Genomic DNA, 72,089 nt, shown 5'->3' on the forward strand with positions numbered 1-72,089 from the left:
GTGCTGATGCCCCGGGAGCCCGCCTGGCTCCCACTCCCTAAACTGCAAGAGGGAGCGATGGGGAAGGGCAAAACAAAAGTAGAAATAATAGTTTCACTGGCAAGCCTGTGAAATTTTGGTGTAAATTTAATGAGAGAATTTTATTTTAAATTATTTAATGAATCTATAATAATTCTTATGCACATAAGAATTTTAAACAACCGACCATTGAGGAATTATTCTGCTATTATAAATAGTAACAGAATCCTTTGTGCTAGTTTATATTTCTTGGAATAAAAGCACAAAGCCAGTCTGTAAAAAACAAGAGAAGAAAAAAGGGAAGGGAAGGGAAGGGAAGGGAAAGGGAAAGGGAAAGGGAAAGGAAAAGGAAAAGGAAAAGGAAAAGGAAAAGGAAAAGGAAAAGGAAAAGGAAAAGGAAAAGGAAAAGGAAAAGGAAAAGGAAAAGGAAAAGGAAAAGGAAAAGGAAAAGGAAAAGGAAAGAATTAATTCTAGAGAGAAATATGTGCCTTTTGGTTTTTTTTCCCTGCCCATGTGTTGATAGTTTTTATTATTCTAACAAGAGAGGGAGAGACCAATTAAACCAGTACATAACCATAAATAGTGGTTCAGCCAGTACATAAACACAAACCACTCTGTTGAAGCACTAAGTCAGAGTCAGGAGGCAAGCAGGAAGGGCTGCTGAATTTCAGAAGAGCCTCTCATTCATTGATGTAAGTTTCATCAGTTTTGTAGGTAAATCCCTTCCTTTTATATTGTTTGAAAGTTACTCCTCCTAAAGCCCACAAGGTGTTTTTCTGGTTCTCATTACTTTTAACAGCTGGATGGATAGCCTGTATAGCACAGAGTGTGGAATAAATAATTAATCACTTTGAAACATTGCTTTCATGAAAAATCACATACAAATATGATGTTTACTTGTAATTCATTTAAGTTATAAAAACACTAGCTGAAAGGGTGACTTCACAATAAATCTGCTAAAGTACTGGGTAATGGAGCCTAGCTTCTTTCCTTTTCTTATCTTTTAATTTTTCACCTCAGCTAATTTATGGGCCCTTTCCAAAATTGTACTCTAAGGCACATTTTTGAGCAAATTCCCCAAGTGAAATTCATCTACGGAACTGTCACAAGTTCCTCCAATTTTTTATTACCAGTTTTTCCCAGTTTCAATTCAATGAGCAACAAATAATAGAAAAATACCAGATTTCATTATATTTACATTTGCTTCCCATATGTGTCAAAGCACTAATACCTTAAGGATCAGTTAGTGTGCTCAGTTATTAATTTTTCTTTTTTTCTTCATAAATAAAACAACAGAAGTAATTATTCTTACTAAAAATGGAATTACTCAAAACTGCTAAAGAATGTTGTACTGAAAGTGTCAGTTTCAGCAAAGCTTTAGTAACATTCATGTATTTTAAACCAGATACACAAGCATTTTACAGATTCACAGACCAGTTTAGCTATACAAGCTCCCTTTTTTCTTGACTTGCTCTGACCCAGGTCTGCAGGAAGCACAGCTCTTTAAAAGTCACATTCTCCATTTTTTAAGCACATGAAGATTAGCAACTGGCCACAATTATGATGATAAAGTGTGAAATTTTGACACAAAGAGAACCTTGAATGCCTTGCCAACATCACCAAGAGCCCAAGAATTAGTGCTAGGTACATTTTCTGATCAACATTGGCTATTCTAAACTCAAACTCTACCTTCAAAATCCTTCTTTGTGTGATCAAATGCTCTTCTATCAAACATTCTCTGTCTCACAACTGGAATATTTTGGTCATTTACACTCTGCATTGCAGACAAAGAGTTCTGTAACAATTGTATAGTGTTTCGGCACTCCATTTCATTTCTATGATGAAATTAATTACAATTTTTTAATGTACTGATACAAGTTTCACTGAAGTCAGTTACAGTAATTCTGTCAGGCCCTGAAGCAGCCTCTTTGAGTTGGGATGATCCACTTTCTGATACACAGAATATACAAGATATAATTTGTCATTTTATCAAAATAGATTTGTGTTCCAAAAGCTTTCTTACTGCATTTTAATGCATACTCAGGTCAGAGAAACACAGAAACAAAAAGGTGGGGGTTAGATGAAAGCATTCTTAAATGAAAGAGGAGATTTTTGTCCACAGTCAAGAACTTTTCAGTGAAAGCATTTTTCAGCTTTGACTGGTTCATTTCAATATACCTGTAGGTACTGAGATTCAGAGTTAAAGTTTTTAAATCTATTTTAAATCTAGTGGAACCACTGAAATCCACAGGATTATCATGATGAGCAATTAGTTATACGTAGGAGAACTTGAATTACTGAAAGTAGAGCCAAACTGCAACATAGTGATGCAATCACTCAATAGTGATAGCAATGGACGTATAAACAAATAACTCTCTGTTTTAAATAGATACCATTACAGATACTGTAAACAAGATATTTGTATCTAAGCAGCACTGACTGAAACAAATGACAAAATGATAAATACAGAAGAACAATGCCTTCTATCAGATACATCTGTGTACAAGGGCTACAAAAAGCACAAAGACTTGAATCCCTTGCACTCAGATAAATATGTTTATATTGTATCTTTTAAAAGGTCCAGATTATCCTGCTAACCGAGTTGTCTTCCTTTTCTGTTTCAAATAATTTGAAACTGCTTCAAAAGAAGAGTTTTTCTTGAAATTTGAGGTACTTTTTAAATTCCATTGATTCAAACTTGTTTTAAAACAAGAAAAAAAATTCCAGTCACCTTCAACTAAGTATTACAGTACTGTGTTCAATAATGTTTCTGAATGTGCATTAGTAAACTAAAATAAATAAAAATACAAAAAACTGAAAAACAAACAAACAAACAAAAAAAACCTCACCAATCTACTTTTCCCATGAAGTTTGAAACTACTCATAAAATATTAACTTGTGACAAGAAACAACTAGTGTCACTAGTGTCCTGGTGAAACTGGACATTATTTCAGCCCAGAAATACTGACTTTGTGAACCTCATCATTAAATGTGTAGGTTTTCCAATTTGACAATTTTACATAAATTCAATAAAAGTTTTATGAGATTTAACTACCACACAATTTGCACTTAAACGTTACCTTTATGAACTCCTGAATACTCTGTCTAAGAGTATGACTAAACCAGAAAACCCACCCACATTTCCTTCACATTCCTCCAAGGATGTATCTGCTATGATACCATTTTCCCACACTAATTACAGGCACTGTTTTCAAATTCCTGGTAGCAGTACATGTGCTTTCCTAGTCACCTCCTGTCAGATGACATTGATGAGAGGAATTACTTCAAAGGTGATAAAATCAAAATTATTTTACCATTTGCTTTCAATTCGGCTGCAAATGCTATTTCAAGCTCTCTGACTTAACAGTAGAGAAATAATACATTTTTTATTTTTATTTAGACAGATTATTTAATTTGAAAATACCAAATTGCATTTCTTGTAGATCACTTATAAATTAGATCACAGAATTAAGAAGCAGCTCTGAAATGTGCCCTGATGGCTGTATGCAGCTTATTGGCTGCTAAAAATCTGACACTTTTTTAACATTACTGACTTTTACAGGAAGGATTTCCATTTTTGTTTTTCCTCTGTTCACCCCTGCTCTATGTGTTGTTTGTTTGTGTTATTTAAGACATCAGTATGTAGGTACAGACTTTAATTTTCTTGAAGGAATGGAGCAGTGGAGTAAGAGAACTTAGATGAATGTTTGAAGAAACACTGGCCAATTTTAAAAACAGAATTTAAGAGCTCTGAAGAAGGCAGGTGTCATGTTTACTGTAAAAGCTTTAGAAGGATGAACAAGCATGGTAATATCATGGTTTAGTGGGTTTCTCCCTGTCAGTGGCTGACCATCTATGAAACAAAAAGGTTAGTTTAAATTATATTTTATGTGGCTTTCACAATAAGCTAAGCAGATGTAGACTTTAATTCGATTTCTGTAAATATTATACAGGAGAGCTAGGAATTGTTCTGACAAGATTTTTATTAAAATCTTCTTTAAAGCTGGTACATGTCTCTTCTTTCTTGAGATTTGCAATTGACTGACACTAGTTTCAACTTTTCTGTTATTACAGAACATGCACATAGCAACAGACTGATTCATTGCCCAAATAGGGTCATCTGACTTGTGTGTATATTTCAGCTACACTACTCAAAAACTAGTTCTTAAAAAAAAAATAAAATGTTTGAGTGTTCTAATTTTAAAATCCTCACAAAATCCAATAAATTTTTCATTATTTTTCCTTGAGAAATCATTTATTCTTTAGCCAAAACATATGGACATTAGTGAAGAGAAGCTGAGTCCAAAGAGTATCGGTTTTTGATAAAGCAATTTACCCAGGGCCACAGAGAAAATGAATTTTTAATGCTTGAGATCAGTTACTGATAGCCACTTTTTCTTGGTCTCGCTAGATATTTCCAGGGGAATTGCCATGGTTTAATCACCATGAGATTTTCTTGAATTATTTTTGTCAGTTCCTACTTGGCCCAGATCATGCACAGAAAATCATGTTTGTCATAAGAACATGAGCACCATGCCTACTAAAAATAGTAACATCTAAAGTAAAGATCATATAATATCTTTGCATCATAGTTAACAAAATTTATTTTCTGTATGGTTTAGTTTAGTGCTTAGGATTTTTACTATCTGTTTTTATTTTTATTTGGTTTTAATTCCATTTGCTTTCTAATTTCTTAGTAGATGGTGGTATCCATGGATGTATAAATATTGTGTTACTTATGTGCAGTTCATCGTGAGAAAGAACCAGTCATCAGAGGCTTTACCAAAATTCTTTAAAGGCTTCTTCTAAAGACAGAAGTCCTATCAGAACAAAGGTCAAAGCAGCATAATGCTGGGTGGTGCAGGTTTTCTGCTGAAGGTACAGAAGAACGTTTTCCTAAACTCTTCTGAAACTGCTGTTGTAAAGGTCTCTTCCATGCTGTCACCAAAAAACAAAAATCCTTCCTAAACTAAGTTTGAAAATCTTAAGTTCCTGAAATGCTTTCTCAATTCCTACTTTTTTTCCTCAATACTGCAACAGAAAATTTTCTAATAAATAATGCACCATTTGAATCCTCTGTTAACCTGACAGGATAACATCAATCCCTCACGACTGGCACTACAGGGCCAAGTATCAAAATGTGAAAAACAGCTTAGCATGAATTAAACTCATCTTAATTTTTTCTTGCATCCTTTTCAGTTCAAACCCAAATTTACTACAAGCCATTTTCCCCATGGTTTCAGAATCTTCATATAGTCAGTAATAGCTCCAAAAGTGGTTCAGAAAATTCTCTCCCTCCTTTGGTTTCTCCTTTTGCTCTGGGATCTGTTGGGATATGAGACCTGATTGTCTCCAAGATGTGCAAACAGCCCTGTGGCCCACTTGTGCATCAATCTGCTCATGAATGTGTGACTTTATTTGCTGGGGTGAAGCACTGGCAGCCTCCACTCACCACACTTCTCTTTCTGCTTTGGGGTTTACTTGGTTTTCTGTTTCCTGCGTGGATGAAAATTACTAATATGGTTTCAAGATCATAATGCTCATGTAGGCATGTTCCTTCTTTCTTGGGTTTGTGATTGGTCACTGACACACTGTAAGTTGCCATACAAGGTGAATCATAAATGGCAGAAATGCTGGTCTGTAGCTGAGGGTGTTCCTATGCCAACTGTCCACGAGTTCAAAGGCCCTTTGCTGTGAGCTTGATAAATGGTGGGTCTCCATTCAGGAAGATTTGGGACTCAGGGACAGATTTCCCCAGAAATCCAATAAGTATTTCAATCAACTTGATCTCATTTAGTTCATGGTATTCAAAGAAAGGTGGATCTCTGGTTTATCTATTCCCCTTTATTGATCCTAATTCACTGTATTTAAAAAAAAAAAAAAAAAAACCACAAAATAATGGCATGCATGACTTTTGAATAGCTTACCAAACAGATATCTAGCATTAAGTCTTCTATTAAGAATCCATAGTTTGTATTTTAATTTCATTTTGTTACACCATTTTGGTTATTTCTCATGTTGTTCAGTGATGCTGATCAGCAATGCAGGAAAGAATAAGGGAAAATATGCATCTTCTGCATCATGGTCTTCACTTCACAATACATTTGCTTAGCACTTATTACAATGGAGCTTTGATGTCACTGGCTTCTGGAAACAACTGAGAATATCAGTATTCAATAATTATAATAATGCAAAACTTCCTTAGTTTCTTCATTTCAATCAGTATAATTCAAATACAGGAGTTCCCCATTAAGCAGTTTATCTTTGATCTGATTTGCTCTTATTTACAAAGCAAAACAGGAAAAATGCAATACAGATAGTGTCAGAGAAATAAAAACTAGAACGTGCTCTATTTTCTCTTTCCATCCCTCAATTTCAATTTTTTTAATTACAGCTTTCTTACAACAGGTATTCAAAATCTAATTCAGTACATGTTGCCCGAAATTTCTCACAATAAAAGGCTTATTTTCAATTGCATACAACTTAGACAGGCACCAGGCTACAAGCTGAAATTTTTCATGCCAGATGTCTGACTTAGATTGGATATTGATTTTCTTTTCTTCAGAACTTCAGAAAAAAACAAAGCAAAACAAAACATTATTTGCTTCTGAGATTTGCATAAAGCAGCTACAGAAACTGACTGGACCTATCTCTTAAATATATAAATCTATACAAAGGTGTTGCATATTCCCTTAGTGTGCTCTGTAGATAAAATTATCTGTATTTCTGAAGCACTAATTCTTTGCACCACAGAAACCTGGAGAAAATCACCAGTTTTATTTTCATTGCAAAGTTTGAATGAAGTGTACTTGTAAGGCCACATGGTTAATGAGAAATATAAAAAGAAATAGTAAAGATCAACTCTTATTGGAAGAGACAGGCATCTCAAAGAAAAGTTAGTATGTGATTATGCAGTTAAAGACTCAAAAAGTACATGGACAAGAGGACAATAAGATTTCACACACAGTTCTAACTCTGCTTCTCTTATATTTTTAAGTACTAAACTTTAGATTCTTACAACTCTTTGTTTTGTTTTGCTTGTTTTATACTAAAAAAAACTGCCTGGAATTATAGCACAGAATTGAAAAATGCATCACATAGCATTGGTCACACTACAAAAAAAGTCTGTTTCGTTGATCCCTTATCCAGTTTGCTATCAAAGGAGTCACATCTGTGATCTTCACTGTCTGGAATCCTAAAAGCTCAGAACTGCAGCTGTATCTTCCCAGAGACTGCAAATAACCATCAAATATATCTTCCAAAAGAGCTCTCATCCAGGAGGGGGTTTTGTGAGCTGTAGAGCAAATGGATGGAGAATTTCTTTGGAAACTCCATGGTTAATCAAGAAACTGTGGAAGGAATCAAAGATGGACACTGCCCAAAAAAACACATGATAGAGGGGTCCTTTTTTAGAATAATTCTATATAAACCTTTCTGTAAGTGTCAGGAAAACTCCAAATACAGGTCTTAAACTAAGCTGTAGTCCTTTTTTTTAATTAAGGGAACACACCTCAAAACCTTAGGGCTGCTTAGTTATTGTTGTTGTTGTTTGTTTTTTCTTAAGAATAATAATGTTTTTAAGTAACTCTGTAATCCAAAATCATAAAATGCATAATTACACCATGAAAGTTTTAAACATAGAAATGTATGAAAATCTAGAATTTTGCCTCAAAAGTTTTAAATGTATAACCATATATTTATTGTTTAAATGTCCTACATCATGACTTAAACCTGTGACTTCTTTAATATTGGGAATTACAGCCCTCTGTGTAAATGTTTACTGGCAGTAGACTTCAGTTTCTGTCCTTCACTTTCCTATTATTCAAACTCCTCTGAGAGACCAAGTAGCAGGAAGCATTAAAAAACAAAACAAAACAAAACAAAACTGGGTGACTGTTTAGCCTAATATTCCCTAAAAAAATTAGTTTTTTATTTTTATCATCTCAGTTAGTTGTATCCAGGGTGACCTTTGCCCAAAAGGTCTCGGTGATGGACATACATTTAAAAATGCAAAAATCTGTGCCATTACCAAGAGGGAGTCCAAATAATCATATGTGGGCTCAAAAACTCTTTGTAAATATTGTAACATCTTTGTTTAAAAGGCAGGCATTGTACATGAAAGCTAACTTCCATTGTTTCCCCAAAACACTCCTTAATAGCTGTATCAAAAAATGTGATTAAAAGCAGGAGTCCGTGTCAACTTTCATAAAACCATAGAATGGTTTGGGTTGGAATGGACCTTAAAGATCATTTAGTTCTAATCCCCCTGCCATGAGCAGGGATACCTTTCACCAGAAAGTGTGCCCTTTCTTAAATATAAATAAAACTAAGCTTCAGGATTTCTTTTCAAACAGCATATTTTCAAGCTATGTTCTTTTAAAAAAGAAAATTATGTTTAGATGCAGCGCAATTGCTTCAGAAGACAAAAACTACCAATGTATTTTCTCTTTTCCTGGAAGAGATGACCTCAGTTCTTAGTGCTTCGACAGCAGAAGTTATTCTCTCTGGAAATGTGGTCAGGGCCCACATGGAGTCAGTCCTGCAGTTGCATGAAATATCTCGAGCACCAAAGCACATCTTTCCCCAAGGGACATAAAATTTGCTGTACTCATTGGCACACACCCTCAGCTGTCATGAGAGCTGAGCTCTCTGGGGTGTGGCTGATGGATGCTGTTGGGTGCAGCTGGCACAATGCACACGGGATCCAGCACAGCACAGTCCCATCCCAAAAGAAAGCACCAGAAATCCACCTGATACATTAGTAGCAGATGAGAAAAGAAGGCATAGTATATCCACTAATATTCACTAAAATAATTGTCTCAGTCCTTCTCAGCTACCTCCAGGTGAAGGCAATTTCAAAGCCCAAAGCCACATCAACTAAAGGAACCTAGAGCTTAAATGGAAATCTCAGGAGAGGATGTGTAATTTAACTTATTTATAGTTAAGTAACTACAGGAGTAAACTGTAAGGCAAAACTTGGACAAAGTGGATTCATGGGGTGGACAGTTGAAAATCATTCTAGAGCATCAAAGAGACAAAACTTGTCACAAGAGTCTACATAAATTAAAAATAGTAGGTGTTCAGGATTTGTTTTAGTAAATTTCATTAAAATATAATTTATCTAAAATTAAATATTTTCTAGAAATAACTATAATGAAAAACAATTTCCCATTCCAGTTCCATAAAAAGTGTTAATATAGCCCAAGTACAAAAGAAATTATAAGAAATATAACCTAAGTACAACAAAAAAATTTACAGTCTTCATTGAAGATCAGAGTTGGGATTTAATTTCAGAAAGGATTTTTTTTCCATTGGTTAATATTTTTTTAATTTGCCTAAGACAGGCTTGAGCCATGGTCATGACTGGTTTTTTGTATTTGAACAAAACCAGACTAAAATGTAATTAAAACTTTGTGTGAATTTAGTTTAATATCTGTTTTAGCATCCAAGCACTTTCTATCATATTTTAATTGATAGAATTTGTTTATTTTCTTCCTAACTGAGACACCCTCATTGTTTCCAAGGAGGTGTATGACTTCTACCTACTATTTATATATAAACCATATGTGTGTAAATATATATATATATATATATATATATATATGAAATACCTTTAAATACCTATTTGTGTTTCGTCCATGGCAGTATTTCTTTTTAGGTGGTGCCTTGATGCTCACCTGTGTCTAAGATATGTCTCAGCTGCCTACTACTGGGAGGAAGTGTTTACTGCACACTCCCAAGGCAAACATTGCACCAACAGAATCACTGAACAACCCATGAGTCTGGCTGACAAAAACAGTAACATTTCTAACCTTTAATTCTCTGGCCACCTTTATGTGGGTTTCTCAAGTGAGGCCAGACCTGAAAGCAGTCTTATGCGCACAATCAATTTATGAGTGCACAACCATAATTTATTGCCCGTGAGGCACACCAGTGGCTGGGGCTAACAGGGTGTGATGTGCTCAGCAGTTCGTGAGCAGACAGACAAAGCTGCTCTGTAGCCAAGCTGGCCGGCAGTTGGCAAATATGCAGGAGAGCACCAGCCCTTGGGTCGTTCTTTGCAGTAGACTGAGCTTTTATGAATTGCCACCTTTCTCCTCTCTGACTTTACATCTTCCCATATTGCAGTTTTCCTCTTGAATCGAGGATGATTTCAGATTTTCTGCTTCCAGTTAGTTCTTTTGCCAGTAGCAGTTCTGCACTCCTGCGGGCTTTTTATTTCTACTTTTCAACTTACATGAGCCAATGGCCCATGTTAACTGCCTCTCTAGAGCTGACAGAGAATGCCACAGTTCAGCAAGATCTTCCCTGTCTCAAATCTGGGGCAAGGGCATATGTGGGTCCTCTTTGCATGTGTACCCTTATTCTCAGCACTTAGAAACTCAGTGTCCATCGGCATCATTTGGAGACAGAGAGCATAAGTGCAAGCACAGGAAAGCTGGCATGACTGTAGCTCTGCAGGTGAGGTTCATAAGAGGCATGGCAAAAAAAAAAAAAAAAGTGTCTCCCAAAGAACTAGCTGTCCCAGATCTGGGAAAGGCCAATGCATGTTCAGCCAGGTTTGGAAGGGAGGTGTGGCAAAAGATGGTCCTGACCAGCCTGTCACAGACATATCTTGGCTTGGTGCTCACCCAGTGCCAGGCCCAGGGGTGGCAAGGAAAGGCTGCCAGGGAGGGCAAGGGGAGCACAGCGGTCACCTGCCCTCCCCCACCTCTGCCCTCTTTCTTTTCTCCATCACTCTTTTCAATATGTCTTTTTAGATCAGCCCTTTCTTTTCTTCCTCTTTCCCGTTGGTTCAATATGATCCTGTTCCTTCCTGTTTCCCCTCATTCCCTTTTGTCTTCTCACCTCAATTTCACTTCCTAACCCTTCTTCCCTGCCATGACACGACAATCAGTCTCCCTTGAGTCATCCTTACTTCCCCCCAACGTCCCCTATCACTCTGACGTCTTTCCCCCTTCCTCCCCCCAGCTCTGACGGACGCGGTCCTCTCACCCCACTGAACCCTCCTCCTTTATAAAGAGATTTTCCTCTTTTTAATCCACGAGACCCCCGGCGCAGCCTCAGCACCCGGCGCACCGTCGGCACCGCGGGTCAAGAGACGATCCTTCCTTCCTTTCTTCCTTCCTTCGCTCCTTCCAGCGGGAGAGCCCCGGGCGGGGACAAAGCCCCGGCGGCTCGGCCCCGACACCGCCCCGCGGGATGGGCGGCCGTGCCCCGCGGGCTGCGGGGCAGCGCGGCGCCGGAGCGCAGGTGGGCGGCGGGGCAGGGGCTGCGGGGCAGGGGCTGCGGGGCAGGGGCTGCGGGGCAGGGGCGAGCGGAGGGCAGGGGCTGCGGGGCAGAGGCGGGCGGCCGGCGGGGGCTGCGGGGCTCGTCTCCCGGCCCGACGGCGCTCCGGGCGGGCGGACGAGCGGGCGCTGCTGCTGCCGCTGTGGGCAGGAAACGGGGGCGCGGCCGCTGTGGGCGCTCGGCGGAGCCCCCGGAGCCCCCGGAGCCGCGCAGGTAGGGCTGGCTCGGGCGGCGGCCCCGCTGCGGAGCCGTCGGGAGGAGCGCGGCCGGGGCTCGCCGGCGCGGCGGTGCCAGAGCGGGCGCGGAGCGGCGGGGCCGGCGCGGGGAGGGGGCTCCGGGAGAGGCTGGGTACGGACGGGGCTGCCGCTGTCCGCGCCGCTCGGGAGTTTTCCCCCGCGGTAGTTCGTATACTTCAACATTTCTGCCTTCCGACAGCTTTTCAGCTTTCCGTTTGCTTCCCGTATTGTGAGAGAACAGATTCATGCGTTTCATGCTGGACAATTAAATGTTGCAAAAAAGAAATCGCAGACTTTAAAGTACGGGAGATTTTACAAGGGGGACCAGACTCAGCATTCCAATACAAACACTTAAAAGATGTGTTTTGCTGTTGCAGCTATTACTTATGTGTAGTTCTATTATTACTTAAAGCAATTTTGTCTTCAAAATAGAGATTTTGGTAATAGTCCACATGCCCAAGATTTTTTCTTGTACCAAACTAGTCTGTGACTGAAAAGTTCCCAGACATTGAGGACTTGGTGATACCAAAATAATTCAGTGCTCAATAACTGATTTCTAAGGGTAGTTTAGCTTTCAGCCACGTCATTCATTCCCTTTTGTGTTCAGACTGTAACCACTGGTTGTTGCTCCACTGGCATTTTAATTGGCATGTGACATTAATCTCAATTACATCTGAAATTCTCATTTCATAAATTCACCGGAATAGTCTCTTTAAAAACCATCTGAGGGTTTTTGTACACTGATTCTAAAAAGCAGGCATGCTAAAAGCAGACCTATTATTGCATTCTCTCCAGAGGTCTTAATGAAATAGCGATAAAAGAAACAGTTGGGACTTCAACATGGCTTTCCATGTGGAGGGGCTGGTGGCCATAGTTGTCTTCTACCTGGCAATCCTGGCAGTAGGGATATGGGCTGCTTGGAAAACCAAGAACACCGGCAGCGAAGGAGATCGCAGCGAGGCCATTATAGTCGGTGGAAGAGACATTGGTTTGCTAGTTGGTGGATTTACAATGACAGGTATGTAAAAAAACACCTTACTGTTTCCTAGTCAGTGTAAAACTTGTCAGTTTTCCATCTGAATGAATTGCAGTCTGCATGTTGAGTAATGCAAAGTGGGGAAAATAGATATACTTTTTATCCAATTGTAGCATCTGTATAGAAGCAACAAATATTTGTAAATCTTACAGAAAGAATATATTTTAACTAGTTTACATATATTTTCATTCCATATTCATCTGTAGATCAGATATGTTTGGGACAAAAGTACGGAATTAATATAGATTAATGAAAAAGTCTTAAAATAATTGTTATAGTTTTTTAAACCATCCATATTTGTGTGTTATTGGGTTTGTTTAATCTGAGTAAAACAAAGTTTATAGGGAAAAAGATTGTTGGGAAGGGGAGGGTGTACAACATAAACTAACTTTCTAAAAGAAAATTGATATAACTCCAGACTTGTAACTGTACAGATTTCAGCAAACTTATTTTGTGGATTCTTTTAGCTTCTTTTTCAGCAATTGGACAAAATAATGCTTTACTCTCAATAGTAGTATGAGTAAGAAAAGGCTGGGTGAAGGAAGAGTTCTTCACTGATTTTGTAAACAGTGCTCTCTGAACTCCCAGAGCCAGTCAAACCAGCCATCTTGCCTGGGTAAATAAGATATTCACAATACTGTCCAAAATCTCGAACCTTATATTATGGTATTGGAACAAAAATGCATTATAGGAAGAGTGAATTTGCCCACCATTATATTAAGGCAAATTAGTGTTTAGGCATGGGTGGGTTTTTTTTAATTCTTAATTTAATCTAAATCCTATTCAGGCAAAGCCCTTTCAATTGCCAAATTGAATTTATCTGACTGTATTTATGTTTTGCTGTTTTGCCCTGCTCTGCTTTCACAATTATCTAATCAGGAAGAGCCAAGTAAAACTTGGGCCAAAAATCTGCATTCTTTATTTGAGATAACTTCACATTCTTTCGCAGGGGCATTTTGCTCATTCGAAGACTGAATGTTTAGATATTGAGTAAAGAATGTTTGTAAAAGTCAATAAAGTTTGAATGCAGTCAGATGTTCTGCTTTTTGCACTATGCTGTAATTTACCATATCACGCATCCATCAGCTACTGGTGCATGAGGTATGACGAGAGTCTGCTCATAGTGAGAGCTGGTTGGACTGCTTTCTGCTGAATGAAATGTTTTCAAGGGCACTGAAAACAGAATGTTTTGCAGAAATATTGGTTGCCACAAAACAATAAACATTAAATCAGGGGAGTCAAAATAAAAAAGCATTTCCCGCAGAAGTGGCTACAACTAATGGCTTTGCATATAGAAGATACAGATTCTGGTCTCCTTCATCCTATTTTGCAGGAATACTTTGTGTAACAGTGAAGCACAGATGAGACCTGAACTGGGATTTCCTGTATCTCAGGCATGTTCTGTAGGCACCACAATTCACACCCGCACATGTTCATCCTGTGTTGTGCAAGCTCTAGAGATGGCGCAGTGTCTTATCTTTGCAGCAGAATATCAGACTGATCCCAAAGCCTTTGGGGAGCTCAAACTATCACGGATTTTATACTCTCAAGGCTGACACTCTTTTTCCCCTGTGCCTTCCTTCAATCTGGCAATTAGAGCTGGATATGGCAACTAACCTACCTTTCAGTTGTAGTGAACCACGGCTGGTGCATAAAGCAAGATCTGGGCACTAATCTGCTGAGCCAGGGGTTCGTCCGAGCTTTGTCTCGGTGAGGGTGTTTGGGGCACTCGATTTCTAAAGTCATAACAAAACAATTATGAAAGTAAGCTGATGAAAATCGACAATAATTTTTACAGGTTGATAATTTTTACAAAAGGGACATACATTTCAAGTGCATACCTGCTTTTTAAAAACCGGTTGGTGCTGATTTTGCACCTCGCAACCCTGACTATTCGCAATACATGACTATTCCAACACCGTCTTTATGTTTTCCAGGTTTAATTGTCTAAATATAAATTAGAAAGCAAAGCCTCCCTACAACAGGAAAACAAGAATTGTTTTAGAGATTTCCAGAAAAGATATTGGTTTTATGTACATGAAGCACTTTGGGTTATGAGATAAGGCCTTATTCTCTCTTTTTTGCCTGCGACAAACGCTGCAATGTTCCACGGGTATGGGCCATGAAAGTGGTAGAAGTTTCTAGGGTTACTTAGTGGAGAGGACAACAGCACTGAGCCTATAAATTTGAAATAAAATTCAGAATATAAGCACCAAAGTCAATATTACAGAGTAATTATAGCTGATTTTCTAAACATTGAAAAATCTTAAAGCACTACCTATGATTAGCAGCTATGGATATTTTTGGATATATGCTGTGATCTTGAAGGAGAAAAAGCTGTATCAACCAGCTACTGAAATGCTGAATACAAAGCCTGTTGAAGGTTGAGTGTGTCTGCAAATAAGAAAACAGAAGGAGTGAAAAGGTTGAATTGTGGATGGATAACAGCAGCTTATATTAAAATGAAATAACATTGTACCACAGTAGACGCATTTAATCTGTGTATAATTTTTACATAATTATAGATAAAATGTTGCATTAAATACTACCATTCCTTAATTTTGTGAATGATTTTTTAAAGAAGTGATATCTGAAACAAAATTTAATCTAATTTGATTTTAGTGATTGAGTTTAAACCTCAAAGGAAATAGTTGAGATTACATAACTAAATGCTCACAAACATGACCCAAAAGGATATAATATATTGATGTAATTTTTGCATTTTAGTTGGATAGACCTACATAACCCTTCTACATGAAAAAAAAAAATATTACACAATTCTATTTTATTCTAATCTTTGGATCAGAATTTTCATTTTACAGAACTTGATGAGTTTATTAAATAATTTGAGTGCTCAGACAAGGAATTCATCTGAAGAAATACCAAAAATTTGGTTTCCTAGTATATATCACTATATATCAAGAACTCAGAGATCAACTTCTGTGTGTCTCACAGGAACTACAAGAAAAATTGCACTCCTTACCCTCAGTATTTGTTTGATCCTTTTTTACAGTGCATGTTTTAAATGGATGTTGGTATTTGCTGCATTTTTTGTTCTTCAGACGGCAGGCAAAGAGAAGATTAAAATAGATTACCACATGAATGCTTCCATAGATTATTAAATATTGTATTCCTTTTGGTTGATTTAGGTAAAAACAAAAAGAATTTCACCAAAAATAATGGTATTAAACTAACTTTAAATTGTGGCTTACCAAATGAGGATCAGAAAATTAATATCTAAGGTTGAAATCCCATCCTATCTTATCCCTTTATAATTCTAATGTATTTACCTGTGTCAGTGTACGTGCTGACTATCCATTCATCCCCTCAGAAAAAGACATATAACACCTTCCTAGAGCTCTGTGGTCCTTGCCAGGTGTTCCAGAACAGTCATGTGCACAGAAAAATTGATTAGCAGCAATTTTTCAAACGCCAATCCAGAAATCAAGAAATAAAATTAAAAATAAGGGCTAAATCCTTCAATCCTTACACAGCAGTATCTGTCTGCAGTGCAGACAGTGGCAGGTAACGACCCCTACAACATCACACAGAAGGGAATTGACTTGATCTCCTCCAGAAGAAAATAAGGGAGCTAGGCACGGCACCAAGTGCCCTTTGGGGAACATCTGACATCTCTGTAGCAACTGTTGGCAAATCAATGCTGGAGCTGGAAGCCCCATTCACCACAGCTGCAGCAATATTGGACATCTGCCCCTGACTGTGGGATATTATTCCCTCCTGTAACCAAGTATATAATTAATGTAGAATTCATGCTTAGGCATTTTCTGGGGAAAGAGACAAATAAGCTTCCCTTTGTAAACATTTACTTTTTGATATTGGATACAGGTGCTTATTCCACAAGATTATGCTGCTTGAGACACAATAAGCAACACACATCCCAGGTAGTCAGGGATTTTTCCATAGAGCATGGGGTCCATATTGGGACCAGTACTATTCAGCAGCTTTGTCAGGGCCATGGACAAGGGGAATGAGGGCCCTTTCAAGCAAGGTTGCAGATGACACCAGGATGAGTGCTGTGGTTGATACTCTAGAGGGAAGGGATCCCATACAAAGGTACCTGACCCAGTGTAAGAGACCAAGTGTAAGATCCTCCACCTGGATCTGGGCAAACCCAAACATGGATACAGGATGGGTGATGAGTGGATTAAGAGCAGCCCTGTTAAGAAAAATTTAGAATCACAGAATTGTAGAATCATCAGGATTGGAAGAGGCCTTCAAGATCATCAAGTCCAGCTGTCAAGCCAACACTACCACTGTAGCCCCTAAACCACATCACTCAATGCCAGATCCAGACACCTCGTGAACACCTCCAGGGATGGTAACTCCACCACCTCCCTGAGAAGGATATTCCAATGCCTGACCATCCTAACAGTCAAAACTGTTTTTCTACTGCCTAATCTGAATCTCACCTGCCTCATTTTAAGACTGTTTTCTCTTGTGCTTTTGCTGCAGGCATGGTAGAAGAGACGGGCCTCACATCACTACATCCTCCTATCAGGCAGTTGTAGAGAGCGATGAGGTCCTACTCTTCTCAAGACTAAACATACCCAGCTGCCTCAGTTGTTCCTCATCAGACATCTTTTCTAGACCTTTCACAAGCCCTGTCACCCTTTGCTGGACACACTGCAGCATCAATTCCTTTTTAAAGTGAGGGGCCCAGAACTGGGCACAGCACTAGAGGTGCCAAGTACAAGGGGATGTCTTTCCTGCTCCTGCTGGCTGCACTATTGCAGATGCAGGGCAGGCTGCCACTGGCCTTCTTGGCCACCTGGGCACACATTTCCTCATGTTCATCTGCTGTTGATCAGCATCCCCAGGTCCTTTTCTGCTGGACTATTTTCCAGACACTGTCCGCAGCCTGTAGCACTGCCTGGGGTGGTTGTGACCAAAGGCTAAGACTCAGCACTTGGTCTTGTTGAACCTCATGCAGTTGGCCTCAGCCAATCTCTCCAGCCTGTCCATATCTTACACTACTGCAGATCAACACTCTGACGCAACTTTGTGTGATCTGCAAGTTTGCCAATGGTAGATTTAGTTGCCTCATCCAGATAATCAATAAAGATATTAAACAGGACTGGGCCCAACACTGATCTCTGGAACAGGCTGGGAGAGTTGGGATTGTTTAGCCTGGACAGGAGAAAGATCTGTGCAGACCTGATAGCAGCCTTACAGTACCTAAAGGGGGCTTATAGAAAAGATGGGGATCGGGGCATGAAGTGAAAGGATGAGATGCAGAGGTAGGGAATTGAAGGGTAGATTTAGATTCTATATTAGGAAGAAATTCTTTGCTGTGAGGATGGTGATGCACTGGAAAAGGTTGCCCAGAGAGGTTGTGGTTGCCCATCCCTGGAAGTGTTTAAGGACAGGTTTGACAGGGCTTTGAGCAACCTGGCCTTGTGGGTGCCATCCCTGCCCATCGCAGAGGAATTAGAAATAGAAGATTTTTACGGTCCCTTTCAATCCAAACAATTCCATAATTCTAGAAATCCAATAAACAAAGTATGATATTCCCCTCTATCTTAATTCACACTGTAAAGAGTCACAAAATCCCAAATGTTTGACAACTTTTTATGTAGATTATGTATCCTTGCTCTTGTTAAGAATCAGCCTTAACCCATCTTCCCCACATGACTCCATACAGTCATTACTCACCCCTTATCTCTGTAGTCCACAATAGTTTTGATAACCAAAACTCTACTCGTAACAGGGCTCCTTGGGTCGCTTCTTTTGTTGCAGCCTCTCTCTGCATGCACACCGTCATGAAAGTCCATTATACCATTTCCAACAACAGAATGGCTCATTCCTGTGCTTCAAATTGCTGAAAGGGGGACAATTGTAATTCTCTGGTTGCTGGAGATCTTTGATTCTAAAGCTATAGTGAAATTCAGCAAAATACCCTCTAGTAGTACTTGAGAGATATCACAGCCGAGCAGAAAAGAGTAGTTATTTAGCTCTTAATAAAATTTCTTAAAGAATTTTGTTAAATTTTCTTAATTTGTTTTTCTCTCCAATTGTTTGTCTTAAACACAAAATCAAGTTTGCCTGCACAATGGTGGATGATGGGAAAATTCTGAAGAATGTTTAAGAAAAATACATTTCCAACAATTGTGACTTTTTACACAGAAACCCTAACCACTCTTACATGAAAAAGTAAAGGGTTCTGACACAAACCAAAACATCATTACAAAAATCTAGGACTGTCTGGTCCTGTTGAAACTGTAGACTTGGATTTCTAAAACTTGCTCATTGCACATCAAAGATAATAATTTTTTTTTGCATGGAATCTGCAAACAGGAAGAGATGAACTTTATTACTTGATTTGTTATGAAATATTTTTGCAGATGTAATCACAACACATTTATGTGTTGGAGTTTTTCTCTCATATATACTGTTGATCCCAAATTCTCAAATGTAGAAACTTCCCTTAAAGGCAGAGAATAAACTCATTAAGTGTCAGAGGTCGGTATATTAAAAATACTGCTTTTTGGAGAGAGAGATAAAATCAGAAATACTGGAGATAGCACATATCCTTTATTGACTATGGCTCAAGGAAAAATAAAATAAATGAATTAAAGTTTAGAGTTTAGAACTTTTATGGTGACAAAAAAAGCACCACAACTCTATATAGAAATATTTTGAGAACTCCGAGTTTATTAGTATGCTTCCTGTAACAACAAAAATTTAACAAGGTTTAAAAGGCTTTTTTTAATTAAGGTCCTGGTAAATACTGTGTTCATCAAACTTTGCCTAATTTACATGTCCTACTTTAGACTCCCTCTTATACGTCTCCTTCATTTGTACTAACACAAACAAAATCGTAATAGTAAATAAATAGTGGGGGACTCAGCCCTCACATCATCACTGAGTATATAGAGACTTAGACACTTTGATGATTGCCTCAGTCCTTTTGACTTCTTTTTTCATATGCTTAGGCTGTAAATTCAAATTAGGGCTGCCTTTAATAAAAGGATGCCATGCCTGGCACTTGTATTGTTGATATAACAAAAAATAGCCATATCGTACATAATGATGATTTTATTATACAGTGTGTGATCTTTTCTTTCTTTGTGGACATTAAAGACTTTTCCATCTCTTCCTTTTCAGCCACATGGGTTGGAGGAGGTTACATCAATGGGACAGCAGAAGCTGTGTATGTTCCAGACTATGGTCTAGCTTGGGCTCAGGCTCCTATTGGATATTCCCTTAGCCTGGTTTTAGGTAAGCAAATACTAAAACTAATAGACCCTCATTTTAAAGAGTTCTGATGTCAGGTTCATTCTTTAAAATAAAAAACTATGGTCCCATAAAAGGTTGCTGAGGTAAACTGGATCCCTTCTTCTGGTACATTTGGCTATTGAAACAAAATAAAACAAGACAAAAAACAAGTATAAATAGTTTGATATCTCAAGTGTCCCAAATTTCTTGCCAAGACCTATTTGATTATTATAACCATATTCTTTGGGGGTGGTAGAGGGGACCAGCAATGTGTTTAAATTGTCAATACCTGGTTTTATTTATTCAAGTTTTCGTTAAGTGCCTGTATGATCTGGAACATGACCCAGATGCCCAGGTGTCAGTACACCTATAAATCTTGAAATTGGACAACTATCCTTTTGGGTTAGGAAAGTGCTTATACTTTATAGATGTCCACCAAGAACCTAGGTAACTTTTCTGATTTTGTGTAGGAAGTATGTAGAACATATTTCCTCAGATTGGAAACTATTTTCTTAAAACTGAAACATGCAATCTCTTAAATGTACCAAACTCTAAATCACATGTCAGAATGCTAATGCAAAATCCTGATATATGCAGGGAGAGAGTGTAAGATACAGACAGCATTATAAATTCTAATGCTTAAATAATGATGCAACTGTTTAAAAAGCATGTTGTTTCAGAAAAAAAAGATCCTGTGTTTTTCATATTTCCTTAAGGTGACTGATGTACTCACTTTTCTAATATAACTTGACTTCTCCGTCTATTCTGAGTCTATTCTCAGGGTCCTCCCACCTAATCTGTCCCTTTGTTTCCTTATCCAGATCCTCTCTCACATTTTATTTCTTCCTATACAACTTGTTTTTCTCCCTCTTTCTTTTTTCCCCTTAAAAACGCTTTCCAATGTCCTGTCCTAGTTGTCCTGACTTCCCAGGCAGAAACTTCCCCCACTGCAGATGGCCCTCCCTGGCATGACAGGCCAGCTCCAGTTCTTGCCACCCCTGAGAGCAGCTCTGTGTGCTGTAAGGAAAGCAGGGGCTGTGCATGTCTGCCTGGAGATGAGTTGGTGCCATTGGGAGGTCCCGAGGGTCGCAATCCATCGGTGTCATTAGCTGCCTGTTGGGATTGGAGTCACAAGCGTCCTCCTGGCCCTCAGCTATAGTAGATATTTTTGCCCCCAACGAAGGAGGAATGAGGAGGAGGAGTCCATCTTATCAGAGGGCTAATTACTTACTTTATTATACTATATTGTTCTATACTATATTACATCTATATTCCATTACATCTAAACTGAATCTGCCAAGCACTCAACTGCACTGCACTGCACGGAATCTCGTGACTGTCAGCCTACAGTCCTGACACACACACACCTGGATCCAATTGGCCAGTGAATCAAAACACACCAGAATCCAATTATCAGTTCCCTTCAGGTAAACAATCTTCCACGATGCATTCCATTTGTGAACAAACACAGGAGCAGTAAATGAGATAGGAATTGTTTTTTCTTTCTCTGAGGTTCAGAGAATGTGAAACCCAAAAGTATTCTTGGGAAGAATTGTGCCTTGCTTTTCTCTGTGAGGAGAAATGTGGTAACACTCAGCCTCTGCAGAATTGACACAAATTAACAATAGTCCAGAAGAGTTAGCCTCTCTGCTTGTTTTCAGCTGTTTAGAGATGCCCAGACTTGTTTTCCTGAAAATTATGATGGCTACTGCAGAGAAAAGCAGTCTGTATGTATAACCACGTATCTCTCTGCAGAACACAGAGAAAGAGTTTCTCTAGGCATGATCTGTACTTGAAAGCTTGAGGAGGGAAATTCTTTATCCTTTAAAAAAACACATAATCAAAATTATAAATACAAGGCTGGGAAAAATATTACTGCTTCAGACAGGAAGTATTTAAGATTAATTTAATCTCCCTGTTTGTTCTCCATACAATTTATTTTCCTTAGTTTTTCAAGTAATTTAGTTTTAAAAGTTTGAATACCTCCTATTTCCTTTAACAGGTGTTTGAACATAATAATAGATCATGTTTTTTCTTCTTTAATTGTCTTTTGCAATGATGGCATAACAAGTAGACTAGGAAAAGGATCCATTACCAAACCAAGAATCACAAAAAAAAAAAAAAAAAAAGCTGAAGGGTTTCTGCATCTACCTGTCTAAACACAGCATTCACATAAGCACTATAAATTGGGATGACAGTGTATGACCCAGTACCTTCTGTTCAGAGAACTTGATGAAATGAAGAAATATGAGTTATAAAAGGCAATACATAGGAATTTGGAAAACCTTCTGCACAATATGATGAGTAAATGACATATCTTGTCATGAGGAACCTAATTAAGGGTTGCCAAATGCCATACAGTATATCTTACTGGGAACTGACAGGGTTTCCAGTTCGTAATTATACCTTATACAGCAGTTTTACTGTGATGACTTGGTTACAGTCATGTGCAGATCTCAACTACACAGGTTTCCATACAAGGGCTCTTTCAGCTTTCCTCAGATAGAAAGACAGAAGGAATTTGCCCAAGAGAGACAGAATTTGAGGAGGGAAGGCCTTTGCACATTTATGTACATTCTAGCCCATATACCAGCCAGGCAGAGCAGAATAATGATATATCAAAATTCCTGAACATGCATAAGTGAAATAACTGTATGAGAAGCATTAATGGAATCTGACACCGGCAGAACTCAGAAGACCTCTGACACATCCTGCAGGTGTAGTAAAGTTGTTTCAAACATGCATAATAAATCTGAATTATCCTGAAATAATCAGATTTGCTGTGTGTGCACTAAACCACATGTGAAATTCTATTTCTGATTCAGGAGTCTCGGACTGTTTTATTTTTAGAGTAGGAATATGTGAAAATTCATGCTGGATTCCAGTCTAAGAATCAACAGGATTAGGTAGAAAAGCCATTCTCTTAGGCTAATCCAAAATTAGACAAAATTCTGACAGCATCCATAATGGGAGATTACATAAACTGAGCCAGAAAAAATAAGAAAAAGGCTTTTTTTAAATCATCAGAATATAGATACTAATGGAGTATGTGCGTTTAAGTAATTCTGTAGACATACGTTAGAGTTTCCAGAGGATATTTTCACTGTACTTTTTACTTACAAACAAACAAATAAACAAGCAAATACTATTGATGACATTTTTGTACCCTTAACTGACAATGAATCTTTTATCCCTTAATGGTAATGCATTTCTGAACTGCAGCTGGTGTCTTATGTGGCTTTTTCTTTGTAGGTGGCCTTTTTTTTGCAAAACCCATGCGATCCAAAGGCTATGTGACAATGTTGGACCCCTTTCAGCAGCTTTATGGGAAAAGGATGGGAGGACTACTGTTTATTCCAGCTTTAATGGGAGAAATGTTTTGGGCTGCTGCCATCTTCTCTGCCTTAGGTAAGGAATAAGCAGTATAAATATTAGTTTATTACAGATAGAAATTATCAAGAATATCAGAAATGCATTAAAATTCTGGCTCCAAATGGTAACTATTTAAGGCAAGTGATTCAGACTGTGACATTTCTCAGACCCATGCTAACTAGCAAATAAATCCAGTAATGCTACCCCTTTAATTATTTTGATAAGGGAAAGACATGCAAAGTATCTATTCATTTTCACATGCCTTTAAGTTGTCCCTCTTCAAAGAGCATGAAAGGATTTAGGAGCAAATTTCTGTTCATAGTGAGGGTAACATAAGTGATTGCAAGGGCCCCTTTAGTGTCAAATCTGACCCAGCTTTTCTTTTACATATCTGGGATGAGAGAAGCCAGTCAAAATTTCCCTTAATGATATGTAACAGCATTTCCAATGCATCTTAACAAAATAATCCTTTGAATATAGGAGATCTCCTTATACAGACCATTCCATAACACAAATAATAGAAATAAACCAGACGCTAATCAATAAATTGAAGAATTCTTCAATTCTAAATGGCTTTCTTCTTGACAAAATGAAGAAAATAATCAAGAAAGGATTTGGAGAATTAGTGAAACTGTGACTCAATAGAAAATCACTCAACTACTCATCCAGTCCTGAAAAAAATCAGCTTCCAGGGTTTTTAATTATATTTCAGGCCTGCATTTAGCAACCCCTTTAAGAATAGAGAAAGCCCTTGAGTTGAAGCACCAGTAATTGACTTTTACCAACTAATCATACTAATAATGCACATGCATGTGGTAATGCCTTCTAGCATAAGCTATTTTAAACAAAAATAAACTTTGAAGGTACTCTCCAACTGCGCTCTGATGAACTGCAAAGCAATGGGGAGCTTGTTTACCACCATTTCATCACAAAATCCTTAAAAGACTAAGAAAAAACTGCATGCTGAGGTGATGGGAGTTGAATAACTTGAAGAACATCCAGAGTATTTGCAATATTTTTTATTAAGGACAAGCCATTCTCTTTTATTTCAACACAAGTGATGTGAACACCTTTATAGATTTATATAACAGCCAACAGTTAAAGACTGTCAATGATTATAAAGGTCAATGAAGATTTTAATTTTAACTATTCTCTGAGTAATCTAGTTCCTTTTTCACACCTATCCTCACTGATGAATGTTTAATCCCAGTATTCTTCACTACTTGCTTTTCAGCAATACTACTTCCTTGGCAGGATTATAGATGGGAAACACTGATCTTTAAGCTGTGGAAGAGGTCTGAGCTTGTCATTCTTCAGCGCATGAACTTTGAAGGCTCATTGTGCAGCAAAAGCCACATCTATCAGCTCCCAGTTGTTCTTATATATCATACATCATGTTGTCTTCTAAGGCCAAAACTCTTCCAAATATGTGCTCCAGAATATCCATCTACAATAACTGCAAGCACTAAAAGTACTTGCAAGATGTTTCATTGAAATCATCCTAATTAGGAGGAGAGGAATTTCTTAAACACGGTCTTAAAACATTGCAATGGCTGAAATAGCTGATACATCAAAGGGAAATGTATAACCATCCTGATAGCTGCTGGAGGGGCCAGGCAGGAGGACACAAGCTGTTCAGGGTGTTTCTTGAGTGCACTGGCAGCAACTTCTTGACACAAATGATCAGGGAGCTGTTGTAGGGAGGTGGTGCCCTGTTGAACCTGTTACTTAGACACGAGGAAGAACAAGTCAGGGTTATAAAGGTCAAAGGCAGATTTGGCAGCAATATTCATGAGATGGGGGAGCTCATGGTCCTGAGAGGGGGGAACAAGGCAAATATCACAACTGCAGCCATAGACTTTAGAAGAGTAGAGCTAGGCCTAGCAGAACTGGTTGATATTCAGGGATCACCTCCTCCATGCTCAAGAGCAGTTCATCCTAACAAAAGGGAAAATATGAACCGCTGTTGAATGGGATGGGGCACCTTGTGGTAAAAGATATGGAAAAGACTGATGTATTCAGTGCTTTTTCTGCTTAATTTTTTGCTGGCAAGATCAGTTTTTAGGAATCCCAGGACCCTGAGAAGCTTGGGAAAGTCCAGTGCAAGGAAGACTTGTTGGAAAAGAACCAAGTGAGGACACTTTAAAATACACCGGACAGACACAGATTCATGGGACCTCAGGGGATGCATCCTGCAAGTGCTGTGACAGCTGGCTGTTAGCATTGCAGGAACATTCTCAGTATCCTTCTGAAGACTGTGGCAATCAGGGGTGGGCATAGCTGGTTTTCACAGAACAAGAGAATGTACTCCTTACAGACCTTGAGCAACAAAATGAAGTGCTGGGACACTTTTCCATTTCCTAAGAACTTGCAAAATGAGAGATGCTAAACTTAGACCAACAGGAGCATCTCTTTCCTATTCCCTTTAAAGGTGCAGAAAGGGTGTGCAGAATATACAGGGTAATTATTAATGCTGTTACTGTCAGTCCAGAACCAATATATGCAACTTGACAAAGGTGGGGTTCTCATCAGACATGCTGTGATACACACACTAACACACAGTGCATTGCTTTTCTCCTTAGGTGCGACTATAAGTGTGATCATTGACATTAATGTCAATATTTCAGTCATTATTTCTGCCCTGATTGCCACTTTGTACACACTTGTGGGTGGAGTTTATTCTGTGGCCTACACTGACGTAGTTCAGCTCTTCTGCATCTTCCTGGGACTGGTAAGTTTAGCTTTTTTTGCCCTGTTTTGTCAAAGATTTGTCCTGAGCACCTAGAAGGGCCAAGTGTGTCCTGGGGTGTACCAGGCACAGCATTGCTAACTGGCCAGACTCACAGAGTGCTGACTTTAAATGTCTGCATTTGCATCAATGTACAGCCTGTACTTGGGAAATAGTGCTGTCCAAGAGGTCTGATTCTTTGGCTTTTTTCCAGCCAGTCTGGCAGTCCAACCACTCTTACAATTTTCCTCTTGAGTATACATCTAACTCAGAATAGAACTGGTGCTGACTCCTTCCCTGTCAGTCTATAGGACTGTGACACTGGCAGGAGGCATCAGACATACTAAACTGTTGGTAGAGAAATTCTGTCACTGGACCTGCAGAATTGATACTCTACTGCTTCTCTTTTCTGTGGTTGTCACATACACAGCTTAGTTAACCTCCTGTTAACTTAGTTAACCTTCCTGGTTTTTCCCTCATTTCCCTCCACCACCCTTGGAGACCATAATATAGGAAGTCTCACCAGATGTCTTGGCTCTTTTAGTGTGGAATTGAATATCCCTCATCAGCTATCAATGATATGCTAGTGGGTAGCCTTTTATTTTATGCTGTTCTTTAAGCCCCATATTGAAAAACATCAGTGTGACGCTGATCACAAGGGTGAAATCAAAGAAGCTGCTGGCTTTGTTTGCCAGTGGCAGAAACAGTCAGTCAAAGGTGTGCAGAGAACTGTGATATACTAAAATAAATGGAGTGGCTCAAGATGAAGGAATTAAAGGAAACCTTGGAGGCCTGGTGTTCTTTCTCTGCTTTCAACAGAGTTCTTGTGCAACTCTAGGAAAATTGCTTCAGCCATTGCTTACACAGGTGCTCACTAACCAGCTCTCTGTGTGTGCTTACTTTGTGGCATCTTGCTGTGAGGACTATAACCTTTAAGTGATTTAATGGAAATGGTGCTAAATAGCCTGAAAAAGCAAATCCAAGTTCCAGCTGGCCACCTCAAATGAAAAGTTATTCCAGATTTCTTCCCTCCTATCTTTTTTCTTCATCTGAACAGTGGGGAAAATACTCTTTCCCTAACATAAATGTTAATATTTGTGAGATATAAAGTTTCTACAGATGGTATGCATTACAGAAATTCCCAAAACTGGAGAGAAATCAAAGTACAGAAATTGTCTTCCAGCGTGATCCACTCATGAACCACTAGAGAGCCTGATCCTGCAGGAATAACATAAAAATTAGTGTGAACCTGATGGGAGAGTGGGAAGAAAATGAAGGTTGTACAGAAGTTTTCTAAATTATTAGATCTATAGCTTTTTAGTGTTTTGTTTAATTCAGGTTGGGCTCTTTATGTAATTTCCCATTTGAAATAAACATCAGTAATGTAGTGCTGAAGAACCCATATTCATGAACTCAAGAGTGTCATCAGTGAGGCTGAACAGTCAGTATCTAAATGGCCATGCTCTAGGGAGGCAGGTTTAGAACACATGGGACCCTCTCACAGTAGATGTCACAGCAGAGGAGAGCACAGATGATTCAGTTATCCCAGCTTCTCCTCCAGACTCTGGAGCAGTTTTTACTCCCACTGTCACAGAGCTTTGCTGCTCCTTCCTCTAATGTCTGGTGGTCCAGGAAAGAGTGTAAACAATGTATGAGGAGGTTAGGTAAAATAGAACAAAGTTGTGTAAATGTGTATTTTCTTCTGCTTTTTCAGTTTCCATTTATTAATTCTTTGCTCACACTCTCAAGGACACATGTGAGCTATCCACTACCAAGCCCTCTGGATTTCAGAAATGTTCCACCCGCACATAATCTGACTTTTTGCAATTCATCTTGATAATTTGGTATTCAATCATATTCAAACAAGCAAGAATAAGAAAACTAGATGAGTGTTAATATTTAAATTTCACAGATTTAGAATATCTTCTTTAGACCTGAGCACATTGTTTCTCTTTGGTTCCAGTGGATCAGTGTCCCCTTTGCCATGTCCCATCCTGCAGTAACAGACATTGGGCTCACGGCTGTGCACCATGTGTACCAAGCACCTTGGCTTGGATCTATCAACTCCCTTGACATCTACACATGGTTGGACAACTTCTTTTTACTGGTAAGTGGTGATTTGTATGAAGGAGTAAAGCATTTAAGCACTCACACCATGTTACTGTGACAGCTGAAAATGATGGAGTCTAGTTAAGAGTTTCTATCAAACTGAAAACTTTTACCCTCTTGACTCCTGCTTGATATTTCTGCACATTTGAATGATTTCAGTGACATATCAGCCAGCATTGCCAGGAATGCAATTTAAATAACATCAGGCTGAAAGAGCTGACATGTTAAAATTAAATAAAAGTGTGCAGCTAATGCTTAACTGATGTAATGGTTGGCAGAGGAATTCATATATTGCAGAAGGCAATAAATTCATTATACAAATGATTAAATATGCCTTTGGTATAGGGAAAGAAAAAAGCTGTGCAGAGATGGATGGCAGGATGGATAAATTCATACATGCACACACACCAGAATGAACCATGGTCTTTCATTATTTAATACCCGTATTACACAAGGGATCAGTGGTTATTAAGTACTTTCCATTACAGGATCTAGAAACACATGCTCACATTTTCCATTCTCAGTGTCCCTGTGCAAATTTACACTGGTTTTATTATCATGTTTTATTTTGGGATTACATTTTCTGGCTTTTTTTCAAATACTCACAGCCAAAAATCTTCAGGGTCTTTTTATAATTGGTCTATTAAAACATGTTATTTTATTCAGCATTCTCTCAGAGACCTAAAGTATGACATTAGCTAAAGTGGCTGTATTCTCTCCTGTAAGCCTGAAGGTTTAATTTGACCAAAGGAAAGTTTTGATATTGCCAAATTTTGATACACTTTCTTTTCATCTAGTCTGTTTCATTATAGCTCAAGAAAGTTACACATTCTTGGAAAGCTTTGATAAAGAAACATTATTATCAAGGTGGCAAAGAAAAACAGTCATAAATAGCAAGTCAAAACCAGAATTGTCAGTGAAACATTAATTTAGTCCCTATGTGTGCATGAAGCTATATGAAACACCTGTATACACACTTTCTGGTCCAAATGCCTCCTGCCTCATTTAGTGTATAGAACTAGGTTATAAAATATGTTTGGCTTTTTTTTCCATGGTGTTTGAGACAGACACTTGGTTACTTAGTGGAGAATATTCAAATCCTGAATTGTTAGCACTTGAGTTTTCAACCTTTGGTAATGCTCTTTTGTGTCATATTTTGCAGAAATAATTTTAAGTCCATTCAGGATCTTCAGTTACATATCGAAATAAAAGAGAAGGGTTTTCACCATAAATCAAAACTTTTCCCTTTTTTGCCTATGTCTTCTACCAACTTTTATTGCTATTGTATTTGCTTAAGGCAGTGGGAGAATAATTTTTCAGATTCCTGAATTCAGTGTATACAGAATTGTCCCACCTTCTTTAAATGACTAGACAGATTCACAAAGGAAGGTAAAATCTTGCACTGATATCATGTCAGAGTCTAATCTAATTTTAGTGGAGCAGGAGTATTGGAGAGCAAATTCTTCAAATATAAAATATGAAAATATTTTTTTCCATAAAGTTTTATCAAATCAAAAGATTTGGGGACTGCAGAGACTATGAAAGTGCAAGTGTTGATCCTAATTGTATAAAAAATAACTTGTCTAAAAGAATGGGATTTAAGCGGACTTACACAGATTTGACATTGCTTGTGATAATGAAAGTTGCAGTTCTTACTGGCTGGCTGACATTCAGTAAATAAATTGAACAGTAGCAATATGGCTTTCAGCATTCAAGTGACCCTTGTGCATGTTCTCTGTACGGTGATAGTAAAACAATTCAGCTATCTCCCAGTCACAGCATTCTGTTGTGTTTGCAGACGTTAGGAGGAATTCCATGGCAAGCGTATTTCCAGAGAGTTCTTTCCTCATCTTCTGCCACATACGCTCAAGTCCTGTCATTCCTGGCTGCTTTTGGCTGTCTTGTGATGGCTATTCCTGCAGTGCTGATTGGAGCAATTGGAGCATCTACAGGTAAATGATTCAAAATCAGTAGTAAAATAAATGTAAAATGAATAGTGCAACAAGTGTGTGAAAGTAAATCTTGTGCTGAATATAGGTGACATACAGGTTAGATAACCAGGTGGCATCATTTTTCAACTCATGACTGCTTCAACAGAAGACTACACAGAATTATAATGTTATAGAGTGTTTCTCCCAAAGGAAATTGCTTCTACCATGTCGATTTCTCGGCTGTTTAGGTGGCCTGGAAAGGCCCAGGGTGGCCTTGGGCAGCCCGCGCTTCAAAGGACGAGGAGAGACTTCTGATCTTGTTTCGGTCTCGGTGTTTATTAATTGTTTATCTAAAAGATTTTCTTTCAGCCCGACAGAGGTCTGCACAGCAAGTCAGCCATGGGCACACTGAGAGCCCCCAGGGCGGTCACTTATCTTTATACCCGAAGTTACGTATACAATATTTATAATTTTTCCCCAATACCTTCTACCCTTATTAACCGGTGCACTTCTAGTAATGACCAATCCCAAAGTGCCACCATCACCACAGAAGATGGAGGCCAAGAAGAAGAAGAAGAAGGACAGGACACGCCCCAATTCCTCCATCTTACTTCTTTAGACCCCCCTGTACAGAAATCCTAAACCCTGTGTTTTATACTCTAATTAACTTATCCCTTCACCATTCACCCAGTAAAATCCTCCCAGTCCTCATACAGGTGTCATTTCCTGTGTAGGATCAAAATCCTGCCACCAGACACTTCTGGCAACATTCCAGGACTCCCGAGCCCCCCAAGGGTGGTCTCGGCCACTCTGCACCTTCATCCTGAGGTGCTGAGATCCCACACTACCACAGTGGATGAAATTAAATAATTTTGTAGATTCTAGATTTCTAGAGACACAATACTTTTATTCAATGTTTGTGTTAGATTCTGGTACTTTTATTTGGTTAGTACAGTAATAATGGGGAATGGCTGAGGGAGCTGTGGTTATTTAGCCTGGAGAAAAAGAGACTGAGGAAGGCATTTTGCTCTCTACAACCTGAAAGGGGGTTGTAGCAAGGTGCATCTCCCACATAACAAGCAACAGGATGAGAGGAAATTGCCTCAGGTTGCAGCAAAGAGAGGTTTAGAATGGATATAGGGGAAAAGGTGTTCACCAAAAGGTTTGTCAAGCACTGGAACAGGCTGCTCAGGGAAGTGGTGGATTCTTCATCCTTGGAGCTATTTAAAATAGGTGTAGACGTGGCTCTTGGGGATGTGGTTTATTGATAGGCTTGGCAGTGCTGGGCTAATGGTTCAACTCAATGATCATAAACGTGTTTTCCAAACTAATCATTATTTGATTTAACACAAATTTCTTACCTTGACAAATATTTACTTGCCAAGGTTTTGCTTGTCATAGTGAAAGTGATCCCCATCATAATGACTGTGTAGCTAAACTGCTAAAAATATTCTTTTAGAAATGTTTACATTGCTTTGAGTCCTGTTTGTAATCTAAAAGAGTAGTTAAACACGTCACAAAAAAACCCATGGATCTCAGACTTATTTTACTGAATAAAACTACATTTATGAGCAATTTAAATTTTATTTTAGAGACAAGGAAAAATGCTGAGCAGAATTAAATCTGCCTAACATAAACTGGTGTGACACTGCCTCTCTAAAATGCCATCGGTCTGGGCCTAGTAACAGTTTGTTCTTGAACATGCATGAAAATGTGGTGATATGAATAGCTTCCTACCTGTGAAGTCAAGAGGTGCTGTGGCTGCTAATGTCACTGATAACATACTGGTGTCCATATTGCAGCTTGGAACCAGACTGAATACGGTGTCCCTGACCCCAAGAGCAAAAAAGAAGCAGATATGATTTTACCAATCGTGCTGCAGTACCTTTGTCCAGTCTACATCTCGTTCTTTGGCCTGGGTGCTGTGTCTGCTGCTGTGATGTCCTCAGCTGACTCCTCAATTCTATCAGCAAGTTCTATGTTTGCTCGGAATATTTACCAGCTTGCCTTTCGGCAAAATGTGAGACAATGTTTTCGTTTTTACTTTTAGAGAAAATTTTAGGTGAGACCTTCCCTAGGTGATACACAGACTATAATTTCATAATGAAACACCTCTTTCGTGTTCCTGCCTGTAACTAGAAAAAGAATTTAATTGCTAACAGTATGTTGAACAAACTGAAAAGCATACAAATAATTATGGTTGTGACTGATGACAAAAGTGAAAAAGCTGGCTTGGGGAGGGCAGCCATCAAGAGTTCTCATGGACATGAAATTTATCCAAACAGCTAATTAGTGTTGCTACAAGTGTAAGTTCCACTTAAATTTTTCACAAAATGAGACATTTTTCTATTCTTTTCTTTATTGGGAAATCATTTGGCATCAGAATGGTAATGAGTTGGAGTTTTTCTTAGGAAACAGAGAAGAGGAAATTCTGATGCTAACAGTTTTTTTCTAGTTGTGATTCTATTTAAAAGTTATTTTTTACATTGCTGTTTTTTCTCTTTGACTCATCATCAAGCTTTTTGCTATGTCCAAAGAGTAATGGCTTTGGGAATGGCAACCATAACCCCTAGGGTTTTTTCTCTGAGCTTAAGATTGAGCTAGAGTTATTGGTTTATAATTATTATCGAATTAATCATGCAAAGCTTTCTTTTACAATTCAGTATTTTATATTGACTGTGTGTAAGTGTAGGCATATATAGATATATGTATAGCCATGAAAAACCTACCTAACACTGCCCTTTTTTTGCAGGCTTCAGACAGGGAAATTGTGTGGGTCATCAGAATCACTGTTCTTCTGTTTGGAGCATCAGCAACAGCGATGGCACTGCTGGCTTCATCGGTGTACGGCCTCTGGTACCTCAGCTCTGACCTCATTTATATCATCATATTCCCCCAGCTCCTGTGCGTGTTATTTATCAAAGGAACCAACACCTACGGTGCCATTGCAGGATACCTGTTTGGCCTTGTCCTCAGAATAACGGGAGGAGAGCCATACCTCTACCTTCAGCCCTTGATCTTCTACCCTGGCTGGTATCAAGATGATAACAACCTCTATATCCAGCGATTCCCATTTAAAACACTTGCTATGCTCACCTCCTTCTTTACTAATGTCATAGTCTCCTACTTAGCCAAATACTTATTTGAAAGTGGGACTTTGCCACCAAAGCTGGACTTTCTTGATGCTGTTGTTGCCAGATACAGTAGAGAACACATGGACAAAGCAACTCTTGTAAAAAGTGACAATATTGTATTAAATGAACTTGCACCTGTGAATCCACGACACAGTCTAACTTTGAGCTCAACTTTCACAAACAAGGAAGCCTTCAACTACGTTGATTCAAGTCCAGAACTGTCCAACACTGAAGATAATTAAAAAATCTCAGAGCCACAGGCAAAACAATGAGAAGCAGGATATTCTACAAAGAAGTATTTTATCAGAAGGAAAGCAAGAATTGGGAATAAAATGCCGCTGCACATTCTTTAAGTTGTTTCTAAGAGAAGGAGCATCTCATGGAAGGAACTCTTTTCTGCTGTTATCTAATATGTTGGATTAGATCACAGAGTGTTTACTAAAGTATACGTTCAATCCCATTCCTTCCATCCAGAGCTATATACTGTACCATTAAAAAAATATTTAAAATTTAAAATATATGTAGAAGAAAATGTGCAACAGTTCTTAGCTAGGATATCATATGAAAAGTTTATAATACAGTAAGTCTGAAATATTATCACTCAGCATTTTATTGGCATTAAGTGAAAATATATTGCCACAGCTATAAGTGATTTATTACTAAAGAGCAAGTTGCTTGAGCAAAGACAGATAGATAAATTCCCTGGGGTTTTGGCCTGGTAATTTTTTTCCTCATAAAGAAATTTAAATAATACAATCTAGTAATTTATTATTTGTATCAGACAGCAAAATGCACAAATAGTAATAAATTCCTTTTAGGAGTGCTAAACATGATATATTAATTTTTAAAAAATAAAATTAAATCACCAGTTTAAAATTATGTTATAGCTGATATAAGGCAACCTTAAGGAAAATATGTTAATCTGGGTGTTCTCTTTCTTTTTCTGTGGTTAGTGACTGCCACCAAAATTCTTAGAGCAATAACTGGAATTGAAATTCAGCTTGTGAAAAATGACTCCTATAGAAAAACTCAAACTAAATAGAATTTTTCAGTGTTGGGTGAAGAAGACTTATCTTGACTTATCATCAAAATGAACACAAGCAAAGCAGTCTGACACCAAGCAACTTCAGCAATGGAATAAATATTGAAAAGTAAAGAGAATCAAGAATCTTTGAAAAAGAGGGGGTTTTCCTTGCAGAAAATTCCCAATTTTCATTTACTAAAAAAAGCTATTCTTAAAGATGCTGAAAAATCTTTTGGCTTAGTCATGCTGGAATTACTCTGAAAAATCCAGATTTTCCATAGAAAATAACATCTCCTCAAAAATTTCTCAAAAAACCGGGCTTGCTGTACAGCTTTCCACATCTCTGAGTGTTTGCCTCTGAAAGCAGCTTGGAGAGGAACTGAAAGGAACGCTGAACCCACTAACACAGAGAGAGGCACAGTGGTGTCCTCCACTAAGTGCCGGACTCCTCCATTGATCCCTGCCCTCCTGGCCGTCCCAGTGAGCCTGCAGGGCAGCAGCACTGGCCAGGTGCAGACAGGACGTGGCTCACGAATGGCAATGCTGGCCAGAAGCAGCAAAGTGGGGAGATGAGGCCTCTGCTGACTGCCCCGGCCAGCAGGAGCAGGCAGTGCTGTCTCCACCTGCCCAGGGCCAGGATGATTGTGTCTGTCCCCGTTGGTATGTGCCTTTCTCAGCGCGAGCTCCAGTAGCTACGTTTCTCTACGATTAAGGGTTATGCTCCAATAATTCTTTTTGAAATCTGTGTATGATGCAAAATGTTCAGTTGAAATCCAGATATCCTCCTGTTGCTGGTCACCAGTGAAATTTCTTTTTTTAACACTCACAGCACGAGGAGTTATAAGGGAGGATAGGAGACGTAAGAATAGGTTTTGCTGCTAAAGGAAGAAGCCATCAACTTGTGCATTCAGTGTTGACATAAGCTTTCACAAGGTTGAATCCTTAGATATGTTTTGCTCCTTTTGTGGAGTCTTAACAGCATACGTATATATTTAATATGTAGAAAAAATTCATTTCAGACATGTTGATTTTTTTTTTCTCCTTACACTGCATTTAAAAATAACATTGCAGCTCATTTCTGAATATGCACTGTGACCTGCAGTACTACTGTGCTTACCAATATGGAGTGTGCTCTGGGTGGAGGGAATCAAAACCAGGATATGCAGTAAAAACTCAGAAGAGCAAGTATAGCAAAGACATTTAAAAACTCCTGTGAGATGAGTTAATAGGCCACCCATGACATTCAGGGTGCTGAGTATCACAAACCAAACATGAGCCCAGCAGTCTTAATTCCCCCATGAACCACAGAAGGGAGATAAGGAAATAGACTTTGTAGAGGAAAGAGGGGAAGAACAGAGGCACTGCTGAATTATTCTTCATTTTCAGCCCAAATTCACTAGTCTGAATCCCTTCTTATGGGAAAATATCAAGTCACAGTTTTACCTGCTTACATAGCCAATGCCTTATGCTGCTGTTCCAAATTAAGTTAGAGGATCCCATTTTACAGTCACCTGTAGGCCTTCCTAAAAACTTTTCTCTTACCTCAGTTTTGTCCAGAAATTGCTAGAATTTCACCACAAGATGCTGCATAGTGACCAGATGCTTTGAATACAGCAACATTTCAATATTATTTATTTCAAAATGCCCAGTTATGGGAAGGGAAAAAAAGAAAAAAGAAGGAGATTGAGCTGGAATAATTTAAGAAATTTTGATTGAAAAATAAAATTATTTTTCTTTTGTATTCCATTGTTGCCATAAAAATGTAAATGGCTTTAAAATGCTCAAAAAAAGTAGGTGAAAAATATAAGTGTTAGCCCAAAAATTTCAAACCAGACACTTTAAACATTATCAGAATATTTTGCACTTTCTATCCTATAGAAATTTTTTTAATTGATACTATTTTATGCAGTATTCCTGCTTAGATGGATTACAAAAGCCAAACCAAACAGCCCCATGCAAAGTCTGTTTACAGGTTTTATTGCCTTAGCTCAGCTGTCCTACCATTTAATTTGTACAGAGCTGTTCATATAACCAAAGGCCATATCTGTGATTGATAGCTGTGGGGGGAAAAAAAGAGCAAAAAACAAAAAACCAAAACAAACAAACAAACAAAAAAAACCTAGGTTACCTCCACAAGCAAAGTGCCAACAGGATGTGATTCTTTAAGCAGATTTTATTTTCAGAGGAATTACAAGTTTTTCTCCCCTTTTGCAATTTGTGGACAGTAGTACTGTACAGTAAATTAGATTTACAATCAGTGAAGCAAACAGCTCATTTTCAGACACTGAGGTTATTGTTTCTGAGCCTACAATTTTAAGGTAAAATATTCATTATACAATCATACATTTTACTTTCATATTCTTCACATTTGTGAATAACATTTATTTGACAGGGGTTTTTTTCCTCCTTTGCATGAGATGTATTCATAAAATCAAGGTTGATAACATAGCTGACATGTCAAAAAAGTTATTTCATCTCTACTTGTCCAAATGGGATGGTATACGTATTATAAACAAACCATACTTTTGTGAACCTGAACTGAATGTAAACATTAAGTGGATCAAATAAAGTCAGATTTAGTGTTTTATTTTCATATAGTGCAAGAGTTTAGGAGTTCAAATAGAAGTATCATAGGAAAAAACTGTTATTCATTTTCCTTCTGCCCAAGTGTATTGGTCAAGTTCCATGTGCAGTTAGTAAGTTATTGTAAGTCTGCTACTAATCAGGGCAGTATTTGTGGATGTAGTTTAAAATAAAAGTATATTTTTGTCTGTGTCAGAAATGCTATATTAAGACTATACTTAACAAAGCAGATAGGAAGCATAATATAGATATCTATGTTTTAACTTCATTTGTATTGTATTCAATAGCGTCCATGCATTTCAAGAAAACACTGTCTGGTTTTGGGTCTGCTTTGTCCATCTATTAAAAATAAAGACGTTTATTTTATTATCACTCAGCATCACCCGAGGTTCTGTCTCACAAGCACAGCCCCACAGAGATGAGGTGGTCCTGGCAAAATGACATCTGGCCCACACCCTGGCCACCAGCATGGTCACAATGGCTACAGCCCTACCCCCAAACCTGGCTTCAGTGTTGGAAATAAAGCTCTCATTTCAGTAATGTCCCCCTTGTTCTCACAGCCACAAAGAAGAGAAGCCCCTGAGCTCCAGGATAATCTACATCCATTGGGATTCCCTCCTGCAGAACCTTTGCTAAGGATCTCTTATTTGGGGGTGCCACACTGGGACAGGGTCTGTGAGTTTGGTAAGGAGCACAAAATGCACTATGAGTCAGGAACTCCCACACCTAGGGACTGCAGCTGTGATCCACTTCTGTGTGAACCCACTGGAGAATGGATCTGATAGCTTTTCCCTTTGTAGAGGGATATTAAGTCATCCTGGGCATTGAATATGTTATAAATGTAAATATTTAGAAATATAAAAATTAGTGGATTGAAAACTAAATCCGTGTTTTTATACTCCTATTAAGAGTTTGATTATCACAGGAAAGATACAAATGAGTGGCTTTCCAAATGCTAATGGCATTGCCAAATAATGCCACATGCCAAATATGCAGAATATTTATCCCCCCAAATGCTTTGAAAAAATACATTAACAATACTGTCCACTCATGGATGTGGAAAATAAAGCATGCTGGTTTGTTTTCCAGAGCACTGAGGTGTTCCCGTATGGAACAAGCACAGTCTGAGGTTTTCAAAGAGTGTTGAACAGTGCAGACATTTCCCTGAGGCTGTAACGCTCTGGTCTCTTTTGCAATCAGTAGTTTAATTCCCACCTGCATCTTTGAAACCCTGAAGCATGCTTTAACACAAGACCCCTGATATGCTGTAGCTTGTAACCTAGAAAAAAAGCAAGTCCATAATTCTACAGATTCAAAAAAAAAGAAAAATCCTTAAGTAAGGTTGCGCTGAAGGTTGCAATGGAAACATAATTGAAGGTTTCATCGCATTACATGATAGGTAAAATGCCACACGCATGCCAGCTTTGGCCAAAAGCACAGCAAAACTCAGCCTAGGAAGCTCTACATTGGGATTTTGGGGCTTTTAACCTTCAGGAAGCTTTACCAGAAAGAGCATACTTCCCAGGGGTGAGTGTGCACCTGACTGTCTGGAGCACTGACCTTCAGCAACCAAGACTAGAAATACAGATGAAGAAAAACATCCATCTTGGTTGCAGGATGTGATAACATGTTGTGATTGAGAGAGACATGGTCTATGTGAACAAATGGTGTTCATAAATAAAAGGTAAAGTCAATGGAAATGAGCATGTAGTCAGATAAAAGGCTATTATGCTACAGAATAAAATATTGGAGAGCACGGGGGGGAAAAAGGTATTTCTGTGAATGAAAGAATTGATCAGGTTGGCTATATTCAATTGACTTAGGAAACTCTGTGAGGTCAAAAGGAAACAATGAAGTTGTTTGTGGACTAATGCAGGAAATGTGGGTAATGAGATGGAAGAACTAGAACTGCAAGCAAGATGCGGAAACCTCTCATGCAGAGTAGAGGAGTGACGATAGAATGGCTCTCAGGATGGAAAAGGATTTGAAAAGACCATTTTCTGAGGTTATACAGGCCTAAAGAATTTAACATGAATGTGGAAAAACACACATTAGTATTTCAGTGAAAGAAATCCTACTTCAAACTGTATGATCCTGTAAACATTTGAAATGTGACAGAAACTGGGAAAGAAAGACTCTTGCAGTGCCCAAAAATTAGCAGGTTTAGTCCTGTGGGTAATAGATTTCTGCTTCAAACAGTCAAAGCACAGAAGAACAGTGTTGGTATTTCAACTTTGTACTTAGTACGAAACCATGTCATTGAAAAAAATCTAGTGGTAAAAAATCACTTTCTATTGGAAGCTAAGAGTGATAAGATTATATACAAAGATTAATTAAAGGACATATTTAAGATGGAAATACATTAATAAAGTGGAAATACACAATATTAATTATTAAAATATAGTCATTAAAAGACATATGAAGATACAATACTATAGAGTAGATCTGCAATGGCAATTAGAAACAAATTCCTTATCATATGATTGAATTTCTGAAATAATTGGGATATTGTAAACAAAAGGCAGAAGTAGTGCTAAAATAGATTATGTGTGGACGAAACAGGAATGATGGTCAGGTCCTGCAGACCTGCACCTCATGTTGCTCCCGGTCCTAATGTGCATCATTCTAGGAGTCTAAGCACACTTGAAGTAAATTTGAGTGGCATCCTGAAATGTATAATGGCACTTAGCCACTTGTTAATTCTCCCAAATGAGACTTTTCCACAATTATGACTGAAGCACTAAAATTGACTTACTCCTCTCAAAATGGAAAAGGTCATTTTTTTGCCAAGCTAGTGAATTTCACTGCAGGCAAAAGGAATTGAATATATCCGGCCAATTTGCTAATGGAATATAATTTTTATCTATGTATTAATAACGGAGGTTAGAATGCTGAACTGCACTTTGTGTTATTCAGCAGTTCACATCCATCAAAACATTGGACACAATTTTCAAAAAGACTGAGAAAGAAAGATGCTCCCAAAACTTATCTGTCACTGAGGGCATGGCAGTCAAGGCATGGGGCAGCTCCATTTATCTGGTTTCATGTGGTTTCAGTACATTTAGGTAAAGCACAGATTATCTTTGATCAGTGCTATTTTGATAGCAGAGTCAATTTTTGCATTACACCACTAAGCACTGCAGAGCCATGCCTGGGTAAGGCTTGCCCTCCTGTGAGGCTGGGCAGGAGCATGGCCATGGTGAGAGGAATGAGAGATGCCTGCTGCCCACCAGCCTCTAGGTCTTTTTGCTGTCTCTCCATCCTTTGGTACTTGCATTGTTCTGGTCTATGGTCAAGCATAGTGACTAAGTCTGTCCTCAGCATCACATGAGCTGCCTGGCTGTGAACTTGCACATAGCCCACTAAAAGTCAGTCAAAAATGGGAGAGAGCCATCTTCAAAAACAACATCATCCCACAGAATCACACACAAAAAAAATCATCAATGAAGTTGTGCTGGGTTTGATTACATGTTATGCTGAGCAATTCCACTTTGCACGTTGAACTGCCCAGCATAGCATGCAATTGCTCCTTTAACAATGTTAAGGTTTCCTTCTTTTCTTTCCTATATAACAGCATCTTTGGAATCTAGAGTATCTTGATTTGACTTCCTCCACAAAGTGCTCCCATTCCACTAATGATCAACTGCTACTTTTGCCAGCACATGAAGTGCAAGCCTCGTTGCTCATCATGTAAGAGGAATGTAAGTAGTTAGCAATAAAAAAAGATTTCTAGCCTGTACATTTTTTTTCATACCCATGAAGATGAGATGAAAGAAATATGACAGTGAAGTTAACCGAACACCAGAAGTAATAAAATTTCTCAGGGCTTGTGTATCAGAGAGCTATGTAAACTTTATTATTCTGTGAGACTGTTAGAAAATATTATGCTCCAGCAAAGCAATGAACTTATAACTTCTGCTTCACTCTTGTTTCCTGCCCAACAGGAAAGAAATATTTAAAGACATGATATTCTTTTACATCAGTTATTTGTTCTGCTGGATATTGTTAAGTGTACATTTTAATTATTATACACTCAAAACCATATACTAATTGTAGATTAGTGATAAACTTCAATAAGTAAAGGTAAGACAGTCAAACTAAAAAGGACAGCTCTACTCCTTAAGTTTTAAGGTAGGCTGTTAAACTTAATTATTTCATCTGTAAAGAACTATATAAAACACTCTGGTTTATGAAAACAGGAAAGAAAAATAACTGTGGTTCCTAATTGACAGATTTTTTTTTTTTTAATTTAAAATAACACCAAGGAAACTGACAGTAAAAATGCAAATGTCTGGGAAGTCATCTTATTGAGCCTCTGAACTGTAGCCATTGGACAGTAATGACACCTTCCTGGTGTCACACGTGGGAACATGCTGTTGATCAAGATCAGCTGTGTGGAGCCAGAAGGTGTAGAAACACCTTTTGCAGGAGACAAGGAAAGGAAGATTTGGACTCAATGAGTTAAAACTCTAATTTATCCAGCAATCATGCAGTGGTTGCTGACAGAGACTGATTGGTATTCTACTGTGTAAGTTAAAATGATATTTGCACATTGTCTGGCATTTGTGCAGCAGCTATGCATGTAAGCTGTCCATGTTGAAGAACAAGCACAGTTACCCAATTTTAGGACTAAAAATAAAATTGTGTTTTCCATCAGTTTAAAATCAAGTTTTCTTCTTCTGGTGAAGTGTCCTCGAGGATTTCACTTAATCAAAAACACTTGAAATATAAGAGAAATGTCATTTTAGCAGCTTAACATAATATTCAAATAAGGAAAATAAACTAGTTATATCGTCATAAGGAACTTATTTCCCTTCTTAAAAAAGGAAAGATGAAGCCTTCATTCCTGAACAGGCCCTCTCACAGGATTTCAATGCTACCATTTTAAAGGGACGTCATTTTTAAAAAGACTTAAATGTTTGCTCCCTGAATACTAAATCAGGTCAAAGCAGAAATACAAACTTAAGAAAACCTGGATTGTAGAAACCGTTCAGTCCCATGCCTGATGAACTGACTAAAATACATGTTTAGCTTATCTTGTATGAAGGCTTGCATCAAAATTTGGGAAACTTGACACTGCCTTTTTATAACTGATTTTCATGCACAAGCAGTTTCTATTCAGGTGTACTATGAGAAAAATACATGCACTAGATCAAGGCAAAACCAGAAATTGTTGTCTTGTAGACCATATGTTCAGAAAGAAAGGCTTTGTCTGAGGGATTTCTCATGTCATTCCCTTTTGCTTAAGCTAGTAAAGCATTTACAGCTGCACTGCTCATCCATTTCCTTCTCAACATCTCCTCTAGATTTATGTCTCTTTCCAACAACCTAAGGAATACTGCAGAGGTTTTTAATGAATCTAGAGAAACTGTCAGTAAAAAGATTTATTTAACAACATGTTTCTAATTTAAAAATAGGGACATAAAAATGCAGAGGTCTCACAGCAATTACAGTATCTACAGTCATGAGAAGAAATGTCAGAGAAAATAGGCATTTGGCAATGTGACACTGAATAGCAATACCAAGACAATGCAGAGCATTTCCATTATTCAGGTTAGTAATGAAGGTTAATGGTCCCGTTCTCTGCTGTCACTGTATGCCAGAGTAATCCTGGAAACAAGCAGTGGGGATGCAATTGAAGAGTTACCAACTATAATCGAATATTCAAAAGTAAACTCTACATTAGTAATAGATTCTTGTTAATCACACAATGCGCCATTGTGACAGGCATTATCAGTGAGGAACTTCTTGTTTACAAACCCACTGGAAATGCATGGTCTGGGATGGTTTTCAGCCACACAGAACACTGAAGGGTAACAAGACCAATTAAAAAATATGGTGCTTACCTAAACAATTTATGTATGGAGACAAAGCAAGTTGGGAATGATGGTAGCTACTGATAGCAAGCTAACTTTTGCTTCTAAACCAAGGCACCACCAACAAATTAGGATGGGAATGGATAGACTCGATGTGTTTGTCCTGCCCCTCATCACATCTGTGCTCTAGTCAGCAATAACCTGTGTACAAATAATTTGTAATAAGAGGCACTAAACTTCTAGATAAGTCGCAGAATCTTTGTAATTAAAAATATTTAAGGCACCAAGAAATTGCTTTTCTAAATGCAGGTCCACCACATCATATATATGCAGCTCCAGCTGAGAGTCTGTGGCAAGGAGGACAAGAATAGGGCTCATATAGGTGGTGTAATTTGGATTTAAACAGATGATGCATTAGAGGAAGCTGAAGTAGTCCTTGGAAGTATGTGACCTCTTCAAAGTCTTCATACTGCTTCTTTCCCATCTTTTTCTCCTCAGTCTGTCACTAAGGGCATGAGATAATGAAAATGTTTGGATCTGTTTGCTGGATTTATTTATTCTACCATAACAAAGGTTTGCACCCGACTATTCCTCTTTGTTTGTCTAATTTCTCTTTATATAATTTCTCCACACAAATTTATGTTGATTTTCACAATCATTGCAAAGGTCAAATGGCTGCAGTTTCACTGCACTGAAGAAAACCGCAAATATACAGGGAGACAGTCCAAGTTCTGGAGAGTTATTCCCATACAGCTGCAGAAGAGGGCAGATGTAAAACTACCAGGGATTAAACAGGAGGACAACCATTCATACTAACTGGCTGGTTCAGCTTATAGTTTTCCTTTTAAAAATAGAACAATAAATGCTAAATTAGGCTACATGCCTCTTAAGTGTCCTGTCTTATAACCTGAGTTTTGGGACCAGAAAGGAAATATCACTGTCTGTAGAACCAGGGAATTGGAAGGGTGGCAAATCTATCCAAAATGTCTTAGGTGTCTCAGACCATCTTGGGCACTTTTACAAAATGGGCATTTGATGCTACTGTTCTAGTTCAGCCCAGCTGGGCAAGCAGCAGAGCAGAGGAGGTGAAGTAGGGTGTCCTCCTATCTCTCACGTGTTACCCCATAAGAAATCACTGCACCTCAAGTCACTGCACCTCTTTGCTTTTGCTTGACCTCCACTTGATTATTTTACTTTGCTTTAAGGTCTCTAAGGCAACATGTCTTCCTATGTGTCTGCAATGTGCCCAAGAAGGCCTAAAGTTGTCCAGAATATCTATATGCTGTTATTATATAAATAATTCTAGAAATAATGAATACATCCCTAGCCTTCTGCTTCAACAGCCATTTCCCCAGTACGTTATTAGCAAAATTAATTCAAAAGTTGGCTTTTCTTTGACTCACATTGCTCTGAGTAATGTCTGGCAGGTTTTCTATGACCTTGTGCATGCAATGTGGTGTTAACAATTTGACATGCAGAACTATTTCCTGTAGTAGAGGCTTTATAAAACTGTCATGTTGCTGTGCAAAGACACTCTCTTCCAGTCAAACACAGTGTTTGGCGCAGTATTTTCTGCTAAATTAGCAATTGCTAATTGGTTACAATAATATTATTGTTGAAAGAGGCATTTCATTTCACACAGCTGCCTACCCATTTACAACATTCCTGTAGTTGATGGGAAAATTAGAAACACCTTAGAGGCTTACAAATTCAGTGCTCTGTCTCAATGCCTGAAATGATCCCTTCTTTAATGAAATGTGAATCCTGAAGGACTAGAAGGTAATGAACTTCGTAGTTGTTCATTTTTCCAGCCTGTTTTCAAAGTCTGCCCTATGGCTTTTATAATTTATTTGTGCTTTTATTACCTAAGGCTCAAGGTTTTACACCTGATCTAGTAGATATTTGAGTTCCATTGCTGGCACTTTCAGAATAAATAACTGTCTGCTCTTTCAAATACTGAAATATCTCTTTGAAGCCAATTATTAAAGAAATCCCAGAGTAATAGCACATGCCCTAGACAGCCTATCCAACATATACTGCCAATATTGTATATTTATACTAATCCTGTGTTAGAAAATAACCATTCCTTGGATTTCATAGCACATAACTCTATTGGTAAATGAATTTTTCATCCCTATGTAGGTAATTTTCTGAAGGGTTTTAAACTATAAGCTCTTTAAGCCAGGACTTATGTCTCCTGTTCTTGGCCAAATATTTTTAAAACACCCCAAACCCTTAATACAATACCATTTTTTGCATGGTTGACATATTAGTTATACAACTAGCTAAGCTCTACTGTCTCCCCTTGGTAGACTTTGCTTGAGTTTTGCAGATGGATGGCAATATAATATCAAAAACACTGAAGTAATTGTAATAAAAGTGCAGAGAGAGTGGTAAAATTTAACTGTATACATGCATGTAACTTTGCAAGAACATATACAGGGAAAGACCTTAATTAGGTATTTCTAGAACTTATATATATTATGTCATATTTAAGAGACCTGAAACAAGGAATCTTTGAGATACATAGACATGCAATAACAAAGAAAAATATTTCTTTCACAGTCCTTTCACACCATAGTTCCACTTCTTGTAGATTTTTTTAATTATCTAAAGAGCAATGTAAGTGTACATGAAATTTCAGAGGGACTATCATGACAACTGTCAGGAATTCCATAGTAAATGTGATGTGTTCAAAGATAGATAGATAGATAGATAGATAGATAGATAGATAGATAGATAGATAGATAGATAGATAGATAGATAGATAGATAGATAGATAGATAGATAGGAAGGATATATTGCTCCTTTAAACATTTCATTTCATTGTTGCAGTATTCTCTTCCTCTGAAATTATATGGATCATATGCAGATACTCTTTTTAAAGCAAAAGCTCTTAAATTAAAAGCTTAGAGCAAAAAGAGTAATTATTTGTCTTCACTCTCCAAGGGCCAGCTGAAGAAGAAATACTTTGCAAGTCAATCATTTTGTGCAGACACCAAAGTGCAATCACGAAGTAGAGTGAAGTGTAAATCACCACCATCAATTCTGATCTCGTTGGAGTCAAAGCCCCCAGTGCAAGGGCATTACTGGGGGAAAAAAAAAAAAACTTTAGATACTGAAGGTCTTGCTTCCAATACATAGAATTCCCACATGCATATTGGTCCCTTTCCACTTTAACATGCAATGACTGGCATATTAGGGGGCTGCCACCAGCAGTCTATAAAAGATTTTAGTTTCTTCAGTGCTTTTGTCTGACTAATATTAACTAGCTCTGCCAAACCCTAGCCTCTCGGGCAGGTAAGAAATCTCAAAACCATTTTGAGCAAAAGAGCGACCATTGAAAAGGCCACTGAAGTAAGGAGGGGTGTCAGCAGAAAGGCTACCTGTGACTAGCACAGGAAAACTTTGGCCTGCTTAAGATGCTGGTTGGGTGAGTCCCTACCTTGGGAGGCAGTCCTGAAGAGTAAAGGAATCCAGGAAGGCTGGATGTTCTTCAAGAAGAAAATCTTCTAGGCACCAGAGGAGCCCACCCCCATGTGCCAGAAAGTTACCCAGAGAGGAAAACCAGCCTGGCTGAACAGAGAGCTTTGGCTGGAACTTGGGAAACAACAAGAAACTTGTCAATCTTTGGAAGAAGCAGCAGACAACTCAAGAGGACTGAAAGGGTGTAATGAAATTAAGCAGGGAGAAAATTAGAAGGGCCAAAGCCCAGTTAGAATTTAGTCTGGCTCCTGCCAGAAAAGACAACAAAAATATATCTACAAATAAATCAACAACAGAAGGAGGCCTAAGGAGAATCTTCAACCCTTATTGGAACCATAGTGACAAAGGATGAAGAGAAGGATGAGGTACATAATACTTTCATTGTGCCTCAGTCTTTAATAGTTGTCCAGGTACCCAGCACTCTATCCTGGAAAAAAGTGATGGGGAGCAGAATGAAGCATCCATAATCCAAGAAGAAGTGGTCAGAGACCTGATACACCACTTTCACACATGCAAACCTATGGGACCAGATGAGATCCACACATGGATACTTAGGGAGCTGGTGGAAATGCTGACTGAGACAGTCCCCCTCATTTATCAGCAGTCCTGCCTAACCAGGGAGATTCCAGGTGTTTGGAAGTTGGCAAATCTGTTGTCCATCTACAAGAAGGGCTGGAAGGAGGATCTGGGTAACTAGAGGCCTGTCAGCCTCACCTCAGTGCTGGGGAAGGTCAGGGAGCAGATCATCTTGAGTGCTGTCATGCAGAGGTACAGGACAGCCAGGGGATCAGGCTGAGCCAGCACAAACATGGCTTTGTCAAAGGCAGGTCCTGCTGGACCAACCTGATCTGCTTCCATGATAAAGACACCAGATTAGTGATGCAGAGTTACAGGCTGGGGGCAGAGTGCCTGGAAAGCTGCCTGCTGGAAAAGGACCTGGGGGTCCTGGGGAACAGCAGCTGAACATGAGCCAGCAGTGCCCAGGTGGCCAAGGAGCCAATGGCATCTTTATCAGACATAGTGTATCCAACAGGACCAGGGCAGTGATTGTCCTGCTGTACTCAGCACTGGTCTGAGGCCACACCTCAAATCCTGTGTTCATTTCTGGGCCTTCACCACAAGAAGGATGCTGAAATGCTGGAGAGTGTCCAGAAAAGGACAGCAAAGCTCATGAGGAATAGGGAGCACAAATCTTATGAGGAGCAGCTGAGGGAGCTGGGGTTGTTTAGCCTGGAGAAAAGGAGGCTCAGGAAAGGGCATTACTACTTCCTGCACCTACCTTAAAGGAGGCTGTAGCCAGGTGGTGGTCAGGCTCCTCTCTAAAGTGACAAGTGACAGGATGAGAGGTAATGGTTTCCAGTTGCACCAGGGGCAGTTTGGATTGGAAATTGGAAAACAATCCTTCACGGAAACGGTGGCTAAGCATTGGAACAGGCTGCCCAGGGAAGTGGTGAAGGATACCATCCCTGAAGGTAGCTGTGTCACCTGGGGACTTACTTTGGTGGTGGACTTCACAGTGCCATGTTAATAGCTGAACTCTACAACCTTATGCTTAATGATCCCATGACTCTGTGAAATGGATGAGAAGGAAGTTAAAACAATACAGCAACCTAATATTTAATTAAGATGGGATTGTATGTTTGAATAAAGCACTGAGGAAAGGTGAAGCTGTAAGCTCTGGAGCGGCCCTGTACTGAATGGCTAAAGAGAATGAAGGCTTTCAAGGTTAAGGGTTGTCTTGGCACAGGTGTCATATTGCCCTGTACCTTTTTGGTCCTAGACTACAAAAGTACTGTGAGGTCAGTATTTATGTAGAACAGCAAAACAGATATAAGATCACATCACATTCAGATAGCTAACCAGTAATGAATCAGAAGAGAAAAAAAAAAAGAGTTTTCATTGTTGCTTCAGCTTTTCGCAGTCTAAAGCTGATAGTATATTATAAAGGGGCTTTTTTGTTGTTTTTGTTTTAACAAAAATCATTTAATGCTGCTAAAACTTTGCCATTTGGCAGGCTGCCTGAGCCAAGGTACAGCTGTGACAGCTTCTCAGCAGGCACCACAAATGGCTTCTTAGCTGAAGCTGGAAAGATAATTAATATCTCATTTTTTTTAAAGAACTAACATAACCCTGAGGCAATGCATAGATATCAGTACACAAAATAAATAAAGCAATGTATAGATCCATCCTTCTTTGCATACTCTGGTATTTAGATAGCTTGCACAGTTTCATCTCACATCTGAAAAATGGCTTCTAAATGAGTCTAAATTTAAACACAGAATAATATAAACAGTAAAGCTCTGTTTGAAAAGACTTATTTATTAAGGAGAATGGAACAAAATCATTCATCATCTTGCTACAGTCAGAGCTGCAAAAGTGAGCTGTTGGCATGCTCAGTGAAGAAGACACTCTGAAGCACAACTGCAGAACTACAAAATATGGTATGAAGAATTTGTGGTACCAGGAATTCAGTGCTTAGATTAGGGTCATCAAATTCCATTAAAAAAGAAAAAAAAAAAAAAAGAATGTAATTATTTGTAGCATGTATTTATTGCAGCTTAGTTTTCCCCATCACTGAGAGGTAGCTTCCTAGGAAAGTCCTGTAGGGAACAAAAGCAAGCTGCCTAAAACTTTGCCATGGCTATTTTAACATTAGTTAAAGCTTTCATTCACATTCAGGATAGCTGCACTCTCACAACCTTCTTTAATACAGGTCCCTGCATCTGTGTCTTCTGGAGCTCTACAAGCCTGGATATAGTGCTCACTTTAAACAGCTGCTCTATTCCAAGCCTCTGTCAGGATGCTTTCAAAACCTTTTTTTTTGTGTGCTTTTAAATCCCTTAACATAAAAAAGACCTCGACACAATCTCTACTATTAGTAATAGGAAGATGGAATGCTTCTTGTATAAAGTTGTCTATTTTTCTAAGTTAGCTTTCTGTGTTTCTTAGAAAAATTTATATTCTCTGAATGAAAATATCACCTGATACAGGGAACTGCCCTAATTAGGGAGTTTAACTATTAGAAATGCACATCATTCATGACACATTTATATAAGCATTTATAAGCCTTGTGCACCAGTTTAAAATGATCGCAGACTTGTGTCCAGAACTATTGCAGACAAAAGTTTTGATTTCCTCCTAAAAAGCACCTTGCCAAATACTTGTGTTGCTGATATTTTCCAAAGTGGTTTCTGATTTAGGTTATTTTATTCTCATGAGTCCAATTTTCTAAGCCACTCTCCATCCCTCCTAATAACTGCTCCTCATGGGTGATCTGCCCATGCAAACACAGGCCTCAACATTCGTGCTGCTTGCAAGAAAATTTCACAGGAAGACAGCTCAAAGTACAATTATGATAAAGCAAATAAACTGTCACACAAGCAAAGGTGGTTATAGTGTTAAAAGTTCTGGAACTACTTGTTTGATTTCCAAAGCTGAATGGCTAATATATATTAACCATCCTTGGGAAGATATTTGTGTTATAATTCCAAGGTATTGGTATTATTCGGACAGCTGAGTGACGACATTGCAATAAATTTTTTGCAGATACAGACTTTAAATACAGAATGGCAAAAAGACAAATGTCCCTGAGGGGTTTTTAAGAAGCAGAAATCTTAATGAGCTCATCACTTACAAAAACTGAGTACCTGCCTGGGGACAGACAATGTGAATGGTAGAGGAATCATGTGGTTATGTTTCTCTTCAAGCTTAGCATCCAGATAAGCTCATCTTGTGTCTGCTCTTGCACAATGCAACGTGCACTGAAGCAAGACTGAGCTATAGAAGTTCTATTAACCCAAGGTGATATTTTGTTTTCTAGTCATTCCTGTAAAGGATGAGAATGAACCCTTCTCAAACAAAACAGGTCTCCTTCTTCTTTTGCAATTGTTTATTCTATTTCATCTTTAACTGCAAATATGGCTTTTAGAAATCTTAAGTGCTCCTGCAGGAGCTAAGTGAGTGGGTAGTGTTTGATTTGTAACATTTAATCATGCCTGGTCAGAAATACAATGTCCACTAAAACACTGACTTTTATCACCTCTCAAAACCTATAAATGCAGCATACTGTCAGTTTGGAGTTTGATTCTTCACCAAAATCAGGTTATTCTTTTCTTAATGGCTTCTGGGAAGTATTTATAAGCCCTTACACATAAACTAAAAATATTCATGTGTGTTTCTCTGTTAAACAACTTAATAAATGTCTGTGGCAAAAACTGTTTTATTCTGGAATATTTCAGACGTCCTCCAGTCTTCCTAACAAATACATTTGTCCTTACAAACGGAATTTATTTTGCAGCTTTTCTGTGAGCATCAAGCTAAATCTTTCAAGCACTTTGATAGACATTCCTCTAAGGGCCAGTTTAGGCTGCATGATGTGAATTGGTTTTGTTTTCCCTTATTTTTAATTTCTGCTCAGCTGTCCAGAGACTCAATAAGTCCCCTTCTCCATGAGGTGTTCAGGAGAGTGCAGTCAAAATTTAGATGTGAGTGAAGGAATCTTCTTTTCCTAGTAAATAGACTCAGGAAAGAGAAGGCTGTCTCCTACAGAATGCAGGTAAAGGTCTTATGAATTCACTACCAATTCCCAGCTGTGTTCAGCCTCTAAGCCTGGCCAAAAAAAAGGGGGATTCACCCTTGCCAAAGATGCTATGCATTAAGGAAAGAAATGTGGCAGCACAGAATACATCTTGGAGAAACCTCTTCTGGCTAGCAGCATGGTAAAATTGCAGCCTAAGTGTATGCCTGGCTTTTTTCCTTCTCCAGCATCCCTTACCTGTGGGTAATGGCAAAACCCTGACAGACCCTCAGATCAGGATTCAGAGACCAAAATCTTTTTCATTTCCATGCTACACATTCTCCTGCTGGCTACTGGCCTTTTATGACAGTAAAGCACTAACTAGGCATCTCCCCACTGCTCAGCCTCACTGTGTGGTACCTGCCCTCCCTGGGGGCTGACATCAGCCAGAAAAGCAGATGTCTCATCCCACAGTTAAATCTAAATCACCATGCAGTCAGCATTCTGCAGACACTTCAGGCATCTAGGAGCAAACAGATGGTCACTGGCTCCCCAGGCCCACCCAGCTTTGTGCTGGGTGCTGCCGGAGCACTCCAGGCATGGCAAAGCTGGAGTTCATGACTATGGTCAAGTGACATGCAGATACAAACACTCTGGGGTTTTCACAACATTTCTGTAGGGTTATATGGTATACTTTTAAATTGGACTGTGTCTGCAAAAAGAACCACATCTGCTGATCAAAACAGAGAGGAAAGAAAAAAATACATGGAATAGAGCAATCTACCAGATGGGCACATGAGCACCACTGTAGGCACAAACATGCATTTCAGAGAAACAAAAAAAAAACAAGAGAATAAAAACTTTTTTTTTTTTTTATATTAGTGCTGTAGTCTGTTTCTCCAGCTGCTTTCTTTGTGACTTCTTGGATTTACACTAATGTTGCATGCAGCCTTTTCTTTCTGGCTTTTTACCCCCCCATCTTTCCTATTCTCTTAGCCTTCAAACTCCTTTTACAATTTCAATTATGTGCTCCAGCTGGAGACATGAGCTCAATGACTAACAACCATAGGAGCTGATTTCACATAAACTAGGCAAAAGTCCAGCATGTGAATCAGAAGCAGTCATTCTATCAGAGTTCATGACCTGCAGGAGCTCTCTGTGCCTGCACCACTTGTACCTACAGCACTGCAGTCATTACAGGGCTGAAGGCTGTGCTCCAGCACAGGGCAAATCAGCTGAAGCTTGTCTCCCTTCATCCTACTTAGAGCTAAATGGAATAAACCAGCAGAGCTGGAGTAAATGAGCCATAGCAAAACTGATCTTAACCTCCACCCCCTTGATTTGGCAGCCAGGCACTAGGACAGGAGACAAGATAATTCCAGTCAGCTCCAGCGGGCTTTGTAATGCAATTTGACAAATCAAATAGATAGTTTTATTAACGTAACTAAATGAATTATTGCAAATGGGAGATGTGGACATTGATCTGTCTTCATTTTTGCATTCTGCTTTGGGGGAGGGGAGATAGCCTTTAAATTCAAGCTGCTGCTGCCTGAGGTAGGAAGTCGCTGTAATGAATCTGTTCTGCAGTTTCACATCCCCAAACTGCCCATTTAACACCAATCCCAATAAAGACAAAAGGGAAAAACAGAGGAGTACTATGCATGCAGGGCTGTCGGTGTTCACACTTGGACATACAAGCGGCAATTCAGGGCCAGATTTTCCTAAATATGAATGTCTGCTTTCATCTTCTGGTGATGAAATGGGACCAGCAAGACTTTTTAAAGACTTATGTTACCAGTGAAAAACAAGGATACCCTACCTATATTCCTTAATAATAACTCTTCCTACACAAATTGCTTAAATAATGTATTTCACAGAACATATGATGCAAATACACAGATGACTTCCTCAATGAAATCATCCAAGTCCAGGTCTCTCAAATCAGGCAAATAAATTCAGAACCTAAAGAAACCTAAGTATTCCTGCCCTATTATCAGGGCTGTGATGGAAGAACATCCCTGGGAAAAACCTGGATATTTTATTAGAAACAGTATCTTATGTCTTCACATTCTCCAGAGTTAGCTCTGAGAAAGCTAGAGGGTGATTTGTGTTCTTCCTCTCCTCTCTTGTGTGTACCCAGAGTTAAAATCCCACTGTGCTGATGCCAAGCATACCTATGCTGACTGAAGCATAGCATGGAAGGCCTCCTAGTACTGGAAGAAAAAGCAAAATAGTATAAGCAAAGCAAAGATTGATTTAACATGCAGTAGATGAAGTCTTCTTGGAATCATTTAATGTGCTGAACTTCTGGGAAAGCAGATTAAGCAATTCTTGGCTTTACGTAGATATCACTCTCAAGATAGCAACATATTATATTGAGCCACTGAGCTGAACATGTCAGATTCTCTCCAGTGATCCAGCTAGAATGGTTCAGCTTTCTACATACTGCAATCTGGGGACAAATTCTGTTTTGCCACCATTCAGTAAAACACTCTCCCTATTCAAGTATGCAAAAATATTTGGGTTTAGGTTCTTTGGAGGTTTTTATTCTTACCAAAACAGAGTTTTGGTTCAATTTGGTTTGCTTTTATTAAAGTTAGCTAACAATGAGTAGTTGATTTAAAGTACTTCTGGATGTTTTTATAGTATTCATTCAAGGGTTTTTTTTCAAAAACCATTCCCCTAACATCATAATGGAAGAGTGTTAATGCAAAGTTAAAGTATGCCATGAATAAACAAAATCCATGTCTCACAAGTATTAGGGAAAAGTGTGACTGGGATTGCAACTATAGTTTAAATTTATTTTATTAAAGGTGCTTGATTTGAAGGTATCTAATGCATCAGCCTATTGTCACAAGAAACACTATCTATACACCAGAACAGAGACCCACATTTTCACCAGTTTTGGAAGTTCTGGACAACAAGGGTGCACCTAAAGGTCTTCCACAGCTTTTTATCAATGCTAGTGCCCCCCTTTTAAAGGCAAAAATCCTGGCTGCAGAGACAGGGAACATCACAGCTATCACAAAAGCAAATCCTCTCAGTACAAAGAGACCCTTGGTAGTACAAAGTCTCCATCAGCCTGCAGGTGTCAGATAATTTCAGTTGGAAGTTGTACAAAAAGCATGAGTAGCAGGTTTCTTATCTGAGAAGAAAGCATTCGTTTCCTTCTCTCTCTTATTGCCTTTCATTGGAAGGGTATTACAATGAGCATTAAAATAGAGACTTTTCAGGATTATAGTGAGAGAGAAATCGCAGCTCTCAAAGTGGGTCCATGAAACAAACCTGAGGGCTGTCCTGCTTTCCCTCTTTTGCATTTCTGATACACGAATAACAGTTCTGTCACAGTCTTCCAATTTTGAGAAATATGTGACCATTACTTTGCAATTGCAGATGTTTTTTCAAGAATGAGTTCTTGGTATCTGTTTGCTGATCCAATATACCATGATATAAAACCCCAGAGACCTTGGATTACTTCTGACTTCATCTCTGCTTTATGTTCTATAAAGATGCCTCTTCCCTCAACCAGCGCTTAGAGATGTTCCTAAAATATTGCTGGGCAAATTGCACAGTGTCCCAAATTTAATTAACAGTTCAAGTCAGCATATCTCAGTTTCTAAAAGGAACCTTGGGTAAACACTGAGACAGATGAATGACAGTGCTGCTTACTGCAGTATGTCATCAGTGTGTACAGCTCAAATGATCCCAGCTCAGGCTGATGGTACAGTACAAATTCACTATTGCTAAGAATGGTATGAAGGAAAAATAAGAAAAATAATGTGATGCTCAACCACTATTACTCTTTGTTGTGGAAACCGGAATAGAACTATGAATCCATCCTCTTCCATCATGCTTTCCTTTTGGAGAGATGCCATTTTAGGCACAGAGGCTCTTGAAGTATTGTGCTGGTTTAGGGCAAATTTGGTAGAGAATCTACAAAGGAGGGCCCCTCCAGAAAGCAAACCCACACAGCCCTTCCCTGCAACCGGTTCAGGAAGAATTCCTCAGAGAGAAGTGGAAAGAACCTGTTTATTTGACTGGCACAGCACCCCCCAGCACACAAAATGAACAATACCAGATGACATCACTCTGAAAAAGATGACAAATTCAGAAAGTCTCTCTCGGGGGGTGGTCGCTCTGTTCTCAGTCCCTCTGGCGCTGGGGCAGCTGCTGCAGCCAAACGGTGCAAACTCTCGATGTTCCCAGGTCCCAGTCCGGAGCAGGTTCGGGATGGTCGAAAAAAGGAGAGAAGAAGCAGTCCAGGAATCAATTTGGACTGTTTAGCTAAACTAGCTAGGAGCAGAAGCAAAAGCAAGCAAGAGCGAGCAAAGCAAAAAGCAAAAGCAGCAAAAGCAAAAGTTGCAGTCTCTGTGTCCCAGCCAGACTGATAAGAAAATCAAAACAAAACTTTCACTCTTCAGAGCCAGTCTTAACGGTACAGAACATAATATCCAACATTAACAGAACACATGAATGGGGATACAAGCATCATAACATCACCCTAGGACAGGTATCTTCATGTCCCAGAAAAATGCTGAGCAGCCATTGAGCAAGACCACAGAAAGAAGGGTCCCAGCAACATTTATTCTAAAACATAAGAGATGGAGTTTGCCAGAGGCAGCTTTGACTAAGAAACCCAAGAGAATACTAACAGTATAGAGATCTTTTGTATTCCCAAGTGCTGAAAGATCAAGCAAGCAGTAAGACTTTGTCTGAATTGGCAACTGCATCTGGATAAAGAAAATTCAGTGCTGTCTGCTTTGAGCTTTGTCTAATACAAGAGCATGTAATAGTGAAAGCATAGGTAAACTGGATCTGCAAGACTTTAGATGTCTCTCTGATATGTGGTGACAGGAGATTACTTCCTAGAACATTTACAGCATTTTATGGCAGTGAATTGTTTGGCTTTTCTTGTGTTCCTGAGTTTAATAAAAGAGCTGTAATCTTAAGTTGCATGATGATGATGATATCTTTTTTCCCCTTACAGCAAAAACATTACCTCAGCAATAAATTGCATGGAAGACAGTAGTTTTGATTACCTGTTTACTTGAAAAAATCCAAAAAGTAACGCCTAAGATTTTACTGGCTCTTAATGGCAGACAGACTAAAAGAGCAAAAGGAATTACTCTGGCTTTATTAGCAATCTTTATTGCTGAAAGCACATGAAATTGGGAGAGGACAGAAGCAATAACCTGTATTTTCATTGGTTTACAGGTTCCCTTGGGATGAAAGCATGCATGCATATTTCCAGTGAAAATCCAGGGCTAAGCTCACTGCTGTGCCTTGGAAGGCAGCATCTAGATAGCTTTACTCCACTGTGTTCCTTCCTCTTGCTCACTTCTTCCCTCTGTAAATAGCATTTACTATAAAAGTTTGCACCTTGCATTTGTCTTTTTGTTCTGTGTTTTACTATGTATCACTAACAGTCTAATAACTCATTAAAACATATTCCTCTTCATATTTAAGCTTCTGTTTCCATCTTACCTCATAGACTTGGGAACTCTTCCAAGCATCTGTACTCTGCTGCCCATGCCCTCATTGACTCCTGAATATCTGTAAAAGCAAGACTCAGGCACACAACCTTCCTGCCCACCACTGTGCGCAATTTCCACAGAGAGGAAAGCAAACTGCTCAGGATAGACAAGGATGACATACCCTTGTCCTAGTCCCATTCCAGATAGCTGAGCAGCCTGTACTGTGGAATGTACTTCAGCACACAGCCACCCTTCAGCTGTGGTGACAAAAAGGATGCATTCATTTCCTTTAATACAAACAGCACATTCTTAAACAGTCTGTCCTTTGAACTGCAGGGGATTTGTTTTCCTTAAGAACCTGTAGCCATTCTACCTCTGCCCAAAGCTTTTGGGCAGGTCAGCTGGTGATGTGCCAGGCCTTCCATTTGCTTTGAATATCTTCTTACTCAACTGCAAGTGACAGGTAGGTCCAGTACCTCTTTAACTCTCAGATCTTAGCAAAACCACTCTCAGAAAACTGAAGAATAAAAGTGTTGTCACCATATTGCAAAGGTCCCACATACTCTTGGTGATTTCTCATAGGTAGATCCTCACAGCACTAACTCCTTTTTCTTCACAGTACACCCAACAAACTCTATCTCTCTCCTCACCCAGCTAACCTTTTGTAGCATTCCTCTTCTTATTGGACACAGCTGTGGCCTATTAAGGGCAGGCCTGTTCCTAATCTTTGGTGATTAGCACAGCTGCAACTCCTCAGGTGTGAGACTGCCTTCTGCACTATTCTCTTACATTCTATCCCTCCACATAAAAGAACATTGCACTTGTTTGGCTTGGCCCCTGTCAGTTGTGGCTCCTTGACCATTGTAACCACAAGTCTCACTCCATACCAAAACCACTTTGTAGCTTTCCAATGAGTCAAGTAGCGTGGTAAGCAGCAAATCTTTGGTGTATTTCTGTCCAAACTAGTGGAAAACATCTGGAATCCAAGGTTACCAATTCAAAATCTGTTTTCTACCACAAAAAAAGAAAAAAAAGACCTAATACATTTTAATATGTGTTCATTCACTAATTGGTTTAATAGTTTGTCTGTGAGTTTCACACAAAAAATATGAAAAACCCACACATCTGCTGGGCAAATATCCTTCTAGATATCTGGAATTCTGCTGACTGGAATTCTTTCCAGTATTTTCATAGAAATTTGCAGATGTGATTTGGGCCTAGCAGTGCTGAGGGGCTCTGGTTTTTGTTAGGCATGTCAAAAATGACAAGGACAGTATTCTACCACAATGCAGAACTGTCAGCAGAAGATGACAGTGTCCCTATGAGCTGTCATGTACAATTTTTGCTATTAAATAGGCCCAAGTCTGTTTAGAAGTATAAAGGGCTCTTCAAAGAGCCCAAGTTTGTTGTCCCTGTTGTGTGCCCTGCAGGAGACAAAGCACCTGAGGGGGAAGAGAGTGAGTGGTCTGAGGTTTGGGTCTCTGTGGCATGGAGTTCCAGAGGGACTCTATACATATGAAGAGAGCAGCTTAGAAAAGCTGTTATTTTCCATTGTGAAGCAGAAATAAAGCAACCCAGAGGCTGTTTCAATGTCAGAGGAATCAGCATAGCTTCTGTACAGTTAGAATATAAATGCTGCCCTGGGAGGCTTAGGGTCAGTGTGAGATCACATTGAAGCAGAGCCAGCAGAAAAGAGCATCCCAGTAACTCACCCCAGATAACCAGAAAAGTGATGGATGCTGCACTGACCACAACAGGTTTCCAAAGCACGGCAGTCACTACAGCAGGTACTTGTTTTGCCTCAGCTCTCAAAGAGGAACACAATTTGCTTCAAGGAAAGCAGTCACCCCTTGGTGCAGCTCCATTAGGTGAAATACCTGAAAAAATTGAGCAACAGAAGTGCTGCTCTTCTTTTTGCTTACATTTCTATGCCAGGATTTATGTTTGTCAGATAGTCACAAGCTAAAAGAGCCTTAAAATGCTTTGTATTTGTAACAAATAAATAAACAGAATTATACTCTTGGGCAAAATTTTTCAACTCATCTGCCTTCCAAAGTGTTGGCATTACTCCCAAGGAGGAGTCCAGACATGAGTCTGAAAATAGCTCTTCATTTGTACTCTATTGCTGCAAATATGAGGTCATCTTCATAGGTTCAGAGCTCTAACAATGCTTCACCAACTTTGAACAAGCCTATTTTGGACAATGTGATGATACGCAGAGATATTTCAGATAGTCTAAACAAACAGGTATGACAACAGAAGCAATGCAGATGTACCTTCACAATCATAGCCTAAGCTAACCAAACCTGATGCTGCATTAAGGTTGCTCTCAGCAGTCCTGCTACTTCTAAATCTAATATCCCTCTGTTATCCCTAGATGTAAACCAAGTGCTGTTACCCAAGAAGCAAGATTATGTAGTGGACAGGGACCCACAGAAAAACAGTGGGATGGACCAGATGGTTGAGTGGAGCAGTAGAGTTTGCACTCATGCAGACAAAAAAAAATATCTCATGAGAGCTCCAAGTGTTTCTCTACAATACTGAGACATAAGATGAAGACATACCAGACAGGTCATAACACCACAGAATCATAGAATGGTCTGGGTTGGCAGGGACCTTTAAAGGCCATCTAATTCAAACCCCTGCAGTGAGCAGGGACATCTTCAACTCAATCAGGTTGCTCAAAGTCTCGTCCAGTCTGACCTTAAATGTTGCCAGGGATAGGGCAACCACCAACTCTGTGGGTAACCTGTTCCAGGGTTTCACCATCCTCATCATAAAAAATTCCTTCCTTGTATCTAGTTCCTTGGATTTCTTTCAAATCCAGTTGAGGAATAGGCTGTTTCAATAAACTGAGGGTTGACCTCAACTAACTAAAGCTATCTTCCCAAAGGCCGGAATTCTAAATGTTATTGTCTCTGTTGTTCATTCTGTTGGACAAAATACATCACTCATTTCACTGACCTAGTGCAACCACCTCAGCATCATCAGCTCAGAGTAAAAACCCTGAAGGATGGAAACATTAAAGTTGTTTAATTAGTCCTTATAAAGAGAAAAAAAAATAGCCTTTATTTTAAAAAATAGCCCTTATAAAGAGAACATTATGATAAAACTCAATGTTTAAAGTAGAACAAATCTATTTGAAAACGTAGAAAGTTTCAATTATGATCATTCAATCAGTGGGAATATTTATACTTCAGTGGAGTATGGCTGCTGCCATGCTCACATGGTATCTGCAGTTCATCACACTAAATTCATTTACAGACCTAATGGACAGCACCATTGCCATGGACACACGCAGCTGAGGGAAAGGAATACATCCCTGAGAGACAGACACTCTTCTGAAACACCACAAATGGGGCACAACAAGTAATCAAGTAATCTTAGATTTGTTGCTCCTTGGACGGATTTTCTATTACTGCGTCCACTCTTGAATGTATGAGAGGATGAATGAAAGGAAAAGGGATTAGTTTATAAAGACTGTGTTAGTAACTCGTATCCAGACTCCTTAATATAATGAGGCATCAACTACCTGGCTTCCACATTATCCTCTCTTGTTACCCCCCAGGCTTAAGCTCCTGAAACATTAAGTAGCCTGCATTCACTTCAACCACTCACTTCAAAACAAGCAAGGTATTTCACAGCTCCTTTTGGCATATGTGCTTCTCAGAATACTAGGATTAACTTCATTGTCAGTGTACAAAAGCAAAATGCTTTTCCAAAAGCCTCTCTGAGCAACCTTACTGAAACGGCATATATGTGCATCTTGTAGCTCTGTCAGATTGAGCAAAAGGGATTTGATACACTCATTTGATAACATCCACATAGCCAGTATAACAATACCATTTATAATGCTGTGGTACAAACCTCCCGAATTACTTCAGAATACAGTCACAATTCACAAAGGAAAAATGCATAAAAGTATTTTACCTTTAGCTCCTGCAGTCCACTTATCATCTCCTTTACACTAAGGTTTATATCCTTGTTTATAGAGAACTATGTACATGTATCTTTGCAATAAATAACCTAATACAACACACAACACTATCATAATATGGAGAATGCAATATTTCTCAAGCTTATCCTGCTAAAATTAAGGTTTCTGTTCAGTCGTAATAATGAAATTATTTCATAAACAAATCTCCCAAATATTTGTGAGGCAATCTTTCATCCTTTAGATCAAATACATGCCAGAGATACAACTGGGATTTTCCTTGAAAATAAAGATGTCTAAGATTTCTCACATTCATCTTGCAGGGCTTTTTTTCATATTTAGTGATTTATCCCCATTTTCAACTATCAATCTGTTTCTCATGTCAGCTTATCTGAAAGTCAAACATTAAAAATAAAACTAATATTAAATCCTGATAACATTTAAATATTTGCAGATAACTATTACATTTCTCCAGGTCCCAGCATTATTTTCCAAGCTACCAATTTTTAACTCTCTGACTTTCCCTTAAAATCAGTACTTCTTGTCCACAACTAAAAACTTCAATTCCACTAAAATACTCTCAGCATTTCAATCCAAAATGTTAATGTTATCACTAGTTATAGAAATAAGGAATTCATTTCGATTCCATTCATAATCAAGATGCATATTATATAATATTCTTACTTGTCATAAAACCACAGGACTTCATCAATTCATACCTAGCAAGGACCACTATAATTGCTCTATTTTATTGCTATAAGAATGTGGCAACTCTTGCATATTCTAGATTGTAAGATGAACAATAAACTTCTGGGGTTTATGCCTAGTACCATTAACATGAATAAATTTCATCATATATAGAAAACAAATTATTAAAGCTGATCCGTAACAGTAAAAAAAATCAATTTTATGGTTTCATGTACATTTTATATATACATATATATATATGCACAGACACACATATGTTATATGGCCTGTAATTTTCCTCTGTGCGAATAATACACTCCATACTGATCAGCAGGCTTTTGTGCTCCAGTAGCAACAGCTCCTGTCATTAAGATTTAAGTTGCATGGGGCACTTGTAATGGAATTATAAAATCTATTTCTAAAAGAATGATTGATTCAATTCATTACCGGCTTTCAGTATACAATAAAAATTTTCTGAACCTTAGAAAAAGAAGTCATGAGGCAAATCCAAGTGATAATAAATCACCTGTATAAATGTTAACAAAATGGACTCAAGACACAAAACTCACTATGCATGGCCATAGTGAATGCTGTATAAATAAAACATATTTTCTTTTTCACTAAGTAACAAGTCAAGGAGTTAAAATAATTCAGTGTAGTAGAAAATGGGTAAAAGCTGGCTGTAGCAGAGTGCACAGTAAAGATCCTTATTGACTGATTAGCAATTTGTTTCTACAAACACTGCACAGCAGTTGCCCTACTTTGCAGCAGGCTAATAGAGCCTAATGAAAAATGTTCATTTTCGTTAGAGTTAATGGTCTTGAACAGAAGCTCTGTGCTTCTACGAGGCTTTATTCTGTACTTAAATTATGGATTCATGTCTGTCATTACAGCTATTGTCCCTTATTTGTACAATATATGCACATTACACATTTCTGTATTTACAGTGTGACTCCAGTGAAGATGAGGAACAAAACCAATCCCTCTCAAATGGTGAAGGTCCTGTCCTGTGAGAACAAGGAGAGAGACTCTGTCAGCAGATGGGCTGATGCCTGAAGAGCAAATTTAACTGGATACTCCCTGCTTTTGACATTTCAGGCTCTTGCTTAAAAGGTTCAGCACAGGGAGTGGTCTGCTGTACATGGCACCTGAAGTTACAAGAAGTAGCACTGTAGATCAAGTTCTGGATTAATTAGAGATCAGGACGCTAGCTGGGGATTCTACTGCCTGGGAGAGCACAGAGCTGTGCAAGGTGCAGGCACCACAGCAAGGAGAACACGGCAGTGTCGCATGGAAACCGCTCTGCTGTCACCAGGCATGGAGCGCAGCCAACAGCTGGCCCTGTTCTACAAATCCACAGCAGCAAAAGCCCAAGGATGATATAAATGGGCAAGCAAGATAAAAGAGGTTCTATTTTACTTTTTAACAGATGATAACAGGAGCTTTCCCCTTCCTGCTAGGGGGATAGACTTGAGAACCGGAGCCACAAAAATTTTAAAATCACATGTTGAGATAAAAATGATTTACTGGAAACAGCAATGACATAAGAAAAATAAGCAGAAATAGAAAAATAAAATAAGGTATATGGCAAGTATATTAAAAAGGTATATGACAAAGAAATAATTTACATAAAAAGTAAAACACTACTGGACCATTTCACCCACCATGTTTTTTCCCTCAACTGGAAAGGAGAGGGTCCCTTACTCCCACTCCTGGCTCCCTTCCTCCTGTCCCTGGCAAGTGCCATGACATGGTATTGAATAAAATTAGCACCTGGCCATGCTTTCCTCCACCTCTGTAAAAAATTAACTCTGTCCTGGCCAAAACTAGGACAATCAGTCATTGCCTATTTCTAGGTATGCCTTAGTAAGTCTACACTGGGCTGATTTTTTGTGTGGAGCTGCATGTTTTATCTCATGCTATTTCATATGTAATTTGAGGTTATGTGGTTCCAAACTAAACTTTTTATTTATATGGATATGTAGACACATATACATGTGTGTGTACATGTGTTACATGGTTTGTGATTACAGCCAGTTATTTATCTGATCTGGTTTCATTGCATTGGAGAGTGTTCACAGACATGTTTGGTCTATATACATGTATTTATGCATAACTATGAAATTTGCTTTTATTTTCCTTCTGCTTTCTTTATGGCAATGTCTAGTTCGTATCCAGTTCTGGTTCAGCTGGAGTCTCTTGCTGTGCTTTCTCTGCCCGGCTTGGCTCCCCGAGGCTTGAGGCTGCAGCTCCTCCAAGCCAGGGGAGGAGAAAGGTTTCGATGGGCAAACAAAGCCAAACAAGCCCAGCAAAACTGAACCATGCAGAGCTTGTCCAGGTGCCTGTGGATGGCCCATCCTTGCATGGTGCCCCTGCCCCAACTCAGCTTCCCATCCCCAGCAAAGGCACCGAGGGTGTGCTCGATGCCCTTGGGTGCCATTGCTAAAGGCATTGATGAGCCCCGGTGCTCAGGCAGAGCCGTGAGGGACACCCCTGGTCCCCCGGGCTCCTGCAGAACCTGGAGCCACTGCCCACAAGTCCCTGGCACATCCATGCAGCCAATTCCTTGTGCCCTGGGCAGGGCAGCCTGCAAACCCAGGGCTCTGCAGAGTGGGGCAGGGGCTGTCGTGTGGGAGCATAGCCAAGGCCTCTCTGGACTCTGGGCACAGCAAGGCTGTGTGTAGAATCAGTAGTCACAGCCAAAAGGGAAGAGAGCTTTTTATAGATAGATAATGAGATGATTGGCTATCACAATTAAAAGATAACTATTGTGTGAATATTAATAAAATCTTTAGTGATGTATAGTTATGTTATTGTAGTTTAGATGTCCTCTGTTCTCTCCATAGTTCCCTTTCCCCCCCGTATTGTGACCATCAGACAGCTGGGGTTGTCTAGGACAGGTGAAAGAGAAGGCTGCACATGTGTCCCTTGCCTGGGGCAACTGGGAATGGAAAAGCTTGGTGCTTAGGGGGTGTGGCATGGCAACACCTGACCTTCAATCAAGTAACAAGAAAGCAGTCTCCACTGATAAATGGCAAAGAAAAGCTGACTGACAGACTTTGGGAGGGGCCAGGGCTGCCTGATGCAACCCCCAGGGGTATAAAAGACTGAGCATCCATCTTGGACCTGAACTGCCTGTGTGGTATGTATGAGGGGCAGTTCCCAGTGCTGCAGCTTTTTCCTTATGTAGTCCTTCGTTGTATTTTTGTTAAGGTTTAATAAACCTTGTTGGAATCCATAAAGTTAGAGGGTTTTTAGGAAATGGTTAAAAAGAAAGTATAGGCCTCAGACCGAAGTTTTGTTAGCATTGCAGATACCACAGAAAAGTTTCCCAAGCAAGCAGAAAAGTTTCCCAAGCAGTAGAGGATACGTGACAAATAACAATAGGCCTCTGTAGAATTGGCTTTAGAATGGCAACAAGGTTATTTAATGTATGTCTTTAAAAGGTTAGCATAACTAGAGCTCTGTTCTTTGTCTCTTATGAATCAGTCTTTGTTTTAACTACCATTACGTGTGTTTTATAAGATTGGATAGAATGCTTGTCAATATGTGTTGTTCTATGTATGATTGGCTGAAATCTAGACTGAGATGGTTTTATGTCATTCTGTATCACCCCACCTTTTTTGGGACATTCTCTGTGGATGAGCAAGCTGTTAACATCCTGTCTCCATTGTAACAATGTTTTGAGACTGATGTGCAAATAATAAAAAAACGCTCTTCACTGGTCTGGTTTGTCCAGTGTTGTCCATATTTGGACGATTTGCCGCGGCAAGTGGGTTCCTTTTTTAAGACGTGGGTTCCTGACACAATTGGACCTATATCTACCCTTTGACCCCATAAACCTTTTTAAATTTTCAAAGTGAGCAGTTGTTTCTCACAAGCTGATGTACTTTCACACTCAGTGCCAGTGAGTCCCCTGTGAGCAGTGACTGCTCAGCCCCCAGCACGAGTAGGAGAGTTCGCAGCCGGGCCTGCAGGGCAAGGCTGTCCTGCTTTCCCAAGGGCTCACGTTGAGCTCAGCTGAGAGAGAACTGTGCTGGGAACCGCTCTGTGCAGCCCGGATAACAAAGCCACCACAGCCCGGCTCTGACACTGCCCACGGCCAGGGAGCCAGGCTGGGTTGGAAAGGCAGCGCGAGTTTGGCATGGGCAAGAAGCAACATCTGCCCATTCCCAGGCCTGCTGTGATGGTAACTGTGCTGCAAAGGCTCTTCTCCCCTGTAGCAGTTCGTCTGGGGGATCCCCGGGGGGCCCCCTAAGCTCTGTGTTCACTGGTAGCAGCAGGCAGGCAAGGAGGCTCCACACGGCTCCTGAGGGTGCAAATTAGATGAGGGTTTATTGGGGGTGCCACCCCCGGGAGCAGCATGGTTTCTGAGGGAGAAGGGGGAGAGAGGGAGAGCCTAGGGAGCAAAGGGCTAAGACAGAAACTGTGGTCTCCCCCCACAGTCTAACAGGGAGATTCAAAGTGGGTGCAGAATAAGCCTTGGACCAATGGAATTACAGACACATGGTACTTCAGGGGAGGATCACAGGCTTGGAATAAACCCTACATTTTCGATGGGTGAGATAGAGCATACCATTTAACTAAAATGTAACACCACACTCCCCATTTTCACTTCTATTTTGCACATAAAACATCCACCAGAAGGAGCTTGCTGCTGACCCTGTGTCTAAAGCTGTACACTCTCTCCTCCCCTGTCCTTGCCCAGGGCCTGCTCAGGAGAAAGCAGCTGTGGAGTCACTCCTGGAGTCCGTGCAGCTTCTACCCAACAGAATGGTTGGGGTTGGCAGGGACCTTACAGCTCATGTAGTTTCAGCTGATGATCTCCTGCTCTTCGTCTCCCTTTCTCTGACAGGTGTTTCCCCTTTCTTTCTCTCTCCCTACCTCACACTTCTTGTGCAATCAAATTGGTGTTGTTGAATAAAATCCCTCTGTTGTGATCCCAGGGCCTCATTTGCCTCTTAATCAGGGCTGAATTTGAAACAACCAAGTGAAAAGTAAAGCTTTTTGGTAAGATAGAGACTATATTAAAAAAAAAATAAAATTCTCATCATCCTCAAGGGAAATGTAACACAATCTCCATACCAAGCAGGTATTTTTTGAAATTCCTTTCCTGAAAGTATCCCATAGAGGAAGCTGTGACCAACTCAGTTACCAAAGTAAAAGACATTCAAGTAATTTTGGTTAGCATTAAAATGTCTGATTCTTAAATATTCTGTGTTTAAGCAAAGCCACCTGGATAAGCAAACAGGCCCCACAACCAGCCAAGTGCAGGTGTCACTGTGACAACTTGTGCCTCTTCCAGCAAACAAAACAAAAGTTTATTCATTTTGCTATGCACTTCTTCAGCTAAAACAGGGCTTTTGATGGTAATGATGGTAACAACAGTGGAGTTGGATGTGGTGATTTTTTGTCCTGTTACGATTTTTCTTCCTGCAAAAAATTGCTATTGATTGTTCATCAAGTTATCTCTGCAACCCATTATTTATACCCACTCCAGTTCAGACTTTTGGGAGAGAATTACGTGGCTGATGATGTGAACAAGTGCTCTGTATATGGAATGTTATTTTTTGATTGCTAAGCTTCCTATAAGAAAATCTATTATTAACATTTCTAATTCTTGTGTGTTTTGCTAAGAAAAAAAAATATCCTAAAGTTATTTTCAATTAAATAAATACCTGTTTACTTAAAATAGAAAGCATATAAAAGGAAAAGCGTGTTCTCACCCTGTCTGCACACACTGATCACCTCTAACTGTAACATTTCATGACTACCATCACATAGTTATAAGCCTATAAACACAGTCCTGTACTCTAAGTTTGCACATTACAGAACAAACATCAACACATGTTGATATCATAGCTCCTTTCACCCTTGCAGGTGTGGAAACATCCAAAACATCCATTTAACCCAAAATTTTCTCAAGCCCCCTGAAAGTGATGAACAGGAGTGGCTATTCTCTGGTCAGATGATTGGTAGTCCAAGGACTACTAACTAGGTGTACTGAGTTGTGTGGTGCAGCAACTTGTCAGCTCCCCGTTAGTGAGCCACAAGTGTTTTGCAGGGTTTATGATGACTTTTTGGCCTGGAAACATTTGCTTCAGGGCAAGGTCATTCATAGTGAGCACAAAAAGCCCTAAGTGAAACCAGCTCACACTGAAAATACAGCCTCCTCAGATCTCTCCATGGACACTCTTCCCTTCCAGTACAGGAGGCAACTGCTTTGTTTCTGATTTTTGTACACTATTCGTAATAAACAAAGTGCAGCATTTTTTTCCTCTGAAGCTAGGATCTCCAAAAGTCTCAAATCTGCAGTCTTCTCATCCTGCTGCTCAGCATGTTCTCACTACTTCAGATTCTACTCACAGCAGTAATGGCAGCATATTTTTTTCAGCATGAGCCTATGCAAATCTCATGTCTTAAAAACACACTGCAGGCAGTTCACAGACAATCACATTAACTGAAAATATAAATTACATTGAGAGAACTGATTTATTCATTCTGATTGCCTAAGTATCACCTAGCACTGTGCTTCTCAATCTCTTTTAATTAGAAGGATGATGGCTCTTTATGAAAATTGCACAGTCCATCTTGTGCCTTGCTGTCTCTGTAGCTTTTATTTACACCAAATGGAAATCAGATTTACATTTTAAAGGTCATAGGTTGCCTACAGTTGCTAGCTTACTTACAGATAAGAGCCCATGTATGGAAACATGTAGACAATTTTATTGGTTCAGTCAGGTTGCAGACTGCCTGACAATGCCTCATACAGTTTATTAAATACTAACACATGGACTTCAAAAGCATGAATAAAAAAATTATTTACTGGTTGAAATAATTTGTGATAAGAACACAGGCACAGAGGTCTGGCACCGTCAAGACCACAAGAAAGAACACATGGTTGGAACATAAAGCATGCATATAGGCACAAACAAGACTCCACATCTTAATTTGGGGATGGCAGGAATTAGGACATGGTGAAGTCAGGTCAGTTGTCCCTGTTTTTTTGGAATCAGCTACAGAGGTTCATGATCAAATGCACCCTTTTCTTGCCCACTCCTATCTCATCAGGTTGAATGTAGTCCCACCATTCCAAAAGGGATCTTTTGGGTTGGCTGGAGTAGTGCTTTGGTTTTACTGCAAAAACAACATGAAAATTCTAGTTTTGTACTTACACTCTTTGGGGATAAAAGGAGTAGATATCTTCCAGGTGTTACTGTTCAGAGTTAGAAACGTATCTAAAGGTTTAGAAGGAAATTAGGTGTATTTTTCTTTGCCAGCTCTCTCTTTAATGCCTGTTCAGTGTTACTTCTAAAGCTGACTTTGCCCAAGCCACAAGGCTTCACTTTCTGTGCCTAGGGAATTCTGTATTTCAATAAGTTTTGTAACTTAAAAGGTATTACTAGAGGCCTTTTTATTTTTCTGCCTAATAATTCCCTCCAGAAAACTTGTACATTTAAAAACTTTATATTAGCTTGAACTCAGTGTGATTTTTATGCTTCTTGGAGGAGAATCTCTTCAGCTCTACAATACCTATTCTTTCAGGGACACATTTTCCTCCACACTGACAGCACATTAAATTTATTGGAAGCCACACATCTCAGAGAAAACTGACATGATAAATCTGACAGTGCTGCTGCCCTTTCTGAGAATGTAAATTTTTTTTTTCTTGTGAGCTCTGTTATTTTATAAGAAGTATCAAGGGAAAAAGGCTATTACTGTATTTTAACCCATTACATTTCCAGAAACTGAAATCTGGTTTCATGCTTTCCTGAAAGAATAAGAGTCACAGAATAATCTTCCCAGCTGGGCTGGCCTTCAGCAATGAACTTGGCTGACCTTAAAAGAAAAACAAAATTGCATTATGTCAGACAGAGTCCAGATGCCCTGCTTTTTTCCACAATAGCTCTTGCATATAGAAGCTTAAGGACATGAGGCTGTTAAAGGAATCCTAAAGACGTATGATCCTAGGTAAAACCTTAAAATATAGAGGAGGAATGAACCCACTGTAATTTTTTTTAAGCATATATTTTGCTCGTTTGGTATTGCTATAGTTCATCTTAAATTGCTACCATTAATTTAGTGAATTAGTCATCAACTATTTACAGCTCGACACAGAAACATTTGTCATAAACATCAGAAGAAGAGAAGAAAAATAGCTTTTCCTAATACTATTGTGTATTTAATTTTACCATATAATGTGACTGAAGTCATTAGTCGCTGATGTATTTCTTTCTGGAAAGGGCAAAAGATCAGTTATAGAGTTGTCCAACAAAATCATAAAGTATACATATTTTCTGCTGCATAACACAAGTTGACAGGAGATACTGTCTTGAATCCTGAATCTGTAAATCTTGTCAGAAGACCAGAAAAGGCTGTTTCCTCTAATAAGTTTCTTTTCCCTCTTTTCTGCCTTGTCTTCTCCCGGATGAACTTTCCCAGGTCTCTTAGTCTCTTATCATAGAAATGAGGCCACAATCCTTTAAACCACTTTTTGACTCTTTGGTGGACTAATTTCAGTACATTCATGTCTCTCTCATACTAGAGACAGCACTCCAGGTGTGCTCTCACTAGTGCTAAGGATGCCCTCTCCCACCTGCTGGCCAAGCTCTTCCTAAAGCAGCCCAGTGTACCATCAACTTTCCTTGCCACGAGGGCACATTGCTGGATCACAACCAACTTCTCTGCCCTGCAGGACTTCCAGGTCCTCCTCTGCAAAACTGGTATTTTAGGCAAATGTACATGCCTGTCTACTGTGCACCTTTTTTCTCCACCCATACATGAAAACCAACACAGAAACAAGAGAAAAATTGACGCAGAAGGCATAGGATTCTCATAATATTCACAAATCTAGTAGGTGCTTGAAGTCACACACATTTTTCATTCCCTTCACCATGGAAAAAACACCAAATAAGTGGTTTCTCGTGCATACACTTTATTAGGACACAAGCTCAGCAACTGTGGGTAGAGCTGGATGGGCCTCTTTCATCTCTCAGTAAGTCATTTACGATGAGGCATGAGTGGTAATTTGCTATCTTAAATAAACATGTAGCTGAGTGATGACTGTGGAAAAAGGGTATGCAAGTTACAGTCTGCCTGGAGGGATTTAATTTCTCCACTGAACATTCTCATTCAGCATCTGAGCTCTGCAGCCTGGTAATTAATCTTCCTGAATACCAGACTGCTTGTAACAGGTTCTGGAGGTTCCTATTTGGAGTGTGCAGCACTGCTAATTAGCAAATCCACAGAACGTCTGACATGTGTGGTCCTAAATGAGCCTAACTTATTAAGTATATTTATTAATGTCTTTTGCAGTCAGATGCACAGAAATATTATGGGTAAAGCTATTGGATGCACCTAGGAAGAATAATTAATCTTGTAAACAAGCCAGCAGAGAGTGGGATATAAATCAAGGCATCTGCTACCTTATGTCACCTTAAGTGTAAATGAAGTTTTTGTTGTCTTTGGTTGAATGCTGGGTGATGCCTTAGCAAACCTCATCAGCATGTTTACAGTAATGTCCAGATACTGCACAACAAAGAAGGAATTAATACCCATGTATATGAAGAAGTAAGTGTTGCAATGATCAGGTGACTGTTTTTTACAGGCAGATATTAAGAAAAATAGTATATTCTATCATAATATAGCAATAAACCTTTGTCTCGGTCTATGATGGATGTTCTGTATGTGGTATATAGTATCTGGCCATTGATGAACTAGATTTACCCCTGCTTTTAATCCAAAGAACTATATAAGGACTCATCTATGCTACAGGGTATTAGAATGCCACTGACTGAAGAAAAACATAGAAACAAATAAAAATATGGTTGATGTTAGACCATTAACATATCATAAAGAAGTTAGGCAGATAAACATAATAATAAAAGTGTACAGAATATGAAAGACACAACTCTGAGTGTCTCCCTTATTGCACTGATGAATTTCAACAAGTAGGACCCAAGGAGACACTTTGGAGTTCTTCCTATACAAGCTTCCCAGAATACACCCTTGATGAATCTGGTCAAGTTCCAAGGCATGCTCAGATTCTGATGGAAGGCAATGTATTTCAGCTTTTCTTTTCAGACAAAAGCATCTGTTGGCTAGTTGAGGTCATAAAGGACTAAGCTACTTGTCATAAGTGCAAGATGGCTGTGATGAGTGTTCATATTCAAGCTATATAAAAAGTCCCAGTGTGATGCTTTTCAGAAATGCACTGAAAAGTCCCTGAATTCTCACTGCCAGTGTGACCGTGAGCTTTGCTTTTAACTGCAAAGAGCATTTGCTATCTGCTGAAATCTGAGAAGGATGTGGCTTTTGAGCACAGAGATTGTGAGTCCTGCCCCTTGCAAGGAGATCATACAGCTCCATATAATTTTAAAAATACACTTGTTTACTTTGGATGCTTTAAACCAGTAAGCTTTCCTTGCACCCTGTGTAGGGACAGAGTCCAAGGAAACCACATGCTGCTCTGTGCTTCTTCTCACAGCAGCATAACTCAAGCTGTGTTCTTAAGCAGCTCATGTCATAATCTTATGGACTGAGACTAACTGGAATTTCAAGTGTGATTTAGGTATTGCTTTCTGGGTACTTTAGTTTTACTATTGGTCAAACATCCTAAAATTTGTGGGTCTTTTTAATATAGTGAGCTGAAATGGATGTTATGCATTAATATTTGTCTAGAAAATAAGACAGTAACTGTTGATTATACAGTCATGACCTACATTAAAAGTATTCAGTAGTATCTGTGAAGCTATTATAATTTTTTAAAACAATTCTTCACAGAGTTAAAGCATTATAAGAACTGTTAGAATCTGCAGGTTTTAGAAAAAAGAAATAATTTTTAGTCCAACTCAGCAGATGATTTCTAGAACTTTACATTGGCAGGATGCACTTTCTCCTTCACAGCCTGGGCTACGTCTTCTTAGTGAAATGCAATGACAATTAATCTCTGCTCAGTATTCCCACAGCACACTGTGTACATTGTCCACTGCATGTCCCATTTGCAACTAAACAGTGTCTGTAGGACCCACTGTAAGTGCATTATTTGGTAAATGCAAACTTTTTTGTGATCTTTATATAGGAATGATGGCACCAAGCCACTCACCTTCTTTCTTTTAAAGTACAAAAACTCCCTCAGAAAACATTAAGTGACAGGAACAGTAGCCTGGATTGCTGCAAACAATTTTGAGTGGTCTGCATTTCCTTTCCATTATCCTGGACCAACACCTTCAGCTCAGATATAAAGCTTTCCTCATCTAGGCCACTCCAGTGTCCAGCTCCAGCAAATCATCCTGTCATATCAGCAGCTTTCTGCTCAACCACCCACTGGAGTCTCCCAATACGGATGAGCAGTCTCAGGTAGTTCAACATGCCAAGATCCTCTCAGCAGGGATAGGGGCTACAGAAGCCTGAGAGGCAGCAAAGATCTTGTCCCAGTGGCACCATGCAATGAGAAGTTTCCAGAAGTGCCCTCTCTTTAG

At 39.2% G+C, this 72,089-nt stretch overlaps 1 protein-coding gene across 1 annotated transcript; it reads left to right on the top strand.

The window, feature by feature from the left end:
• Nucleotides 1-10,675: 10,675 nt before the first annotated feature.
• Nucleotides 10,676-37,068, top strand: SLC5A7 (solute carrier family 5 member 7). The gene is made up of 9 exons (XM_063149860.1): nucleotides 10,676-11,271; nucleotides 12,339-12,561; nucleotides 19,705-19,818; nucleotides 23,068-23,223; nucleotides 25,770-25,918; nucleotides 27,879-28,022; nucleotides 29,823-29,976; nucleotides 31,758-31,975; nucleotides 32,708-37,068. Exons 2-9 carry the CDS (start codon nucleotides 12,384-12,386, stop codon nucleotides 33,329-33,331), a joined length of 1,737 nt encoding a protein of 578 aa, XP_063005930.1. The 5' UTR covers nucleotides 10,676-11,271; nucleotides 12,339-12,383; the 3' UTR covers nucleotides 33,332-37,068.
• Nucleotides 37,069-72,089: the final 35,021 nt, after the last annotated feature.

Source organism: Melospiza melodia, chromosome 2, assembly GCF_035770615.1.
Source record: "Melospiza melodia melodia isolate bMelMel2 chromosome 2, bMelMel2.pri, whole genome shotgun sequence".
Classification (NCBI taxonomy): Eukaryota; Metazoa; Chordata; class Aves; order Passeriformes; family Passerellidae; genus Melospiza; species Melospiza melodia.

Bases quoted from the DNA above. Each gene is read 5' to 3' on its own strand.
- SLC5A7 (XM_063149860.1), top strand. From the start codon at position 12,384: ATGGCTTTCCATGTGGAGGGGCTGGTGGCCATAGTTGTCTTCTACCTG. The intron at 23,224-25,769 runs GTAAGGAATAAG...TTTTCTCCTTAG, and splicing joins TGCCATCTTCTCTGCCTTAG to GTGCGACTATAAGTGTGATC. The intron at 31,976-32,707 runs GTGAGACAATGT...CTTTTTTTGCAG, and splicing joins AGCTTGCCTTTCGGCAAAAT to GCTTCAGACAGGGAAATTGT.